Below are 72,089 nucleotides of genomic sequence, written 5' to 3'. Positions count from 1 at the left end.
GGTTCTAATCCGGTGGAACTGTTTGAAAAGGTTATGGAGCCTTTTGGAAGTAGGGACTCACTAAAGGAAGTGGGTCATGAGGGCAAGCCTTGTGGTTTTACAGCCCAGCTTGACTGCTTACTCTCTGTTTCCTAACTGTGCATGACCAGATGAGTCCTGCCCCTGCCACCGTGTCCTCACCTGCCATGATGAACTGTACCCCTTGATCTGTAATCTAAAGCAGACCTTTTCTCCCTTGAGTTGTTTCTTGTCAGCTATTTGCTCAAACAGTGAGAAAAGCAACTGATATACACATCATGATGATGAGGATACATCATTAGCATTCTAGAAACTCTCATATAAGGGCGATCATTTGACAGAGTGAGGAAGGTTCCATTCATAAGAAGCTATAAGACAGGGGCTCATGATTGGTGAGGGTAGAAGAATATAGTAGAAGGAGAAAAGCTACCTCAGCAAAGGACAGTTTGGACAACAAAGGGAGAAAAAGCATCCTGTCTACTTTATGTTACATTTAGCTTTTGTCAGGGAAGCATAAGAAGGGAGTAGAGGAATGAAAACTAAAAGAAGAGTATTCAAAGCAACTAACAGATGCTTGTTGCCGATGACAACCACAGACTCCTCATCTATTGGAAGCTTCCTTATGGTCACTTCATGGATTTCCTTGTGAAACCTCACATTGCTGGTCTGCTGTAGAACAATCTTTGTACACTGTGAGTATGTATTACTCTCATTGGTTAATAAAGAGATGACTGGCCTATAGCTGGGCAGGATTAGATTGGGAGGGAGAGGCAAAAGAGGAGGATGCTGGGAAGATGAAAGGTGAAATCTGAGGAGTCATGAGCAGGACACAGATGAAGCAGGAGGTGAACATGCCATGCTAAAAAAGGTACCGCCAGGTGGAAGAGGGTAGATAAGAAACACAGATTAATTTAAGACCCTGTTAGTAACAAGCATATGTATCAGCTGAGCTTTTAGAATTAATAAGTCTTTGTGTGGTTATTTGGGAGCTGGCCAGCTGGACAGAAAAGTTCACTTACACTGGTCCTCTAAGTTCAAGCTCAAGTTCTCTTATGAATTCCAGCTATTCAAAAATGTACATTAGACAGGATCGATGTTAGGGATCTGTGGTCACCATAGGTACAAGCTTGCACTCGGCTAAGATACGTGCATCCTTAGCTTGAAATGGAATCTCAGAGCAAACTTCTAGAGTTTCATGTCTCACCGTGAATGTTGAACTTTTTGCAAATTTAGCAAGATTCTCTTCTAAGGAACCTGCAGTGAGTATAGGCATAAATCAGATCCAGTTTAGGTGAGGATGTGAAAACCTGCATTCATACGTACAGACAAACATGTCCCAACCCTTAGCAGCTGAAGGTGGAAACCACATGATTGATGGTTAGGCGGCACAGCTTCAGCCGGAAGCCTAGGCACCCAGTGCATTCCAGCTTGTCTCCCTCCGTAGGTTTGTTATGTTTGATAGTGAGTTTATAGAAGGGTGTTCCACCCATCTATCCAAAAATAAGGAGCAGAAAGAAATAGGTGGGCCAAAGCTATCAACTTATCCTTACTGCCCCCCAAATTGACAACTGATGCAATCACCTGACATTTCCATGTATGCAAGGGAGCTGCCAGGCCACCCATTATTGAAGTTTCCCAGGTGACATCAAATTCCAGTCATGGAATTATAAAACAAAGAAGCCAAAAGGGATAAAACGTTCTAAGAAAATAATTTTTTTTTTTTGCAGGTTATCAGTTCTGCTACCTTGATTCATTAAAAAGCATATGCTTTTACTATAGCTTATTTTTCTGAGTGATCTTTAGGCTATAAAAGATCAAAAACTGTGGTTGTGTGTATATTTTTACTATGCTTTCCTACTCAAATAAATCTTCAGAAAAGATGAACGTTTCCACCAGTGAGATTTTTCTCTTTCATCAAAAGAAAAGCTATAAACTGTGTAGAAAATAACAATGCTAACAGGAGTCCTCTTTGAATGGACTTAGAAAACCTGTGTGGTATGTTAGTACCTGGCTTATGAACATTAGCTAGAAAGTCATCTGCAACTTGATTCACTGTGTATTGAGCACATGAACTTAAAACATGTCTGAATTCCATGTGTTCACATCCTTTTATACTTCTACAAAAAGTTTCTTAAGCCCTATAATGGTGCTAATTTTTTAAAAGCACTTCTTTTAACACAAAAATCAAACATACAAATGAGAGAAATGTTTTTGATGTTATAAAATAAATTTGAAAATTGAGCATCCAAATAAATTTGCTATTAAAAGTGAATTTCACATTGAGTGATGACATCCATTTTCTTACTCATTTTCAAGGCCCAGTACAAAGGAATACAATACCCTGCCCCCAGCAAGCTGCAGGAATCCTAGAAACTGAAGATAGTTTGTCTCCATAAGGAAGGGAACAATATTCCCTCTATGTGTTCAAAATCTAAGGTGTTATTCTCAGAGACTTAGAGAACAAACATTTAAAAATTCTTTCTCAAATGATTTGCCTTGTTTGAATTATTTGGTTAAAGATGAAAATTAAATAAATATAGGGGGAGGAGGGTAGAGACAGGCCACCTTTCAAAGAAAGGTGACATCATTGATTTTTTTTGAAGTGTTCCACAAGAAAGTGGCATGATGAAGTGGTCTCTGCACCCCAGGGCTAGCAGCTGGAGGGCGAAAAACACCTTTTATCCATGATTGACAAATAACACGTAATGAGGAGAGAGAGGCAATTCAAGGTTTAAACTTCACTCTCTCTCTCCTTTCAGGGCAGCTGGGTGCTGCTGTTCTCGCTTGGCGACCTTTGAGGTGCTGCCAGGAAAAGGGACCAGGGTGACAATTGTTTCTCTCCTCCTGCAGTTCCCCAGAGCTCTAATAAATATGTGCAGCTTGCTTTTTCAAATGGCATCCAGCTGCAAACAATCCACCATTTCTCCTCGGAATGACAAAGCGGGGGAGGGGCCCTGGAAATGTATTACGCAGTTATAAAAGGCACAGGGGAGGAAAACTAAGATCTAGGATCCCTGAAGATGGCATGTGTGACTGGAGAGTCAGCTGGTGACTGACGCATAAGCAGTTGGGAAAAGAGAGGTAAAAGGTAGAAAAAGATTAAATTTGAGCTCTGTTGCGAGCAAGAGTTTCTAAAGTTGTGCCATCATGTATGTATTAAAGATAATGTTTACATTTCATTAAAGTGAGATCTTTAATGTAAATAATTCAGAATACATGTGAGAAAAGGAAAACCAATAAACTCAAAATCTAGAAACAGGTCTTGTTAACATCTAGAGATAGGCCTTGCCACCTCTCAGCGACTATCTGCACATACAATGCACATCTTTGTACATTTGCCTCTGTTCATCAATCTCAGTGGTATTGCATGTGATAGTTCCTCCTCACATCTTCATCGCTAAGCACAACTTTTCTTTACAAGTTTCCCATCACAAGGGACAGAAATTCTCTTTTTCCAAGGGCTCAGGTCAAAATCTTGGATCTGGATCTATACTGCAGAGATGGCTGAGTTGGTATAAAGGGCCTGTCACTAAAGCATGAAGGCCTGAGTTCGGGTCTCCAGTACACATGTGGAAGCTGGGCTTGGTAGTAGCTCTCGCACTTGAGGGATGGAGGCAGGAAGATCCATGAGGCTTACTAACCAGCTAGTCTAGTCCACTGGATAAACTGTGGGTTCAACAAAAGACTCTACCTCAAAAAAGAATGGGAAAGTTATCAAGAAAGATATTCAGCATCAATCTCTGACCTCTACATGTGTGCACACACACATGAACTTGTGCCACACTAATGTGCATACACCTACACAAACTTATATATGTGATACACAGATACACACACACACACACACAATCTTGGATTCATTCTTTACTTCCCCCTCACATTCTACTACTAGTGTATCAATAATACATAGTATCTTAGCTGGGTTTTCTATTGCTGTGAAAAGACACCATGACAACCACAACTCTTATAAGGAAAACATTTAATTGGGGTGGCTCACTTATATTATCAGAGGTTCAGCCCATTATCATCATGGTGGGGAGCATGGTGGCATGCAGGCAGATATGGCGCTGGAGAAATAGCTGGGAGTCCTACATCTTGTAGGCAACAGAAAGTCAACTGATTGTGACACTGAGCGAAGCAAAAGACCTCAAAGCCTCCCCCCACAGTGACATACTTTCTCCAACAAAGCCACATTTCCTAATAGTGCCACTCCTATGAGAACATGGGGGCCAATTTCATTCAAACTACCATACATAGTGACTTTGTTTTAAGTATTCATGCAGAATCCAGGTAGTTCTCATCTACTTTTTTTTTTTTTTTTTTTTTTTTTTTTTTAGGCAGGATCCCATTATATATCTCATACTGACTTCAAAATCATGTTGCTCCTGCCTCAACTGCCTGAGTGCTATAATCATAGGAATGTGCAATCATGGCCAGTTTTGTAAATAGTCTTCTAACTGGCCTATCTCACTGCCAACACAAAAGCTAGATCTGAAAAGTATAGATTTGGTAATTCATTATTTTACACTAAGGCCTATATAATAATAATTTGTTTCTTATTTTGTTTCAAATAAGACCCAGTGGTTATAAAATAGCTTAAGAATTTCAAGGTCCTCAGAATAAGATGCTATTGGTATTTGACTAGAAAATTTTTCTTCTGTGAAAAATGTCCTTCAGACTGCAAAATCTTTCATATTTCTGCTTACCTCGAATGCCAATAGAACTCTATAATCATTGGATATCCCAAAAGTACTTCCACATATCTCCATGTGCATTTCAGAGGACTGTACAACCTCTGATGAAGAACTACTCTTGATCTCTATCCACACTTCTGTCTTCACTGATCTCTGCTTCACACTCTGCAATAACCATGCTGCTTATTGGGTAGTCTAAAATTTTTGTCATGAGGTTCTTTGTCATTGCAGCTTCTTCAATATTGATTTCAATCTTGGCACTTAGTAGGTGCTAAGTAAATAAAAACCACAAGATATTTCAGAATAAAATGCCTCACAAATTGTATATCAGCAGAATTTACAGTTCAAGTTTATTAATCTCTTTACCAAGAAATTTCTGAAATTCTAGTAAAGTTACATATACTCTCTCAAGTGAAGTATGTATTTGTGTATATGGGTGTTTCTAAGAACACATGCAAACACATACAGTATATATATATATACATATTGTGGATCTTCTTCATGTACCTATTAGTTTACTTTGGTGTTTGGTAAGAAATTCATGTTTTCTTTTTAAACAGTATTCTTGAAGTCAGTCTAAGAAAACCATCATTAGAACTGGGTCCATCAGTGACAAGCAAATGACCATTCTCAAAAAAAACACTGAAGAATAAGCTTTAGTCTGAAAACTTGGAAGAGAGATGATACAAGCCTGAAGCTACTTCTTTTGCCAGTCTCCTTACTAGTGGTTTGGGAGAACCAGTGGACAGAGTATATGTTAAATTAATCAAAACAGAGGTCAAGAAGGGGTAGAGCTAGAATCACATCTAAGGAACAACTTCAGTAAGTGAAATATTGGGTCAACATAAACACAATGAGATACGATAAATATAAAGTTAAAATGACTAATCATAGACATCATGTTAGAAAATACAAACCTGGAGGAAGAGCTGGAGAGATGGCTCAGTGGGTAAGAGCACTGACTGCTCTTCGAGAGGACCTGGGTTCAATTCCCAGTACCCACATGACTGCTCATAACTGTCTGCAACTCCATGATCTGACACCCTCACTCAGGCACTCATTCAGGCAAAACAGCATTGTACATAAAGTAAAAATAAATAAATTTAAAAAAAGAAAATATGAACTTGGGTTATGAATTATGATCACAGTATGAGTCAAGAAGAATGTACAGTTACTGGAAGGACTAATTGAGCTTTGAAGCTGCATACTTAAAGTTGTGTTAACTGAGATACAGTCTGGTTTTCTGTGGACCACAGTGTCTATACCATTATCCGTTTGGGGTACCAATATTTTTATGTAGTCTAACAAAACAGAGAAAACTTAACCAGAAAAATGAGGGTATTACAAATCTGAAACCGGACCTGTTTTCCTTAGAGATTACAAGCCTCAGGTAATATGATAACAGATTTCAATGGGAAAATAATTTTCTTTCAACATATATTATTGAATACATAATGACACATATGTAGCTTTTCAAAAATGATTGATGGGTAGATATCATTCTTTTGTCTTTCCAGGTTTTTCAGGTTACCAGCTACCCTCCTGGATAATCACAATGACCCCACTTCATACCTTCCCACATTCATTTGGTTGTCAAGTTGCTTCGTCTTTGGTGCCCTTCTCATTTCAATTTGGGAAGACAACTTTGATTCCCACAGGATGTGAACCTGTACCATGTCTCAAACTGGCTGGGTAGCACCAGACTACAAAACTCTGGAATATGCAGGAGCAACTCTGGAGGACCACTTGGGTCTATGGCTTTCCAGGTCACCAGAAAGTCTCTTGCTTTTTTTTCTGGGGTAATCTAACCTAGGATTTGAAAATGTATTAATATTTCAGCTATTAAGAACACTTATACTTTTGAGTTTAATCTAAACATCTGAAAGTTTTTGGATGGTCTCTGGTTAATTATTCAAAGTTCTTTAGTATTCAAAATACAGCTAAGGATGAGATGGTGGCCAGAGAGCTTGAGTTAATTATTATACACTAAGAATTTTTAAATGCATCTCATCAACATCTTTGTTAGCCTCTACAGTATTCCCCTACTGGATATGTCCTCTCACTAGACTGGGTCTGAGCAATTTGCATACGAGTTCCAATATGTGCCATGCACTTTGGTAACTGCCTTCACTCATGTTGTTTATCCTTGCTAAGACTCTCTTCATTATCCCTGATTAAGAAGGACCCTTCAACTGCAAAGTTCTTACTCTTTGAGGATAGAACACTTTAGTATCTGAGCAACTCCAATATTTGACTGCATGTGCTCAATTCCTAAACCTACAGTTCACTCCATTTTTGAGTTGGGCAGGTTAATCTATAGAAAAGGCAATTTCTTGCCTATAAACTACTAGAATTTTAGATTGTGATAAGATCAAATGGTCTGTTAGGGAGTAACTGGCACAGGTAAGTGCTTAATCCACGTTACTAGGCTGTGCAGCATTCTGTAATTTCCCCCCAAACCCAGTTTTCTCATTTGGACTTTTGTGTGTTAATATGTTGTGATCCATAGCTTAGTAGTTTGCTCAATGATTTTATTATTTACTGTTTCTTAGTTTTTGAATATAGTGTCAGAAAGACATATGAAACTCAAGTGAAAAAAATCAGGCATTATAATGTTTTCTGAGCCACAGCATCTGCTTTGTAAGTAATAAAATAACCAATTAATATAAACATTTAAACAATTTTCAACCTTAAATTGGTTTTAGAAAAATATTTAATTCCTTCTTTGGTTCAGATATTTGGAAGCACTTTTAGAATAAGACAGCGAATCAAAACAAAACAAAAAGAAAAACCTAAAGAAACAGTTTACTATTTGAATGAATTCCAAACATCATTTCTAAAAAGCCCACATTTTCTTCTTCCCACCATCAGAGCCCCCAAAACCACCTTTTTTCACTATTTAAAAATTACAATAAGTATTAGTAATAGAATAGAATTTTTCTTGGAAGTGAAACCTCATTTCCAAGGAAGTTCTGTTTGTTTGTCTTTAAGTTATGGCCGGGTCTTGGTCTAAGTCTGTCTGTAGATTATATTATTCCCTGGCATTATGTGAATCTTAATGCTGCAGACTCCTGCAAACCAAACTCCCCTGAGAACTGCTAATCATCAGAAACCTGAATTTTTCTTGTTCAGTGCTAATTTGTATGATACATTCTGATTTACATTTTGTAATATGCACTATTACATGTTCATGAACATACTTATAGAGAAATGTGTTCTTACACTTGGATTTAACCCAGCCATTCAATTTAAGTTCCAATCTTACCCATGTCCTTTGATGTGCTCTCTTGCCTGTAGTACAGAATTTATATCTCAAGCCAGTTTATTTGCTTTTTAAAACAATTGTACTTTTTTTCCTCCAAAGACTTAGTAGGAGGTCCATTTGATTTTCGGGATATTGTTAATTTAGTTAATGCCTCTTAAAAGTGATTTTGTATATATAAGGAAGAAAGAAAGGATATTGATGATTGGCTGTGAAGTAGTTTGCATTTTCCACTTTTTCTTTCCCAATGAATCCCAATTTTATTTCTCTCCTCATGCTGTTCTCCTGTTGAAAATGACTTAGAAAAACTGACCTTGAGAGGGCTCTGCTCCCAGCCTCCCACTACCTCAAGCATACAGTTTCCTTTGAACAAAACCATATGAGTGGTGGGTGGTGCTGTTGGGTTTGTCAAAGTGTGCAACCTTTTCCGAGAGAGTCCTTAAGCCTACCTCTTCTCCTGGCTGAGACCATTTGAGATGTGGGAATGACGATACCTTTGGATGCCATCTCATTCCATTCTGAGGGTTGGAATGGGGACGAGCTAAAACAGGGAACACAGTCAGGATGAGTTAGTGACATTCCCCCTGAAGCTCATTTTTTTCTCATATTCTTCACTAAGCCAATAATCTCCTTAGTGTTTAAGCCATTTTGAGTTTTCTGTTATTTATGACTAAGAGCATCTAACAATACTCTGAATTTCTGTTACATGAAAAAATAACATTAAAGTAATTTGCATAAAAGTTTGAACGTCTTTGAATCTATTGGAATTATGAATATGTTCCTCACCTTTATGTTGATTAATGCAATTCAATTTGTTTGGGGGGATGTGGCAAAGTCGTCAGGAAATAAGAAAATAAACAAATGTTCATTACCAATTAAAAATGTTTCATCAAACAGAACCTTAGTTTAGTTAGTTGGTATATTCAAAGAAAAAAAGTCAACTTATAAATGAAAAGACTCTTCTAATAGCTAGAAACCATTTCAAACTTGACAACCTAATTTTTAAAATATAGTACTTATCAATTCATGTTGCCTGAGATTTGAAAGCTCAAGTTTTCTAGAGTGTTGATGGCATCCCTATTGACCAATGCAAAGTATTTTTGGAAAGTAATGCTTTCCTACCCTATAATTATCAGGTACTTTATTTGTTGATCAAGAAAACCAATACCAGAATTGAGTGAAGCTCTTCAGTATATGATAAATGTATTCACTACAACAGCAATACTCCAGAAATAAGTAAGTAAGAGAGAATCACATAGCTATTGAAAACACACTATTCTCCCAAAGCAAAGAAATGCTTCTTTGCTCACCTGGATTCAAGGCCCTTTTGGTAATTTGCAGAAGTAGACTATAAGATTTTGGAGGAAAGGTGTCCCCTGAGCATTCAGCACTTTCGTGTGTTATAAACTGTATAATTTTTCATTTTCTTGTCTTCAAGAAATGTTGTATGCCTATTTTCAGTTGCTGAGTTCCACTGGAAAAAGAAATCTATATAAAGTGATAGTGTTAACAATGATGTATACAATAATTATTATGGCCCAGAATTCTGCCTTTGGTTTGTATTTGCATTTGCATTTATCAAACCTTCAGTTAACAAATGAAGAAACTGAGCCTTGGAGGAGCTTGTTTAACAAACACTCGATAAGCTGGTGATGGGAAGAACATGTAGCAAAGTAAGATCTGCTTGTCTCTAGAGCCCATGCCCTTAACAATAGTGTCATGCCGTCTAGATTAGTGAGTGTTAAATTAGGTTATGTGGGGCTGCGGCAAGGATTCAGAGTTCATGAACTTCTCACATCTCCATATTAGTCTCCCTTGGCTGCTCAAAATAATTGTAGACTCAGAATTAGAGAAATTGGCAGAGCATATCCTGTGCAAACCAAACAAACCTGGATTATCAACCTATCATTTGCTAACAATGTGACCTTGCATATATTATTGATCTTTCTGAGGCCCTGTTCCTAATTCTTTAGCACAGAACGAATGCAAACCTGACTGTCAGGTGTGATAGGTTTTGCACTAAAGTACACACATGCAGTACACAGCACAGTGTTGTTAATTCCCACCCCTGCGGCTCCTCCACAAATCAAGAGGTGACTCTTCCTGTAGTTCATCCCACAGAAGGAGGCAGGATTTGCTCTCCATTGAAGAGAGAATAAGAATAAGGAAAATTGTTCCCCGCCTTGTGCTCACCTCTGGAAACTTGGTGAGGCAGTTCTTGAATAAGATTTTAGACTGACCTCAGCAGAATAGGCTAGAGACTGCCAAGGTGAAGCTTTAAAAAAAGATATCTCATTTAGGGAGGATCTTAGAAGTCGCATCAACTGGCTGAGGAGCTATTGGCAGTTGGTGGCTAGGAGAGAGAAAGTCATTTCTTCTCGGGGCTATTGTCACTAGTCAGTTGCCCATGATGCAGGGAGTAACATCACACCCAACCTCATGTAAGCAGCTCTTATAAAACCAGCGTGTCATTAAAGAAAAAGGAATGCAAACGGAAGACTTAATGGGAAGAATGAGTTCAGAGGAAGTGGAGAAGGGACAAGAGAGTGTAGTGGGAGGAAAATATGATCAAAATTGGTCATGTACGTGTATGAAATTCTCAAACATTAGTAAAGAAGTCTGGGAAAGAGCATTTCTCCTGTTCTTGGTGTTCTATAGTTGCCTGTAGTTCATTGTGTGAAGCTGAGGCCTCATGGGCTTTTCGCATCCACTTTGGCATGTCTATTGTTCAGCTCATGTTTAGGCAGTCATGTTGATGGGACTTTATGGCTGCAGCTTGGGACATTCCTCGAGACGCAGTCTCACAGCCAACTCCCTGATCCTCTGGCTTTTATAATCTTTTCCTCCCTCTCTTCGGCAATGTTCCTGAGCCTTCTGCTCCGGAGTTCTGTTGTAGATTATCTTTCCCGGTAAGAGAACACCAGTTGGTTTTCCAATTCTAAATGGTCAGCCCTGGAAACATAAATACAAGTAACACCACTTATGCATTAAAGTGTGTGTGTGTGTGTGTGTGTGTGTGTGTGTGTGTAACAACAGTTATGAAGAAGGATGCCAAGAATAATAAAGAGAGCAAGGAATGGTATATTGGGGGTGGGTTGGGGCTAGGAAAGGGAAAAAGAAATATAATATAATCTCAAAAAATATAATGATATAATCTCAAAAAATAAAAGAATTTTTTTTTAATTTATGAAAAGAACTCAAAGTGGATCTAAATATAATGCCCCAAACTCTGAAACTTTGTATTTACTTGTGAAAGTTTATTAGTGATGACACAAAGATTGAAAATTTAAAAAAGGAACTATCTGAGTTTAAATCAGGTAAAATGTCCATTCCATTTTCTCATTTCTAAGTAGCAGAGTAGATTTTAGTAAGCACTTTTACATACAACCTCAAAAATTATTAATTTTTACTATTAACGCAGATTGTGTTAGGCAATTGATTTTTTTCTACATTTGAGTGATCAGAGGACCTGTTTTTCATAAATATAGAAATGCTTGAAGTGGAACTATTATGGAGCTTGCAAGTGAAATAAGTAGAAGATGAAATCAAATTTACAAAATCAATTAGAAAAACCCATTAATAAAGATAACCCATCAAAGTAATTAGGTCTATCAGATTCTTTACCACATTGATATTCTAAATGAAACACTAGTATTTAAAGTCAGATGGTTGGCAAAATAGATTTTTTTCTAACATAATGTGTAGTTACAATCTAGGTCCTTAGTCACAGCTACTTAGAGATATTACTGGATTTTCAGTAACTTGCAGGGAAAAAAAGATTTTAAAAGAAAGATATAAAAATTATAGTATGAAACAATAGAAAAAAATCTGCTCTAAGATACAGAGGTCCCAAGCCCCACAACTTCTGGATCTGTGAAAACTGGGTAAACATGCTGCTTTCAGGGCTTGACTTTATTAGCTGCTCAAAGTCAATAGTAATGTGTATTCAGTTTACATTATGATTACTGCAAAGATAAAATGCATCAGGAAATGTAGCAACTTGGACTTTTATACTCACCCCCCAATTGTTTCTACATATTTCTTCCATTATTATTTTTACAAAATTAATCATTGTCTGATTTTATTTTAAAAAGCTCTCCTTTGAGGATGACACATTGAATGTGGCACACCCTGACATGAGATGGCTGAAGCCAATTTCTGACCTCTTCTTGGTTTTCATTCTGGAATCCATGTACCACAAATTTTGCAGAAAAACAATTTTGAAACAAATCTAAGAGGCATTAATTCTGCCTCACTATTGTTACTTGGCCCTCAGTAAAGTCTTTGAATGTGAATATGTACTAATTGTATTTCTAAAAACCATATTAATTCTAGAATTCTGCATATTTAAGGACGGCCTGTATCCTTTAAAAGACCCATAGCTCCTTTGTGCATGGAGATTTTCTTTAAAAAAGAAGAGAAGTTACATTAGCAAACCTTTTCCATTTCACCATTGTGGCAGGCTAATCATGTGAACTGAAACACAAATAAGGAAACATATCTGTAGATGAATTTCTAAATGGTCTGATTAAATAAAAAAAATGAAGCCAAATACAGGGGTGAAAGCCTTAGAGATCAGGGAAATAGGTAGAGCTACCAGCCAACCTTACCTCACCAACACTGTAGCTTCCAAAAGAGAGCTACTTCCTGTCTATGCACGCCTTTATTGCCTTGCTGTTCTGCCCTCTCATTGGTTCTTAGCCCACCTACTTCACTTCCTTGTCCCTGTCTGTCTGTACAGACCTCCAGATCTGTATGGTTGGTACTGTGATTAAGGGCTTGTGTCACCACCACGTTTGGCTCTGTTCCTTAGTGTGGCCTTGAACACAGAGACCCTGCCTGCTAAGTGATAGGATTAAGCGTGTGTGCTGCCTGACTTTGTTTACTTAAAATGGCTGGCCTTTTCCTCTTGATCTCCAGGCAGCTTTATTTATCAAAGCACAAATAAAATATCACCACACATATCTGTTCCCATTTCTGAACTCAACATCAGATGTTGCTTTCAAGATTTGTCCTGCCCCAGTTTGCATAAAACCATGTTAGCCCAAGGGGGGAGATTATGGTAGACTAAAGCTTTAAATTTTATATTTCATAATTAAGTGATTATTATAGGGAACATCTCTAATCCATGAGCCATACACCAAAAGTCTATCTCAATAACAGTTTTATACATGCAATGTTCACGGAGGGATACCACAACAGACCGAAGTACACATACCTCTGAAGACCAGCTTGGTGAACCAATAAGTTTTATTGGGATTGCTTAAAGAATTATGGGTGAGGGGCTATTTACAGGAGCAGGAATGACTACTCAAAGTCAGCTTCATCATCAAAGCCCACACTAACATGGGTGACAGCTCACAAAACTGGGAACTTAGAGCACGTGGCTACAACCTGAACGCAGCTCAACAGGCTGGAGAGTGTCTTTTCCAGATGCACAGTTGTTCTGAACCTCTTCTGAGCAGCTCAGCTCATCCTTTATTTTTCTAGGGAGTTCTAGTCTTTGCTTCTTTCAGGCTGCTTGTCTGGTTTCTGTTTCTTCTGTAGGACTGGGCTTGTCTGAGAATCTTCTTTGCAGCTTGGCTTGTCTGAGAGTGACTCTTGGCTTTTACTGTTTATTTGCTCTGGGGGAGGGAAGGCCCTAGTGAATCCAGTCAGTTTCAGGGACTTCCTAAAACTCTCTTGAGTTATTTACTTTCTGTCTTAATGAGCTTCCTTATAGGACAGACTGCTCTAATCTCTGGGGTAACTGATATACACCTGGTACTCTATAGTGGAGACCTAAAACACATACTTAAAATTTATAAAGAAAGCAAGCATGGAAAGTTGGAGCATTGCACAGTAAAACAGCACTAGATGGCTTACTTTTTTGTTCATTCATTGGTGAAACTTACCAGGTCACCTAGAATACACAGGGCTCCCCAGATAATGACAAAAGGCAAGTAATATGGACACAGACTTTCTGTTCTCCACGGCAAGGCCTCACACAGTTGCTCCTCTTGAACATCAGAAGTAGCTTGAGCAGTCATTTCTACTTTCTAACTTTTTCTTCAAGCACGTACACTTCTCCTAATCACACTTCTGTGCCTTTGCTTCCTGGGGCCTCAGATGTCACCCTGTCAACTCTTTCCTCTCCTTCGCTGCTCCCTCACAATGCTCTTGTGCCTTCTTCTTCTTGCTGACCATCTGGCCACCTGTTTCACCATCTTTTCCTTTCCTGGTCCCACTCCTCAAGTCTGAACTCAAGTCATGACTCCCTCATGATCTTCACCGGCATTTTCAGTCTCCTCTCTGTTCCTCCTAGTCTTTACCACATTTTAAAAATATTTTAAAATTGCTACTAGATTATTCTATCATTATTATTACATAATAATATTCTATTATTATTATTATTAAATTATTATTTGTCAGCTTGTCCATTTGTGTCTTTTGTAATAGGTTTGATCACACTATCTAATAAATATAAATTCTATTTAAATACAAATTACAATAGAGCAAATCTCTTCCCTAGAGAGAATATTTCCTGAATTTCTGCTTCTGATTATCTAACTTTGCTTTATGTTATTTTATCTTTAGGGAAAAGGCTTTCCGTTTGCTAGATTGGGTGTTTTCTGAAGATTGTTGCAATACAGCAACAGTGGAACAGGCCTTTGATCTCTCTAGTTCTCATTCTTGACTATGAGAGTCAAAAGAATGGAACTGACAAGGCAGTGTTCTTCTGAATGGGTGGAGAAAGGCAGGAAATGGTATGTAAAGTCAGACGCCTGCTGAAAATAATAAAAGGATGGAGGAGACTGGCAATCACCATCCGTTAATAATTTTGGTCCCAATCACACACATTTGCCAGCTGCAGACAACACTTGGCTTCCTACAACTTCTTACCTTCTGGTTTCCACTTGTCATCCCCCAGTGCATCAAAAGTCCACCCAGAGAGCCTGACCACTGTTCCATCCTAAGAGCATCAGTACCTCTGCTGAGAGATGCCTACCAAGGATGAGTCCTGCCTCCTAGTCATCAGATGAGTGGGGCCAGAGGTTTTTGCTCAAACATACTTCAATCTCGTGCATCCATGCCTCTCTTTCTGAAATGACATCATCCCATTTCTGCCCGTTATAGACCTGTCATTCAAGTTCCTTATCTCACACCAGCCACTTTCAGATGCTTTACAAGTTCTTTAATAACAGGATGATCACAGTCTGTGGGGAAGAAGCATTCCTGATTACCTTGAATAGCATGCATAATTCAAGACTGATTTTCCCAAGTGAATCCAAAGGGGTGGCAAGTACTTCCATCTGTCAGGTAAAATAAGACCACCACATGGAAGCAGTGTAAAGGGAATTTAAAACTCCTCTCATCTTCATGCATTAAAGACATGATCCCTGACAAACTTTAAACATCTTGAAATATACATTATCTGAAATGTCTACTCTAGGCACATAAAAGGATACCAATGATACCTCAATTTCCATAACCATAAGTAGATATTAGACAGAATACAAGTGAATGGTAAGTGTATAGAATATGAAAATATTCACCGAGAAAGGTTAGAATAAAACTTTTCATTTAGGGAAAGCAGCAACAAGTCCTTTCTTCAGCCACATCTTCCCATAGATGAGACCCGAGAGCCCCACTGTGCAGCATTCAGAAAGATCTGGAGACCTTATTAAAGCCGTACTTAATTCTTTTTTTTTTTTTTTTTTTTTTTTTTTGGTTTTTCGAGACAGGGTTTCTCTGCGTAGCTTTGCGCCTTTCCTGGAGCTCACTTGGTAGCCCAGGCTGGCCTCGAACTCACAGAGATCCGCCTGGCTCTGCCTCCCGAGTGCTGGGATTAAAGGCGTGCGCCACCACCGCCCGGCTCGTACTTAATTCTTGCTCCTTCATATATTAGCAAAACGTGATTCAAAGCTCCAAAACTGTAAATTTTGCTGTCCTTCCTTCTTCTTGTACTTCTCTGCTCATGCCTGTTTTCCCATCTGCTCCCTCTCACCTGCTTTAAAATTAAACACGAAATTATAATTTTGACTTATTAGCTCACACACTGCAGTAAGTTTGGGTCCTCCTAGAGCTTTGCCAAGGACAGTAGGAGAATGAAGATCTATTGATGTCTTTGTTACTTTTGTTTTTTTCCTTCCTACTTCATTTACATTCCTAAGTTTTGCTTTTTGCTCATCACAGGAAGTCATTAAGGAAGGGTTCTTTTATTCTTTTAAAATTTATTTTCATTTAATTAATTTTTTTCATTGTAATACATAAGACATTTTTATATAAGCACACAAATTTATATTGATCACATTTTTACCCTACAGCCCATACCCTCCCCTTTCTATGCCCACCCCTCCCAATTATCCTTTATCTTTCCATTTTTTGATATAAGTAGGACATTTTGTGCTTCATTTTATAAAATACTGTATAAAACTTCATATCTACCTCTTCAACTTCAAGCACCCATAAATTTGTTTCCTGGAGAATTTCATTGTCCTTCCTGAAGAGAATTCTGGGGAATTTCTTTTTCCATTTGAAAAACATCCCAGAGGAGTTTAGCAACCAGGTCTTAAATTACGCTGTGTTAATATGAGTTATGTATGGTGATTTCAAAATTGTCACTTCATCTTGGAAGCTGTGAGTAGGAAAAGATCATGTCTCTTGGGCTTGATGCATGTTTCTCAACTCAGGGCCATAACATGAAAACCTAGGGCTTATTATAAAATAAAATACAGTACCAATGAGGACATTTAATAATATCAAACGTGTTCAATTTGTTGCTATGAGAAGAAGGGTCCTTGTTCTAGAGACTGTCCACTGCTATGCCTAGATAGTCTGGTTTACTGGAACATATTTTAACGCATGAGGGAAGTATACAACAAATGCTTTCAAAAGAGTAAGCCCAGGTCAGCACACATCATTCACCTCCTTAGGTTGTTATCAAATTGTAATCGTTCAGTCATTTGTGGCAATTTCATGTTACTATGAAGGACTAGAGATATTCCAACATAGTTACTAAGTATCATTTAACGTGTTAAAACTAGTCCAGATATTTATTTATCCATACATGTCTCTTAAAAGGTCAAGAGTGGAAAAAGAAAGGCATTTCTGTAAAGCTGACCAATGCTTCAGCCCTGACATGGTACATCAATGAACCACTTGGTTTTTGAAATCTCCATTTTAAGGAGTTGCTGTAAAGATTAAAGATCATACAGAGAAAGTGTCTACGTACAGGTACTGGCACATCAGTAGATATAATCATTTTTATTTGATTGATTTACTGATGCATGTGTATGCATGGGTGGGTGCGTGAGTGTGTGTGGACGTCTTCATGTGTGTGCACATCTTTGCATGTGTGCATGTGGGGGGGGCATGTGCACATAAATGCAGGCATGTGTGTGGGCCTGAGGTTAATCTCGGGTTAAGTCTGAGCCTAGGGATCCAGCTGTTCTGTCTTCCCTGGCACTGGGATTACAAACACATGCTACCATGCTTTGTCTTTTACATCGATGTAGAAATTGAACTCAAGCCCATGGTTCACTGACTAAAGGATCTTTACATCCCTGGAATACAATTGTGTTTATCGGCTCAAAGATTGCATTTTATAAGCCAATACTTAGTGTAGATGATTAGCTCCGTGTTAGAGGAAAGGAACATTGAGAACTCACTACACAGAGTTTCCTTTTGTTTCCAGCCAACATGCACATCTTCAGCTGTTTCACTCACAGTGACCCTGCCAATCTTAGAATTTTAGAATTCCTTTCTTAGTAATTTCCCAAGCTGAGGGAAAAAAGGAGACAACTATTTTTTTTCATTATGGATGCTTTCTCCTTAGTACACTAGAAAAGATACAGTGTTAACATTTGCTAATATTGCCAATATTCTGGGAAAAAAGATGCTGAGTATTAATTATGAACAGTTACAAAATAGAATACTTCTTGATTTAACCTTTTTTTTTAAAAAAAATGAATTCGAAGAGGGAGGAAGTGAACAGCAGAAAGGAACCTGTCTTTTGGCAAGCTCTGACACACGGAAACATTATTCTTCCATGGTTTTTCCATGCATTTGAATCTCTGGACAGCTTCTCAATTGCAGCTTGCTAATGCGGGCTTTAAAGCAGTTCTCCAGTTCAGCTCACCTTCGTCAGTCAATCTGTCTTCAGTCAATAATGCATGAATTCCCAAGAAGGGAAGGATTCTGAGTGAGAGGCCCATTTTCGTGTTCCTCCTCAGCAAGATGCTTGATCCAGAGAGCCTGTCATCCCATCAGGAGGCCCTGCTAATGGCCCTTCCTCTCCAGTCCTCTGCAACTGTTTCTAGACTTCTGAAGAGGCTTGAGTTGACTCCCTCCCACCTGCCAGCCAGCATCACAGCTCTTCCTCCTGTACCAGATGAAACCCTTTTTAGTCCGGAAGTTTTCCAGATTAATACCAGACCCTTAATCTCGTACCACTCCCGACCTGCTGCTTCTCAACTTCTTAAATATGTGTATTATTTGGGCTGCACTGAACCAAATTGTACTCTTCCCCAAATTGAAGGATAACACTCAATTATAAGATCATAGGGTATTCAAGTTCAAAGGGGAGGTTTTGAGGTTTAGCTCAATCACCTTATTTTTCAGATTAAAATAAATCAGAACAAAGACCCAGTAAAGGAAAACTGTCGTAGTACAGAGGAAGGCAGTAGAATCCGAGACAGGATGAGAAAACCTGGAGCAATGTGTGGCTCAGTAGAGCCCTAGCGGTGTGGACTCCAGCGGGTCATTGGCTCTCTCTGTGCCTTGGTCTTTCAGTCTGCAAATCACAGCATTGCTTACTGTCTTCAGAACGAATGTTAAAGGCCTGGTACCGTTAAATAACCGTTGCCTGCCATACGCTCACAGCTGACACGTGGCCGACCGGAACCAGAACCCCAAATGCTGGAGTCCAAATCCAGGCTCTCTCCTTTCAACCTGGGCGATCGGGTAGTTCCCTCAACTGTTGAATTTCTTCTGAGCATTCCCAAGCGTGCTGGCCTCCTGAGAAGCCCCTAAGCATCCTTCGAGGGTGGCTGCTTCCCAGACAGTTTGGAATTCTTTTGAGACAGGCAGGTAGGAGGGATTTTGTTATTGTTTCTTGCCTTAGGGAAAAGATCCCATCAGTAAAGCAGCAATAAAAATGTTACTTCTATTAAGGGGAAATGATTAACACTCCTTTAGTCAGGCAATATTTCCCCACCCATTTCTAAATCTGGCCTCACAGGAACTAAGCCACACAGATGGGGAACCAGAAACCTAAAAAAAGAAAAAAAGAAAAAAGAAAGAAAAGAAAAGAAATTGATTTGGTGAGGAGATGTGGTTGAACTCTTTCATCTGGTTTGTCTCAGCTGGTTGTGGGAAGTTATACAGATTTGAATAAAGCTGAAAATCCAAGCAAGATATTATAAACCTGCAGCCGCGGGTATCAAAGCTTGAGGAAACTCAAGAAATCCGAACCAAGGTAAACTAAAGTGGGAGGTGCTACACCTCTTTCTTGAAAGCGAAGCTCTGGCAGGAAGATATATTCACCTTGTAAGAAAGGATTAAGCCCTTCTAATTAATTACCACCCTCATGTTTACTTTTCCCGCGTCAGTGAGCTGGAATGATTAAAGCACTTGTTGCTCTGAGACTCAGACAGGAAGGAGTGAGCCTGAGCCGCAAGATGATGCTAAATATGCCCATCCTGGCCGCTCCTGTCGAATCCAGCCTTCTCGTGAACTGAAATAAGCGCTTACACAGCCAGCCAACGGGCCAACCACATGTCTGTGGTGGTTTCTTGAAAAAAGTAGTTCCACGTGGAAAGTCAATCAGCATAAAAAACAGCACACATGGTTGTTCTGAGCAGAGAATCTTAGCCATGCGGGTCTGGGAATTCCATGGTGTATTGTTTGAGCCCACGAAAATAAGACATTTTCCATCAGAACAATATGTGAGATAGGGCACGTGACTTGTCTGAGTAATGGATGAAAGGAAGTGTGTGAGGTTGAGCAGAGTGAAGAAGTGTTTGTTTTTTTTTTTTTTTTAAAATCGGGTCCAGAATGGAAAAAAAAAAAAAAAAAAAAAAAAAAAATGAAAGCATGCCCTGTTATAAGATCTAACCCTATAGAATCTTTGAGGATTCTTTTGATTGGAATTTTAACAAAGAAGTGATTAACCTATTTAAATCCACTAGCAAGAGTAGAACATGGTGGCATATGACTGTAATCCCAGCAGTGTAGAGGATCTTGAGTTCAAATCCACTCTTAGTGACATAGTGAGTTCAAGGCTAGCCTAGACGTCACATAGACCAGGTCTCAAACAACCAAGCCTAAGAAACACAAACAACTCCTAACTCACAGTGACGCTGGAACTAGATTGTCACAGACTATGTTTTGAAAGTTTCTGTGTGGTGCAGACCGAAGAGGTGGCTAAGCGGTTCAGAACATTGGTACTCTTGAAGAGAGCCCAGGTTCAGGCAGTACATGTCCAGAGTTGTTTTTATTCAGACCAGTTATTGATCAGCATCATGGAAATTAGCACTAATAGAGAAACAATCACTGTCACAGGTACCACTGTGGCTGCAGTAGAAAGTGGAGGGCTATCTCAGCTATTACCAAATTACTTAGACAGTTATGTTCTTGAAATAGGAAGTAAGTTCACGCAATATTATAATATATAATACTTAAACTGCTCTCAGAACGCATTAATCACCACCACTGTGAGTGTGTGTGTGTGTGTGTGTGTGTGTGTGTGTGTGCGTGTGTGTGTGTGTGTGTGTGTGTGTGTGTGTGTGTTCATATAGGTGAATCTGCCTGTGGATTCCAGAAGTTGATGTCAGCAGTTTTCCTCAGTTGTTCCTCATCTTACTTTTTGGGGGTCGGATCTCTCACTAACCCGAGGCTTGCTGATTTCACTAGACTGCCTGGTCACCAATCCTAAGCCATGGGCATCTTCTTGTCATCACATCCCCAGCCCTGGGATCGCAGGCATGCACCACCCTACCCAGCTCTTTGAGGTGGGTGCTGGGAGTTCTCCTCCGTGCATGGCAAGCACAATGCTGACCTAGCTATCTCCCTTGTCCCCTCCTGGCATTTCTTATTTCTTCATGTTCACTTCAAGACAATGGTCTGAAAATGTGCTTCAGTATTCCACTCTGCATCACTCAGGTATCATCACGACAGCAAAGTCATTCTAGACTTTAAAGGAAGAAATTTAATTCAGATGAGTTACCACATGGAAATGCAGAGAAAGGAAACAGGAAATGAAGAGACGGTCTGTCCTTTCAGCAAGCTCCAGGGTGAAGAAGAATGTCTGTCTCTTCTATAGGGAGCACATGAAAACATTTAATATCTAAACAGCACTGCCTTACAGAAGGAAAAAAGAGTTTATGAAATTGTATTGCTTTGTGACTAAAATTTGTATCATTAAAAATATCTAGTGTGTCTTCAACAACTTACTCTCGGATTAAGTCCGTTGATGATCTAAGAGTATTTGAAAACAATTTTAGCCATGAAAAATAATAATAATTTTCATTCAGACTGGAAAATCCAGTTCAACTTAGTGATAGCCTGGTATAGTGGTGTGTATCTTTACTCTCCACACTGGAGAGGCAGAAGCAGGAGGATGTCTATGAGTTCAAGGCCAGTCTGGTCTATGTAGCTAGTTCAATGCCAGCCAGGGCTTCATATGGGATCATGTCTCAAAAAATTAAAAAATAAACAAACAAACAAAGCCTCAAGTTATCCTTAAATTGGAATTAAATATACAAAGTATTTTTGAAAATAATACATTTGGAAAAAATCTTGCTCTACAAGTAAAAGAAAACAGAACATTGAGTTTAGATGTAAAAGAACATTTATCGCATCAGATCGACTAGAGAATCCTAGTGAAACAAATACGTCCCAGCTCATATATCTGCTAGTTGAGCGGAACTGAGAAGGCTGCAGTGATGGCTAGCACAGGAACCAGGATAAGGTTCCAGCAGTTCATGCGGATCCACTTCCGCCTAGGCTTCTGTTTGTAGGTCTCTGACTTCCATCATGGCGGTGAACAGCTGCCGTCACTCCAGGTACCGTCTGTAAACACCACACCATCCAGAGCAGGGCAAGGGCTTTGTCTTCCTCCCACTGTAATATAAACTCTCACATTTCACTCTGCATTAACCTGAGCCTGTCCCTGAAGTCAGAGAATCTTCATGTCCTGATTCATTTCCTTCCCAATTAATTCTCCAAGTTCAGCCGGTAACGGGTGGCGTCACATCAGAGTCCACACCTGGAGCCAGAAACAGATCCAAACCCATTCAAACTACACATCTACTATAGAGCAGTGGGAAACTGATCCCAAATGTAACCCCATTTGCGCTTAGGAAGGCAGAAAGAATGATTACTTAGTAATCCGCTAACAAATAGCTACTTCCAAGTTGAACATTTTATGCCTACCATGGAGATTAAAAACAAAAACAAAATGAAAATACTTAGAATCTGAAGATTTTCCTGAGATACAGAGAAACAAAAGGCACAGAAGTTAAAGATTAACCAAATACAGTAAAAGAAAGGCTGTGTGTAAACTCGATCAAATGCGTGCGACCATAGCAGAGACATTGTAGTGATCTGAAGAAACGTCCTTCATAGTTAGAACATTTGAGCACTTCCCCCCTCGGATCAGTGGTTCTCAACCTTCCTAATGCCATGACCCTTGAATGCAGTTCCTCATGTTGTGGTCACCCCCAGCCATAAAATTATTTCGTTGCAACATAATTGTAATATTGTTATTGTTATGAATCATAATGTAAATATCTGGTATGCAGGAGATCTGATATGTGACCCCTTTGGGAGTTGTGACCCACAGGTTGAGAACCACTGCCCTAGCTGATGGAGCTGTATGGGAAGGTATAGGTGGTACAGACTTGCTGGAGAAAGTGCATCCCTGGGGGTGGGCTTTGGGATGTAAAAGCATTCCCCACTTCCATTCGTTCTCTCTGCTTCCTGCTTGCAGTCAACACGTGAGCTCTCTGCTTCCTACTTCCATACCTGGTGCCTGCTGCCATGGGTTCCCCACTGTTAATGACTCTAACCTTCTGGAGCCAGAGCCAAAATGATCTTTCTTTTGTAGGTTGTATTAGAAACAGAAAAGTAACTAATATAGCCATTAAAGTTAAAAGTTTAGGATGGGTGGTGGTGTAGCACACCTTTAATCCCAGCACTGGGGAGGCAGAGGCAGGCGTATCTCTCTGAGTTTAAGGCCAGCCTAGACCACAGAGTGAGTTCCAGAAAAGGTGCAAAGCTACACAGAGAAACCCTGTCTCAAAAAAAAAAAAAAAAAAAAAAAGTTTAGAGGTGTGAAGCAAAAACACACATTAGCTGGAATCTCAATGTGTGTGAGTGTGTGTGTGTGTGTGTGTGTGTGTGTGTGTGAGAGAGAGAGTGTGTGTGTGTACACACGTGCTTACGTGCTTTATATCATTCTGAAAAAGCTTCAAATTAAGGTAAGAAAAAAAGAGGAAACCTTTCTGCTAGTAAAACCATCAAAACTCCATACCTTAGAAACTCCACTGGAACAATTATTGTGCCTAGACCTACAGAATTAGCGTTTCCTTGCAGAAACAGTTTGAGAGGCCTTAGCTGGAGTATAATGCCATGTTTAGGTCAGTTGTTACTTCAGAAAGGCGTGGCTATTGTACCTGAGGGGAGACTGAAGGGGTGGAGTGTCGGGAAAGGCAAAGGGACAAGGAGACAAGTCATCAGAGGGAACGTCTGAGCTGCTTGAGCTGTTGTTCTCCATATGTTCTAATTAAGAACGTGATCCTGGGAACCTTAGTAATGAAGTTGGGTATCTGCTTCATCTAGAAGTAGATGGATCTCTGATAGGCATATCATGGCTCGTGTTTGATAAGATGAATATTAGTGTCTTGTTCATGTCACTTCATCCAAGTATCGCCCAGGCTGTCTTCTGGAACCTTGGAAAAGGTTGGTAAACTGAAGAGACCAAAGAATGAAAGTCCTGGGTTTTTATTCACCATTTACCTCTCTCAATAAATACCTTTGCAACTTGTCTGCAAGTTCTCTTCTTTTGGAATTGCAGACAATCCAAGCAAAACTTAATTTCCTAGAGGCTAGAAAATAAATTTGTTTGTGTTGGTTGCAATTCTGAGTTAAATTAATGATATATCACTTAAACAAGCATACATTATACTAAATATCAGCTTTGGAAATAGAGATAAGAGACAGTGGCACATGCCTGTAATCTCAGGACTAATGACAGGAAGATATCAAGTATGAAGCCATCCTAGACATGAATGCAAGACTATATCATAAAAAAGGGAAATGGGGCTGACAAGATGGCCTAAAGGGGAAGAGCACTCGCCACTGAGTCTAACAACCTGAGTTCAGTCCTGACCCCACACCGTAAAAGGAGGGAACTCCAGTAAATTGGGCTCTGGCGATCACATGTACATCTTGTTGCAAGTGCACATGTGTGTGCATGCACACACACATTCAAAATACATAAATGAAATGAAAATTATTTTTAAAATGTAAATTCATAGTCACTACTTAAATACCCACAGCATTTCAAGTGTTAAAAACATTAATATCTCATTGGAACTCACCCTTAAGGAGCACCACAGATGTAATGAGTCCATAAAAATCTTTATGGCAACTGATTCTACAGACTCATTACATCATTCACTATGAAAAAGTGGGTGTTAACATTTCACCTCTTTTGCAAAGTCATGAATGATGTGCACCTCCTGAATGGGAGCACACAATGAATTCCAAGATAATGTCAAGAAGTTGAAATATTGTTTGCATAAAAGTTGCAACAGAATTTCTCAATAACAAAATTGTATTTTTTGGAGTCTGGAGAGATGGCTCAGCATCTCTTCCAGAGGTCCTGAGTTTAATTCCCAGCAACCACATGGTGACTCACAACCATCTATAATGGGATCCAATGCCCTCTTCTAGAATGCAGTCGTACATTCAGACAGAGCATACATATATTAAGAAATAATAGTAATACTTACATAAATAAAATTTAGAAAAGAAAACCATTTTCAAAAAAAATTCTTTTATAATTTTACAGAGTTGATGAATCCATTTTAAAGGGCAGAGTAAAGGATGGCCTTTTCACAGGAAGTCAGAGCACAGGAAGAAGAGAGTGAGTGTGGTACATCTAATCATATGACAGAGTGTGGCCTCTTCCCAGGCCCTTGTAAAACTCAAAGAAAGCTGTAGCATGCATGTAATTCTTGATTTGAATTAAACTTTTGAATAAATCAGCTCAACTGAGTTTTGATATAGATTAGTGGAAGTTAACACAAGATGGAGTCAGGAAGAAAGATCACAATCTGAGCTGCTAAAGATTGGTGGAAAGTATAGAGCTTTCCAGTCATATGAGTGTGTGTGCCTAAGTGCTGTGAATGCACAGGCAAGAGCAAGCATACCTGTCGGCTAATGGCTACTGGTGAAGGTAGCAAAACATTCAGCTGACATCTGGGTTATAATAAATACAAACCCAACAGTGATACCCCTTGGTTATAATAAATACAAACCCAACAGTGATACCCCTTGGTTATAATAAATACAAACCCAACAGTGATACCCCTTTTCTGAACAGATTTCAGCAAATCTGTTCTTCAGTTGGATCTGGAGCCTTTTGATCAAGAATCTTGTATTGATATTTGAAATGTGATAGACACCTGGACCCTTCATAAGATATTAGAGACCTATAATAGTAGCTGATGCTTATCAAGAAGTTATTGAGTATCAAAGATATCAATGCCTTTAAAACAATGGGTTTATTAATACATCAGCCTGTGAGGTAGGTACTGCTTTAATTTTCATTTGAAAGATGAAGAATGAAAACTTGTAAAAGTTAATTAGCTTTGCCAAGGCCACACAACTGGAAAGCTATGGAAAGTATTTTTTGTTTGTTTTTATTGAGAGGAGGGTTTGACGCCTGAAGTCTGTCTACAAATTGCATATTCTTAGAGAACCCCCCCTTATTAATTGCATTTTCTGTAAATGGCTAAGGTTTCATAGTCAGGGTGTGGGGAAAGAAAACTAGACATGTTTAGAAATATATTTAGCATCTAAATCAGAGAACTGTCATCTGGCTCTACAGGATAACTCCAGCCCAATACTCACAGACTCCTAGAGCATCGTATAATTTTTAAAAAGATGAGATAAGTCTATATGCACTGTAAATTATTTGTGTAAATTATATGAGCTGTCCCTTAATGCCTAGACTTTGAACAGCAAGCACCTAGCTTACCAGTCTTTGACAGGAAATCCAATTATACTCTACTTGGTTTGCATTCCCCTATTTGAACCAAGATGCATATATTCTCTCAGTACCACCTGAAAAATCCCTGCATTTCCTTCATGGACACTTGTAAGGACTACCTTTTACATCACTATATTCTGCTCTTGACCTGCTAGGATCTCTGTGAACTCACGACCTGGTAGAATATGATGTCAAGGAAACTTCTGCCTTCAACCATGTAAAAAGTCCCCAAATTAAGGGATTTGAATTTTTTGTTGATCCAGTAACAGTTTCTTATTTTGTTAAGGGGCATCAATTTTTGGGAGGAATACAAATGTTCTTTCTTACATTTTGCTTATATAAATTCTAATATAAAATGTGTCGTCTTCCTTGAAGTGGACACATGATTCAATTGGCATATTCTGTCCCTTGGACCACAGTGATTGCCTAAGAAATGGGAAGAAAACTCAAGCTAGGCTAGTGAAACCCACCTCAGAAATGATGGAAATAGAAATGGTTGTCTGCTGAGGCAGGGATCCCGGTGTGAGTTACAGAGGGAGGAATAAGCCCAGAGCTGGCAGAAGCCAGAAAAAGAGCCTACAAGAAAACGAAGTCATGCTAGAGAAAGGCAGGGAAGGGAGCTGAGAGAGATGGGTATTATTACTTGAGCCTGTTTCCACACAAGGTTGGATTTTCCAAGGGATTCAGAAAACAGCCCTTTGTGGTGATTTAACCCTGCTCCGTAATGGGACGTTCTCACTGACCGTCTTCTGACATGCTGTTCTCTGTGCTTTGATGAAGTTTGGGAAAATTGAAAAGTATCCAAAACACACTAAAAGAAAAAAAAAGTTACCCCTTTCTATACAGCAGATACATATGGCAGAAGACTTGATTTGGCTGGCTGTGACAACCAGGCATGCTTGTAACCTAAGCATTCAGCAGGCGGAGGCAGGAAGAATGAGGAATCTGAGTTTGAAGCCAGCTGAACTATAGAGCGAAACATTGTCCTGATGTAAAATAATTGTTTATTCAGACTATTGGAAATGATCGGATCTATTCCAGATTAATGGGATTTGAAGAGAACACAGGACAAGTAACAACTTGATTCATTCCTTCAAACTTTGGATCAGGATTCTTTTAGATTTTCCTTTCATTACATACATTCATTAAGAAACAAGACACATAAAAAAGGAAAATTGACACTTTAAGCATTGCAACTTAAATCTTTAAAACATCTGTAGCTTCCCAAATATCCCATCAACAGGACAGATGTCTGAATGTGTCAATGCCTGAGGGAGACCACCTTAGTCATCAACGCTTGCTGGCTCCTACCTTCATGGATATCACGTATTACAACAACCAACACTTCTGTTGGTGCTGCTGCTTTTGAAAACGGATATTTTCACATAGAAAGACTGCAAAGTTCCATTTTTCTACTTTCATTATTTATACCCGTATTAATTACTACATTTTCAAGTATGTGGATGCTATAGTAATCTTTTGAATGAAATATTCATTCCAAAGACAATGACTATACAGTAAATCTTTGCCATTATATATTTCTTTGACCAGCAGTGTTTTACACACACACACACACACACACACACACACACACACACACACACACACACACACACGAGTCTCCCCCTCCTTCTCTCCCTTTCTACTTCATCCCCTCCCCCCATTAAGAGTTCTTAGCCTGGAGGAGTTAAAAATCACTAATGGAAAGGATTTTGTGGCCTGCATAGTAAACTAAAAAGACTGCTAATACCCCCAGGGTTCAGCAGTGACTAAATCCTCAGCAGGGTTCAAAGCTGTGGCATTGTCTTTTGCAAATTAAAGCCTTTTGTTGAAGAATTTTACTTCTTCTACTAAACCTTCTTCACACTTCAAATGCAAAAAATGAAAACATTTCAGGTTTCTATCAGAGAAAAATGAACTCCTTTTTGCAGAACCCATCCGGTTTTCTACATCCCAGATGACAGTATGTAGGTTGACGCATTCAGCAGCCTGAACAAAGAACATGAATGGGGAAACTAAACAAAGTGAGCCCACACATTATCTGTTGAAGACAATCTTAGGACTCAACGTCAGGTAATTTTAGGATTACATTTTGTCGGTTGCCTTTCACACTTTTCAGAGAGGGAAAACTAATCCACAGCTGATGGCCCATATTCTTACAATAAAGACTAATAAATTTTAATCCTTGAACAATGAAAACTGCTTTAGTGTGCAGTTTTCTTTCCTTATTCAAATAAACAGACAGGAAGATATTTCTGTTCTACATTTACCTCTGTGCAGATAACTGCCTTGACATGAAAACTCAATTGGATGAATTTATTTGAACTAACATAAAATTGAGTAAATATGGATCAACACAGCAAAATAAAATTTCCTAAGGATTTTTATAACCCAACTGAGATTTTATTTAAGACATACTGTAGTTTTATTGATAATTAGGAGGGTGAAACATGCCCTATCCAAAAATTATCAGAAAAATAAAACATTTTTCAAACTTCTATTTTATTGAAAAAATTTCTTACAATGTATTTTAATCATATTCTTTCCTCTTTTCCTCCCCCAAATCTTCCCAGGTTTTTTAAGTTAATTTTTTTTATCAATTTCAATGCTTAGTGACAGCCGCTGTTCTTACCATTTTTTATTGGACACGTAGACACATACAAATACTTGCAAATATCAGATCCCAATGAGTGCTTTTAAAAATGAAAATTAATAGTTTCACAGATCACTCTTCTATCGACAGAAGATTGAACCTTGCAGGCAACTGGTACTCTATTTCATAAACTAGGCTCAGCAAAAACACTTACAGACACCCACTGTGAACTGTGTTCCTTGGTTCAGACTAGCAAGCACAAAATTAGCAGCAGGATCTACTGGCTATATTTTCCATGGCCTAGCCGGTCAAGCCCGCCACTGTCCACATGCTCACACGCTGTCGTCCTCTGTAGCCAACTGCAAAGGAGCCAGCGTCAAGCACAGGACACCTCCCCTCCCCCTTCTCCCTATTTTTCTGCCTGTTGTCAACATCTGCTCTTTCTCTCACAATAGGTGTGACAGAACACAGCACTGATGTCAGAGGAAAGGACTTCTTGGAGGCTCCTCTCTTGGCTGAAACTACCCGTCTGACTTTCCTTGCTGCCATGCTATGGTTTCTGCTCTTATATTTTTGGTTGTGAGCCTAGCCTTTAACGGCTGAGCCATCTCTCCAGCCCGGTTTCTGCTCTTATTTGGCTGCATCTCCTTCATCTGTGTCCCTTGGTAATGATGCTCTCCTACACAGTTCCATCAGCAGCTTCTCTCTCAAAAGAGTTTCTTCCTCTTTTACTACCATCTATTCTTATGGCTCTGAGTGTTATTCTTCTTAATTTTTTTAATCAAAATATGATTATGTCATACCCACCCTTCCTTTTCCTCCCTCTGACATGTTCCTTGTTCCCCTTCTACAAGCCTTCCTGCTGACGCCCACCACACCCCCTCAAACTTATGGTATCTTTTGCTTTGGCTGTTATTGTTACACACACACACAGTCACACACACACAGTCACACACACACACACACACACACACACACACACACACACACACACGACCTGCAAAGCCCAACTTCGTTATGTACATATGAGTTCAGAACTGACCACTCTGTGTTGGATAACCCATTAGGGGCTCACCCTGAAGTGGGACAAAAGCTAACCGTCTCTCAGCAGTCATTCCTGGCCTGCTGTTCTTGGCCTAGGGGTTGGTCCCCATGGGATTGTTTTTGTCCCCTTTAAACAATTGCTTCCAAGTATATATCTAACCTCTATACCTCTTTTCAGCTTCCGAAGGATTTCTAACTACTTGTTGGAAGTATTTATCTATTTATTCCTAGAAACTAGAGGCAATATAAATTATTTAGGGGTACAATCTCAGGACATGAGTTAGGAAAAGGAAGTGAGAAAGGAGGGGAAGACATCCTACCATTGCTGGAGTGCTGGTCTTCCCAGGAGCCTTCCTTTCCATATAGGAATAATTAGTACTTAGCAAAGAGCCTACACTTTGGAAGGTATCAAGAAATCTTAGTTTAACTGAGTTGCATTGACAAATGTTTCTTTCCTTTGAGTATCTACTCTTTGTTTATCTTTGAACTGCTAATGATTACTGTCAACTATTGTGTGGAACATTGAGCGATACAACACATCCTACTCCAAATGTCGAATACTTGTTGTCAAGCACCAGTAACGTTTAATGTATTACAAATTGCATAAATTCATCATCAGTAATGAAACAGAGACGTCTGTCTTTTTTTTATACTTCACCATAAGACAATTTTTCTTTCTGAAGCATTCTGATAAGAAAGAAAGGGAACCAAGTATTTTGGGGACAATGTTCATGCTTATATCACTAAATGGTTTTGTTCTGTGTGCATATTGCAGTGACCACATGAAACTGAAGGTAATCTTATGTGTTGGGTGGCCAGTTTGCAGCAGCCAATGACCATTTTGAAAACATTCCTGCTAGGAGGCTGGAAGGGTGTCATAAAAGCCTCCTACTTAGCCAGCCCTTGACACCCAGCTGTTGGATTAAGGGAGGGTCTGAGAAATCCCAAGAGAGGGAACATGGCAGTTGAATGATAGAGGTGTTGGAAAGGAGAATCTAGACCTTGGCTCTTGCCAAATATGGCAGTCAGGGTAAATCAGTGTCTGTTTACAGCTATTTGAGGATGAGTTCCTTTGAAAATATCTCCACGTATTGTTATAACAGGAATCTACACAGCAAAAACATTGAACTAGAATTGGATAATATAAATACTAGACTTGGTGCCATCAGATTTTTTCTGTTAATCTGTCAATTGAGCACTTTGAGCATCAGTTTCATCTCAGTGAGAAATGATAATCAGCCCTGTCTGGCAATGATGCTATTGTAGATAGTAGGAAGAAGATAAACCTTGATCTTAAAGAAAACAAACAAACAAAACAAAACAAAACAAAAAAAAAAAAACATCTAAACCTGCCTCCATCAGTCACTGCTTGAAGGCTCTCCAATGACAACCAAGGTAGTCACCAATCCTGTCACAGGGGATGGTCTGTTCAGGCTATGTATCCACTGCTGCCAGGAGTTTTAGCTGGGGCCATCCTTGTAGACTCAGGGAAATTTCCCTTGTATCAGGTTTCTACCGACTCTCTAAATCCTTCCTTTCCAGTTATCTTTCTCAACACTTCCCCCTCTGCCCACCCCCAAACCTGATCCCTCAAGTTACCATGCCAACCTGCCCCCAGTCCAACCAGGAGATCTCTATTTCACTTTCCCTGGGAGATCCATTCTCTCCCCCTGGACCTCCCTTGTTACCTAGCCTCTCTGGGTCTGTGGATTGTAGCATGATTATCCTTTACCTTACAGTTAAAATCTATTTATGAGTGAGTACATACCATGTTTGTCTTTCTGGGTCTGGGTTACCTCATTCAGGATGATTTTTTTTTTCTAGTTCCATCCATTTGCCTTCAGATTTCCTGATGTCATTGTTTTTAACAGCTGAGTAATACTTCATTGTGTAAATGTACCACAATTTCTTTGTCCATTCCTTGGTTGAGGGACATCTAGGTTGTTTTCAGGTTCTGTGAATTACAAATAAAGCTGCTATGAACATAGTTGAGCAAGTGTCCTTGTGATATGATTGAGCACCCTTTGAGTATATGTGCAGCAGTGATATAGTTGGGTCTTGAGGTAGATTGATTTCCAATTTTCTGAGAAACCACCATATTGATTTTTAAAGTGTCTGAACAAGTTTGCACTCCCATCAGCCCCACCAGCAATAAGGAGTGTTCCTTTTGCTCCACATCCTCTTCAGCATAAGCTGTCATTTGTGTTTCTGGTCTTGACAGGTGTAAGACGGAATCTCAGAGTCACTTTGATTTGCATTTCTCTGATAGTTATGGATGATGAACATTTCTTTAAGTGTTCTCTGCCATTTGAGATTCTTCTGTTGTGAATTCTCTGTTTAGGTCAGTACCCCATATTTTAATTGGATTATTTGGTTTTTTGATGTCTAGTTTCTTGAATTCTTTGTATATTTTGGAGAGCAGCCCTCTTTTGGATGTAGGGTTGGTGAAGATCTTTTCTCATTCTATAGGCGGCCATTTTGTAGAAATTGACCGTGTCCTTTGCCTTACAGAAGCTTTTTATGAGGTTACATTTATTAATTGTTATTCTTAGTGTCTGAGCTACTGGCATTCTATTCAAGAAGTTGTCTCCCGTGCAATGCAAACATTCCCTCACTTTCTCTTCTATGAGGTTCAGTGTATCTGGATTTATATTGAGGTCTTTGATCTGCTTGGGCTTGAGTTTTGTGCAGGATGATAGAATGGATATATTTGCATTCTTCTACATGCTGACATCCAGTTATGCCAGCACCATTTGTTGAAGATGCTTTCTTTACTCCATTGTATACTTTTGACTTCTTTGTCAAAATACAAGTGTCCATATGTAAGCAGATTTATGTCTGGGTCTTTGATTTGATTCCATTGATCAATGTGTCTGTTTTTATGTCAATACCATACTTGTTTTTATTACTATAGCTCTGTAATAACGCTTGAAGTTAGGGATGGTGATACCTTAGAAGGTTCTTTTATTGTACAGGATTGTTTTAGCTACCCTTGTTTTTTGTTTTTCCATATGAAGTTGAGTATTGTTCTTTCAAGGTCTATAACGAATTGTGTTGGAATATTGATTGGTATTTCATTTGCTCTGTAGATTGCTTTTCATAAGATGGCCATTTTTACTATGTTAATCCTACCAATCCATAATCATGGGAGATCTTCCCATTTTCTGATATCTTCTTTAATTTCTTTCTTCAAAGACTTGAAAGTTCTTTCATTTGTTTGGTTAGAGTTACCCTAAGATATTTTAAAATTGTTTGTAACTATTGTGAGGGATGTTTCCCTGATTTCTTTCTCAGCCCTTTTATCATTTTTATATAAACGGGCTACTGATTTTTTTTTTGTTTTTTCTTTTTTTTAGTTAATCTTGTATCCAGCCATTTAGCTAAAGGTGTTTATCAGCTGTAGGAGTTTCATGTTAAAATTTTTGAGGTCATTTATGTATGCTACCATATCATCTGCAAATGAGCGTTGGACCAAACTTGGGGAGTTCTGCTGAAGAGAAGAAGGAGGGAATGTAGGAGCCAGGGGGACCAGGGACGTTGAAGGAAAACCCACAGGAATGGCTAGCCTGGCTCATGGAAACTCACAGTCTGAACCAGCAGCAAAGGAGCCTGCATAGGACTGACCTAGGCCTCTGCACAAGCATGACAGTTGTGTCGCTTGCTCTGTGTGTGGGACTCCCAGCAATGGGAGCAGGGGCTGTCCCTGGTGCTTTGCCTGGCCCTTGGGAACCTATTCCTCGTGCTGGATCGCCTTGCCCAGCCTGAATACAGGGGGGGGGGGAGAGGTGCTCCGTCTTATGGCAGCTTGATATGCTGTGCTTTGCTGACACCCATGGAAGGCCGGCCCCTTTCTGAGTGGGTAGAGAGGAAGGGTGGGTTGGGAGGAAGGGCAGAGGCGAGGTAAGGGAATGGAGTGGGAGAAGAGGAGGGAGGCAAGGCTGTGGTCAGGATGCAAAATAATAAATTAATTAATAAAAAAATCAAAAAAGGAAAAAACTTTAAAAATTAGTTAAGAAATATAAATTATTTTGGCATTCAGTTTCTTTTTATAAATTTTATTTTATGTTTATTTACTAGTTTTATGTGTGTGGAAATGTGTGTATACTTACATGTGGAGGTCAGAGGACAGCTTATGGGAGTCAATTCTCTCCTTCTACACCATGAGTCCTGGGAATTAAACTCAGTTCCTTAGGCTTGACAGCAATTGCCTCTACCCTCTGGGCCAAATTGCTGGCTCCAAGCCCCAGTTTCTCAATACAACTATTTTATATGCTAGGAACATAAGCTCATTCTATTTTGAATTAAGTTCCCAAGATAACATGATAACAAGATCAATTATTTTATTTCTATTATGTATAGTAATAGCTTATAATGGAAGGAGCTCATTAAAATATTTTTAATTCAGCTTTTGAGCATGTGCCTTTTTCCAGTTCCCTAGCCCTCTCCTATTTCCAGGTTTACTTTTCTCATCCTTAACAAACTGTTTCTAGTGTGTGTGTGTGTGTGTGTGTGTGTGTGTGTGTGTGTACATTATTGTAATGAACTGATTTTGCCTGAATACATATTTTTACATTAACTCACCAGAAGTGTTAAACCACTCATTTGAACATCTGTGGTAGCAATGTATAAGTACTTATATACATTGTGTGGACAGAAGATGAGTGTACACAGAAAATGAGACAGGGTGACACATAGAGTTAAATGTGGTGATCTATTGTGTACCCTAATAAAATTTACCTGAAGATCAGAGGACAGAACAAACCACTAGATTAAACACAGAGGCCCAGGCAGTGGTGGCACACACCTTTAATCCCAGGAAGTGATGGGTGGGCGGAGAAAGGTATATAAGGCATGAGGAGACAGGAAATAAAGGCTTTTCGGCAGACGTGTCCCTTTCAGCTAGAGGCTTTTTCAGACTGAGGAGTTGGTGAGGTAAGAGGTGGTGGCTGTGGCTTGTTCCTTTGTCTCTCTGATCTTTCAGCATTTACCCCAATATCTGGCTCTGGGTTTTTATTATAAGACCATTTAGGAATTCGTGTTACAGTTAGACAAAAACACAAAGAATATTTAGAATTCCCGAACTAAGCTCTCATGAGAGAGAGATTTATCTGTACATGTGAATTTGTCTTTTTATAGCTTTTAACTGGTAATTTTATAGGAACTTGTACTAAGATTCTTTGCTTATTTCTTCTACATATAATGTGGAAGATTCCATGACCACGTGTCTTCCACAGGAACATATAAAAACTGTATTATAATAAACACAAGGGGTGAATAGTGTAAACGATTTTATACATGTGGTGAGAAATATTGCTTAATGTCTGATTTAACAGCTTCCCATTATAGTTAATATAGTTTAAAGAGTAAGATGGACTAAATAGAGGCCAGAGAAGTGGCCAGCAGTTAAGAATTAGTTCCCAGCACCCACATCAAGTGGTTCATAACTGCTAGAATTCATTCCTAGGGGACCCAACACCCTCTTCTGGGCTGCACTAGCTTCTGCAAGTGTACGATACACATACATATACCCCCCCATATATATAAAATAAATAAATACATTTTTTAAAAAGGGCCAAAAGTGGGAATAAAAGCTACATTTTAAAATTCAAGTCATACTATATACCTTCCAGCATATGCTATATAAGAATAAACTGTACATCATACAATTTTTAAAATGTTTATATAAAAATAGTTTTATCTTTGCTAACAAAATAGGGATGGAATGAGTGGCAGTTGTCTTGTGATGCTGAAAATCATTATCCACCTTAGCAAAAAAAAAGTGTATTTTCAAATGTCTTTGTTTGCTAATTTTCTGCTACATGTGTTCAGAAGAAAGCAAGCTTGTATGCGCCTTTGACTACTTTGAGGACTCACAGTGTATCACTCTATCCTTGACATGTAATCATTATGTTGCTTATGAGAGTCTCTAGAGTTCTATGGGAGATGTCCAAGAGATTTCATAGTAAGGTATAAATGCTTCTTCCTAAGGAAATTGCCTCAAAAGCATGCAATTTACTAACCCCTAGGGACATTTCTTTCTGTAAATAGCTTCAAGAGAGCTCTTATGTTAATTGCAGCTGAGACTGGACTTAAGCATAACTGTAAAATAATTGTAAAATTACCTCAAAACTTTCCTTTTACACAGGTACCTGTGTTTGATCAATTTAAGCACCTTTGTAGTAATATCCATTAACAGGATCTCCTTCAACTCTGAATCAAGAATCGAGAATCCATATTATACTACAGAAGCACATGACAGAAAATAATCGGAACATAAATATGAGCAAGACATTTCCTATTGTTTCTACAGTTTGCACATCCCTTTGCAAGACCTATTTATTAATTTCATATACAGACTTGTACACCGAATAAAAGAATAAGTCCAAAGTTAGAATTTTTGGGCTTCCACAATCTAAGCTTTGTAATTGCTTGTCAATTACAAAGAAATTGACCCTTGTCAAGCTAATGCAACTTTTCTCCCTTATGCTAAGAAATGACTAAGAACCCAAAGCAGACGAGAAGGAAGCTAGAGGCTGAAGTCTTTACAAAGAAGACATCTGTCTGAGCTGACAGACAGTTCAGTCTTCATCTGTGAAGCAGAGCCAGTGGGGGGTCACAGCAGTTCCAAAGATGAGAGGTATTGCTTGTGCCCCTTGCGCTAATATTAACTTCTAAGGGAAAATAATGCATGCACTATATATGCAAACATGTACATACACACACACACACACACACACACACACACACACCTAAAATACCCAACAACAGCTTTTTCCAAAGAGCCAGATTCTAGGTTACAGCTGGAGTGGAGACGTAAGGCCGTTTAAGTCTCCCTTGATGGAACTAGGCAGTTTGCTGTGCCATTAATTTTTCATCTCAAGACAACCTTTCTTTGGCTGATTTTTTTTTATTTTATTATTTTTTTCTTGTCCTTGCAGATGTTGAAAGGGCTTTTAGGTCAGATGCGAGTGCAGATGCATTACCACTGACAGGTCTGTCAGTCTCCTCTCGTTTAAAATGCTTTTTGGCACTTAGCGCATCGCGACTCATAATCATGCCTGTTCACCCTAAATTATAAAGTCTTTAATGGCTGTGACTGGCCTTTCTGGGGAGGCCTAATGCAATGAAGACCGAAGCAAAGAGGTCCGTAACAAAAGGCATTAAAATCTATTATAAGGCAGATCTTCCCCCTCTAGGAAATAGCCTCACGAAGCAAAAGCATTCAGACAGACCACACCGGAGCGAATGGAAGTGTTTCTCATGCTCTGTTATACAGATCTGTCTCCCCAACAGCTTCCATGGATCTAAAACAGTTGTCTAGCACAGTAAATCTCTGCAAACTGTGCTGTGGAAGCAGACACTGTCGTGGTGGAAGTAAATGCTGGTGATTTATATTTACACTAGAATCTTTTTTGTAATGGAAGGAGAGCTGAGACGATTTCTACAGTTCTTAAAAACAGCAATGAAATTGCAAGTCAGGACACGGCAATTATTTACATAAATCTTTTCTTGTTATTTCCTTCCTTCTTATCTCGCTAATATTTATTTTGACTACTTCACAGAGTGACTCTGACTTCATCCAGGATGGGAGCAGGGCGAGGGGATGGTGCCACCCAGGTAGTTCTTAATAACAAACTCTCCAGCGTCTAATGCTCTTCTCTTTCCGTACTTCTCATTTATACATTATAAAACGTGTTTCCTTTTTATACTTGTACCTGTGAATGATTTCAAAGAAGACTGTTGATATCCACAAGATCAATTGCATGTGTAAATACTTTAGCACATTTTCCAAGCATCCTTGTCTTTGCTTTTACATTTGATGGTCTGGCTCCGAAAGAGTAGCGCAGAGCTTACCCAGACCAAGCAGCTTTTTCAAAAAGAAATACAGTAAAATTGCACAGGGTCACTTCCTCCAGATATTTATAAAATCCAAACTTGAGTCAAGTCGAATTATTAGTGTGGGAAATTTATTCTGAGTTAAGATTTTATGGATATGGAGGGGAAAAATGTGAATCTTTGTGGTTATAAATCAGTAGCTTTCAACCTGTGTAACCTCAGGACGAATCTTACATGAGAAATTGTCAGAATTTCGGACTCAAGTCCTGCCCAGACCCACTAACCCGGAAGCTCCCAGAGAGGAAGCACAGCAACCTGTGTTTTAACAGCCTTTGTGTCTTCTGATGCTCACCACAATGGAGAGCCACCAGCATAAGCAAATTAAAGAGACATTACTCTCCGTTTCAAGCTTATGAGCAATTTGAGGCCACAATGCCACAAACGGGAGTAAAACCTACATAATCATTCACAGATTTTTATCTGAATGTCATAGGGACATAAAGTCAGATTTAAAAGCAAAGTTTTAAAATGTAAAAGTTTTAAAAGCAGATATTGTTTGAACAAAAGTCTTTCATCAATGTTATTTGAATCCTTTCACTGTTTATATAGTTTATATGTGAAATCAATGTCAGTCCTGTATGTACTAAAGTTTTGAATTTCTATTTAGTTTTCTTTCTGTATAGTTGCCTTGGTCTCTGTTGTCTGTCCTTGTCAGCTAACCCAAGTTATGTAATCTAAAAATTAAAGGAGAATCCACCTATATAGAGATTTATCTGATTTTATGTAAATTAGTATTTTTATAAAAAATCATTCATGCCCTAGAAAAATTCCAGAATTATCTATGTGAAAAAAGCTAAGAAATGCCTGAGAACATTCCTGGGGTTTGACACACTGTGAAAGAAGAGTTTGGATGTCATTTTACAGGTAAAAGCCAGCCAGTCTCAAAGTCATGGTTCCTGGAGGATGGTTTGAGGGTTTGAAAATAAAATGGGTATTGATGGTATAAAAGAAGAAAACTTTTCATGTAAATTTTGTAAGCTTAAAGTAAATGGATGTCAATGATATCAGGGAACAGAAAAATGAGGAGAGCAGAACTGTCCACTTCCTAAGGAAAACAGGGGTCTCCACTCTTCCTTTGACTCCTGGAGGCAGGTCATTGGTTCTATGTTCCTCACACTTGAGATATGACCAACATCTCACTTGTAGGACCTACACCTCAGATGTAGGACCACAGTGCACCTTGCTAGTTTAATAGAGAAATCCGAAGTCAGAAGAACTGAACTTTGCTGTCTATCTTTGTCTTCAAAATATTGAGGGAATAATCAATAACCTCCTGCTTCTGTCCCTTCTCATGAATTTTAATTGGTTCTCTTATCTATAAATGAAAGACTTGTACCAAAGATGCCCAGTGGTAATGTCATTCTCAATGCCAGCTCAACCATTCTGTTTTCTTTCCATTTGTCTCACTATTCCAGGAAATTTACATTTAAATGTAAGTTATTATTGTTTCCAGAAGAAGATGATTTTGGCTATCAGGAAACATGTTTTCTGAATCCTACTTCTACCTACTCTCATTCATTCTCTCATTTCAATAAAAGCACACAATGATTGGCTGGGGTTAAGTGTTAAACTATTAAGTTGTGAATTAGAGGGAAGTCTCACAGTGCACATTTATGATTTTGACCTCATTGGCACTGACCTTTAACCCCAACCAGCTGAGCTCATGAACCACAAGCACGTACCAGTGGGAGAATAATAGAAAAGCTCCTTGGTTGTCCAGCCCAATTGCATTCATCACATGCATGTATTAGGATACTGCTCTTCAGCTCTTCTTTCCCCGAAGAGAATGACGGCCACTATGATTTCACTTTGCCAAACACCTGCAAGTTGCTTTCTGATAATATAGCTGTGCCATATGGATTAGATCCCAGTCTTTAGGAGAAATTCCACATTTAAGAGTGGAAGAGTGGTAGACATGGACTTGAAACAGAATGTATTGGAAATGTATGAACATAGACTGTATTCAAATACAAGGGTGAATAGCTCATGTTTGTACCTAGAAGGCATGAATTTAAGGACAGAGCGTCACTGACTCTTCTCTTTGTCCCCCTACTTGAGCAAATTCAAACCAGTCAGAATGCAAATATAATAACATTAAAGTAATGTGGTCAGTCATTATTCTCATGCCCTGCGGAATTTCCCAAGTATTAATTAATGTATTCCAGTGTGCAAATGTAAATATTAGCTGTTGAGATGTGGTTTACACAGCATAAACTAATGTTGGGAGAACTCTTGATCTTTTGATTTCTCCTTTTCCTTTCCTTTTTCTCCTTCAAGATATTCATTACAACAGTGACGCATGCAGAAGAAATGAGTGGGAGAGAGAAGTTTGCCCACAGACAGGAAAGCTGAGTGGAGGTCTCTCAATGCCTGTTCAAAACAGACACCTACAGACACCCCTATGGCCCACCTAAGGCACAGGTGTCCTGTGTTCCTTTCTGCATATATCCAACAGCAACGGGTCGTTCAACCCTCCCTGGAGAAGCTTCTATTAGCAGCAAATGGTGATTAATGCAAACAACTGGCCAAAGTATAGAGAATAAAAGACTATCGAATACAGCCCGGAATGGAACATGTGTACCACAACATCTCTTCCAAGGCTCAGGGACAGAGTGTGTGTGTGTGTGTGTGTGTGTGTGTGTGTGTGTGTGTGTGTGTTGCAGCTAGAAGTCTAAATGTCAGCACTTCTCCATTGTTGTCTAGTAAATTCATCTTGACTTAAGATATCTGTAAAACTAATAACAGGACGTCTTTCTTTTAACAGAATCACACAGAATAACATACATACAATTGCAACTTATTGTAAAAATATATTCGGCAGAAAGTTTCTTCTAGAATTAAGTCTTTGACATTTCATCAGAGATATGTGTCTTCTGCCTCCCACCAGCCGCAGTACTAAGAGAGCATCCCTGCACCTCACCTGGGCAGCAGGGGTTCAGGTGAGTGGGCCTGGGGGACACGAGAGCAGGAGGGCTGACCTCACCACTCCTCATCTGCCATGTGGTGGCACGGATGAGGAAAAAATGCCCTCCCTCCCTTTGTCCCTTGCCACCTGTGGCAGATGAGAGAGAAGGCCCTGGGGCCACTATGGTGGTGGGAGAACTGACCCTGCCCCCCACCAGCCGCAGCACAGAGGAGAGCGGGCACAGCACCTCACCTGGGCAGCACACTGGAGCTGACCTGTTGGCTGGGGGGCAGGTGAGCCAGGCCTGCGGATGTGAGAGCGGGAGAGCTGCCTGTGCCCTCGCCCCCCTCCCACCTTGCCACCTGCGACAGGCCAGTCAGGAGAGCTGACCTCTGGGGCATGCGCCGGCTCTGCCCCTCACCAAGGGCAGCAATCCAAACAGCAGGCCCTGAACCTCGCCTGGCAGAAGAGTAGAGCTGGCCCTAGTGGTGTGGGTGTGCGTGAGATGGACCCAAGGATGTGAGAGCAGGAGAACGGCGGCCCGGGCCCGCTTCTTGCTGTCTGCTACTTTGGGTGAGCTAGACAAGGCAGTGCTGGAGCACTCACATGTTAGGAAGACTTTCTGAATTTTTAAATTTCTCCTTTTTTGCAAATGGATGATGATGATGATGATGATGTAGATGATGAGATGGAAAGCTCGCAGGCTGACCAACCCAGCTACCACCCAGGCCCAGAACCAGGACTACGAGGTAGCCCACTCCAGCACCCATTTCATGTATGAACTGCTGGAGCAGGTGAAGGGGACCAGTCTACAAATCCAAAGCTCCAGGATCTCCGTGACACAAGGCAATAATAGGATATCCAAGAGAAGACCCAGTGAGGGCCAGAGGCCTCCAATCAGACCAATGAACATTTGCAAGTAAAGATATACAGACAAAAGGATATGCTGTGTGACTTACTGTGTGATTCACTGGACCATACTACAGCCTCCATACCGAGATTTGTTTGTTTGGTTGTTTGGTTGTTTGGTTGTTTGGTGTTTTGTTTTTACTTTTAAATTTTGTTTTGGGGGGTAGGTTGCAAGGGAGAAGCAAGGGGACAGGCGGGGTGGGGAAGGGATGTATGAGTGGAATCCGGATCCATGACGAGAAATCCACAAAGAATCAATAAAAAGTTAATCATAAAAAAAAAGATGTGCGTGGTGATATTGTGTTCCCCAATATATTGTGCACCCTAGTAAACTTATCTGGGGTCAGAGACAGAAGAGCCACTAGACAGACATAGAGGCCGGAAAATGGTGGCACACACACCTTTAATCCTAGCCTTCTGGAGGCAGAGATCCATCCGGATCTCTGTGAGTTCAAAGCCACACTGGAAACATCCAGGCATGGTGACTCACGCCTTTAATCCCAGGAAGTGGTGGCAGAAAGGTACATAAGGCGTGAGGATCAGGATCTAGAGCTGGTTGAGCTTTTCAGGCTTTCAAGAAGCAGTTCAGCTGAGATCCATTTGGATGAGGACTCAGAGGCTTCCAGTCTGAGGAAACAGGATCAGCTGAGGAATTGGCAAGGTAAGGTGGCTGTGGCTTGTTATGCTTCTCTGATCTTCCAGCATTCACCCCAATAACTGGCACTGGGATTGTTCTTATTAATAAGACCATTTAAGATTGGTGCTACAGATGTGTCTTAACTAATAATTCAAAAGCCACTGTACTTCTCAAGGAATACCCTCTCTTAAAATACAAGTTATTCAGTAAGCTATGGCTTTGGATGCTCTTTGTATGTGAGGCTATAGAAAACTTCCCACGTCTTCAAACTGTGATAAATGAACAGTGGATTAAAACAGCAACAGGATCTGTAAAAAAAAATAAAAATAAAAATAAATAAATGCTGTTTCCTCCATCCAAATTCCCATGAGATGTTGCACTTTCTCTGACAAACGTGGCTTCACCACGCTCCTGTTAGGTGGGCTGACGTACCTGACGGGATAAGTAAACCCTCTTAGAAGTTGCAATTATGGAAGGAATTGACCGGTTCGTTCCTGAAAGGAAATGTATCCTCTTGAGCTTCTTGTACCGCAAACACCAGGCCCTCCCTGGAAGCCAAGGGCTGCAAGGTGGGAGCATCTGGAACTCATTGCTGAGGAACGGCACAGCTTCCTTGTGTAAACACTGCCTTGCTTTGCTTCATCTTTTTTTTTCTGATCTTCAATTCAGAATGCCAGTGAGAAATCTAATTTCAACAATTAAAAATATTTACTAGACAAATGAATATAACAATTTCCCCCTACCTCATAAAGCATAAATGATCAAGTAAACCCTGACCAAAATGCATGGTATCTGACTGGTATGGAGTAGTTCCTTCTGTAGCTATCAACTCTTGATAGAGATGTTTAAAGCACAATAGAAGACACTGAGTTCAGTCAAGCCTGAAGGGAAACGTGGACATGTTTTTATACTTGTGGCCTCAGCACTTAAAGAAATTATTCAATTCACAGTACACTGTCATGTGGTGATTTTCTTTTTGAAGAAAAACATATGCACATCCAAAGAAATACTAAGTTTTTCAACCTCTGTCACTTGACAAAGAGCAATTGTGTTTTGAAATGATTGTGGTCTATTTTACCTTCAGACATACTCTTCCGGGGTTGGGGGGAATCTGTGTGTGTGTGTGTGTGTGTGTGTGTGTGTGTGTGTGTGTGTGTGTATCAAACAATCTGCTGCATTTTAAAGTTGTTCATACCCACAAACCTGAAGATATTTCTGTGTTTGATAAAATGTAAAATGTAAGATAATTGTGTTCATTAAAAATCACTTAGTGCTTAATACCAACTATAAATGTATCATGAGATTATTCTTATAATTGTGGATTGGATTACAAAAGAGAATTACTTAATAAAGAATAAAGATGACCTTATGCTCTAAGGGTTTTACATGTATTAATGCATTAATAATTAAATAGCCTTATGAATATGTATTATTATCTCAATTTTATGAATGCAAAAAATGAAATACAGATAAGTTGCCTGTAAAGCTTACCTAGCACATGAATGTCACAGCTGGGCAATATTTCAAATGTGGGTCTGCCACATTGTATTGTATATCAGCAACTACGATGCTGGAAAGTCAGTGATTTGAGACTCTTAGAATCAATTTCCTGTCCTCATAACAATATTAAATTTGTTAAACTCCTAACTTTAAAAATTGTTGAAATGTGTTTCAGTGAAGAGTTAACTGAAATCATTTTCCTTAAAGTTTGGGGAAGAAATTTAGAGCTGAAATATACTCTGGATGAATTGGACTTAACATATACCAAATATTCAACCCAACAGATAGGGAATACACAATTTTCTCAGCAGCACATAAAACCTTCTCCAACATTGATCACATAATAGAAAACAAGTCAAGTCTCAACAAATACATGAGCAGGGGGGAGAGTGAGAGGGAGGGAGGGAAGGAGAGAGAGGAAGAGAGAGAGAGGAAGGGAAGGAGAGAAAGGAAGAGAGAGAGGAATGGAAGAAGGGTGAAAGAAGAGAGAGAGGGAGGGAGGGAAGGAGGGAGGGAGGGAGGGAGAGAATATGAGTGTGAGAGAGCAGAGGGAGGAAGCCCCTAATGACACTTGAGCCTCTGGTTACAGATGTTCTGAGTCAAGGGTGCCTCTCTGCCCTTGGGTTTTGTGGATCATCTCTAATCATTCTAACTAATGTAGTCTTTGCTTAAGCTGTAACAGTTGGATTCTGCTATTTACAGGCAATGAATGTAAGCATATGATATATGCAGATGCATGAGCAAGGGATCCTCTCAAATATTAACATAATTTATGCCCTTCACTGCTGGAGTCTAGAAAAGTCTAAGCTACACATCATAAACACTATAAAACCAGAAACAGACTTTGTTGCAACATCCATGTTGCCCATAATAAGAACAAACAAATTAATGCTCAGTTGCTTTTAATCATATTTGAGACCAGAAAGACATTTCTTTCAGGAATCCTCATAGAGGGGACTCTGTGTAATGAACTGAAAACAGACATGATGCTGAGCAATCATATTGTGAGTGTATTTGTCCTCACATGCATCCCCAGTGGGGACCTGGGCTCTATGTGAGTTCTTAGTAGGATCAAAGTAAACAAGCAAAGATTTCCTTCTGCTGGGTCCAAGTATTACTTCAGCATAAGAAATAATACTAATAATGGTAAAAACAAAAGCAGGCCAGAGAACTCAAACCTCTCAGGGAATTTACTGGTCCTTGTGTTCTTTAAAGTCATTAGTCACCTTGACCACACAAAAAGCTTTGAGTCAGAATTCTCCTTCACAGTCTTAGAGTTTTCAAGAATAGAACGTGTAAGATTGGCTGCTTGGAAGAAAACCTCATAGAGGAGGATTAGAGGACACTTGGTCTGGTTTGAGCCAGAGGGAATGATTTGCTCAGAGAGGGAATCTGGATGAAGAGGTTGCATAGTGTTCATAGAGTTTTTCCACAAAGAACCAGAGAGTTAGTGTTTAAATGTTTGGTCTTTTTTTTTAATGGAGGAAAATTATAACTGAATAATTTCCCTACTTTACCCTTTGAAAGTTAGCCTTTTTCTCTCTTGTTCCCTCGCTCATCAAACTACCATAAAAGCACAGCATGGTTATCTTAAAAGAAAATATTCAGAAAAGTATAAAATTGAGAATTTAATGTTCTCCATCCACCATAGTCACCTTGATCTTCACTTTATTTTATTTTATTTTACAATATAATTTAATGCTACATATCAGCCACAGATTCCCTTCTTCTCCCCCCCCCCCCGCCTTTCCCCCAGCCTACCCCCTGTTCCCATCTCCTCCAGGGCAAAGACTCCCCCAAGGATTGAGATCAACCTGGTAGACTCAGTTGAGGCAGGTCCGGTCCCCTCCTCCCAGGCTGAGCCAAGCATCCCTGCATAAGCCCCAGGTTTCAAACAGCCAACTCATGCACTGAGCACAGGACCCAGTACCACTGCCTAGATGCCTCCCAAACAGATCAAGCCAATCAGCTGTCTCACCTATTCAGAGGGCCTGATCCAGTTGGGGGGCCCTCAGCCATTGGTTCATAGTTCATGTGTTTCCATTCGTTTGGCTATTTGTCCCTGTGCTTTATCCAACCTTGGTCTCAACAATTCTCGTTAATATAAACCCTCCTCTTTCTCGACAATTGGATTCCCAGAGCTCCAGCAGGGGCCTGGCCGTGGATCTCTGCATCCGGTACCCTCAGTCATTGGATGGGGTTTCTAGCACAACTATTAGGGTGTTTGGCCATCCCCTCACCAGAGTAGGTCAGTTCGGGCTGTCTCTCAACCATTGCCAGCAGTCTATTGTGGAGGCATCTTTGTGGATTTCTGTGGGCCTCTCTAGCACTTTGCTTCTTCCTATTCTCATGTGGTCTTCATTTACCATGGTCTCTTATTCCTTGTTCTCCCTCTCTGTTCTTGATCCAGCTGGGATCTCCCTCTCCTCCAAGCTCTCTTTCCCTTAACTCTTGCCCTTCATTACCCCCACTCACATGCTCATGTAGCTCTCATCCATTTGTCTGTCATTGGGCGATCCCGTAACTTTCTTGGGGTCCTGTTTTCCAGGTAGCCTCCCTGGTGATATGAGTAGCAGTCCAGTCATCCTTGTTCCACATCTAGTATCCTCCTGTGAGTGAGTACATACCATGTTTGTCTTTCTGAGTCTGGGTTACCTCACTCAGGATGATTTTTTTCTAGATCCATCCATTTGCCTGCAAACCTCATGATGTCATTGTTTTTCTCTACTGAGTAGTATTCCACTGTGTATATGTACCACATTTTATTTATCCATTCTTCAGTTGAAGGGCATCTAGGTTGTTTCCAGGTTCTGGCTATTACAAGCAATGCTGATATGAACATAGCTGATCAAGTGCCCTTGTGGTATGATTGAGCATTCCTTGGGTATATGCCCAAGAGTGGTATAGCTGGATCTTGGGGGAAGATTGATTCCCAATTGTCTAAGAAAGCACCATATTGATTTCCAAGGTGGTTGTACAAGCTTGCATTCCTACCAGCAGTGGAGGAGATTTCCCCTAGCTCCACATCCTCTCCAGCATAAGGTGTCTTCAGTGTTTTTGATCTTAGTCATTCTGACAGGCATAAGGTGGTATCTCAGAGTTGTTTTGATTTGCATTTCCCTGATAATTAGGGATGTTGAGCAATTCCTTAAATGTCTTTCAGGCATTTCAGTTTCCTCTGTTGAGAATTGCCTGGTTAGTTCTATAGCCCATTTCTTAATTGGACTGTTGGGCATTTTGATGTCTAATTTATTGAGTTCCTTATATACTCTGGATATCAGTCCTCTGTCAGATGTGGGATTGGTGAAGACCTTTTCCCATTCTGTAGGCTGTCGCTTAGCCTTGTTGACCATATCCTTTGCTCTACATAAGCTTCTCAGTTTCAAGAGGTTCCATTGATTGATTGTTTCTCTCAGTGTTTGTGCTACTGGTGTTATATTTAGGAAGTGATCTCCTATGCCAATGCGTTCAAGACTACTTCCTACTTTCTCTTCTGGCAGGTTCAGAGTAGCTGGATTTATGTTGAGGTCTTTCATCCACTTGGACTTAATTTTTGTGCACGGTGACAGATATGGATCTATTTGCAGCCTTCTACACATTGATATCCAGTTATGTCAGCACCATTTGATGAAGATGCTTTCTTTTTTCCATTGTACACTTTTGTCTTCTTTGTCAAAAAATTATATGTTCATAGGTGTGCAGATTAATGTCAGGGTCTTCAATTCGATTCCATTGGTCCACATGTCAGTTTTCATGCCAGTACTAAGCTGTTTTTATTACTGTAGCTCTATAGTAGAGCTTGAGGTCAGGGATTGTGATGCCTCCAGAGGTTGTTTTATTGTACAGGATTCTTTTGGCTATCCTGGGTTTTTTGTTTTTCCATATGAAGTTGAGTATTATTCTTTCCAGGTCTGTGAAGAATTCTGTTGGTATTTTGATGGGGATTGCATTGAATCTGTATATTGCTTTTGGTAAGATTGCCATTTTTACTGTTAGTCCTGCCTATCCATGAGCATGGGAGATCTTTCCATTTTCTGACATCTTCTTCAATTTCTTTTTTTCAGGGACTTAAAGTTCTTGTCATATAGGTTCTTTACTTGCTTGGTTAGTGTTACCCCAAGGTATTTTATATCATTTGTGGCTATTGTAAAGGGTGATTTCTCTCTGATTTCCTTCTCAGCCTGTTTGTCAATTGTATATAGGAGGGTTACTGATTTTTTTGAGTTGATCTTGTATCCTGCTATGTTGCTGAAGGTGTTTGTAAGTTGTATCAGTTCCTTGGTAGAATCTTAGGGGTCACTCAAGTATACTATCATGTCATCTGCAAATAGGAAAAGCTTGACTTCTTCCTTTCCAATTTATATCCCCTTAATCTCCATATGTTGTCTTATTGCTCTGGCTAGAACTTCAAGTACTATATTGAATAAGTATGGGGAGAGCGGACAGCCTTGCCTCATTCCTGATTTTAGTGAAATCGCTTTGAGTTTCTCTCCATTTAATTTGATGTTGGCTGTTGGCTTGCTGTAAATTGCCATTATTATGTTTAGGTATGTTCCCTGTATTCCTGATCACTCCAAGACCTTTACATGAAGGGGTGTTGGATTTTGTCAAATCCCTTTTCTGCAACTAGTGAGATGATCATGTGGTTTTTTTCTTTGAGTTTGTTTATATGGTGTATTACATTGATGGACTTTCGTATGTTGAACCACCCTTGCATCCCTGGGATGAAGCCTACTTGATCATGGTGGATAATTGTTCTGATGTGTTCTTAGCGTCTGTTTGCCAGTATTTTATTGAGTATTTTTGCATCAATGTTCATGAGGGAGATGGGTCTGTAGTTCTTTTTTTTGTTGTATCCTTGTTTGGTTTAGGAATCAGTGTAACTGTAGCCTCATAGAAGGAGTTTGGTAATGTTCCTTCTGTTTCTATTGTGTGGAACAATTTAAGGAATATTGGTATTAACTCTTCTTTGAAGGTCCAGTAGAATTCTGTGCTGAAACCATCTGGTCCTGGGCTTTTTTTTGGTTGGGAGACTTTTAATGACTGTTTCTATTTCCTTAGAGGTTATTGGATTATTTAAATAGTTTATCTGGTCTTGATTTAGGTATGTGGTACCTATCCAGAAAATTATCCATTTCTTTTAGATTTTTCAGTTTTGTGGAGTACAGGTTTTTGAAGTATGAAGAATTCTCTGGATTTCCTCATTGTCTGTTGTTATGTCCCCCTTTTCATTTCTGATTTTGTTAATTTGGATGCTCTCTCTGTGTCTTTTGGTTGGTTTGGGTAAGGGCTTGTCTATCTTGATGATTTTCTCAAAGAACCAACTCTTTGTTTCATTAATTTTTTGTATTATTCTCTTAGTTTCTAATTTATTAATTTCACCTCTCACTTTGATAATTTCCTGGAATCTATTCTTCCTGGGAGACTTTGCCTCTTCTTGTTCTAGAGCTTTCAGGTGTACTGTTAAGTCACTAGTATGAGATTTCTCCAACTTCTTTATGTGGGCATTTAGTGCTATGGATTTCCCTCTTAGCACTGCTTTCATAGTGTCCCATAAGTTTGGGTATGTGGTGTCTTCATTATCATTGATCTCTAGGAAGTCTTTAATTTCTTTCTTTATTTCTTCCTTAACCCATTGGTGATTCAGTTGAGCATTATTCAGTTTCCATGAGATTGTAGGTTTTCTATAGTTTTTGTTGTTGTTGAAATCTAACTTTAAACCATGGTGGTCTGATAGAACACAGGAAGTTATTCCAATTGTTTTGTATCTGTTGAGATTTGCTTTGTGGCCAAGTATGTGGTCAATTTTAGAGAAGGTTCCATGGGATGCTGAGAAGAAAGTATATTCTTTTTTGTTAGGATGGAATGTTCTGTAGATATCGATTAAGTCCATTTGAGTCATAACATCAGTTAAGTCCTGTATTTCTTTGTTAAGTTTCGGTTTGGGAGATCTCTCCAGTGTTGAAAGTGGGGTGTTGAAGTCTCCTACTATTAATGTGTGGGGTTTTATATGTGGTTTAAGCTTTAGTAATGTTTCTTTTACATATGTGTGTGCCCTTGTATTTGGGGCATAAATGTTTAGAATTGAAACTTCATCTTAGTGGATCTTTCCTGTGATGAGTATGTAATGCCCTTCTTGATCTCTTTTGATTGATTTTAGTTTGAACTCTATTTTGCTGGATATCAGGATGGCTTCACCTGCTTGTTTCTTAAGACATTTTGATTGGAAAGTCTTTTCCCAGCCTTTTTTTCTTAGGTAGTGTCTATCTTTGAATTTGAGGTGTGTTTCTTGTATGCAGCAAAAGATGGGTCCTGCTTTCATATCCATTCTGTAAGCCTGTGTCTTTTTATAGGTGAATTAAGTCCATTGATATTAAGAGATATTAATGATCAGTGATTGTTCATTCCTGTTATTTTTTGGTGGTAGTGTATGTATACTTCTCTTCTTTGGGCTTTACTGCTGTGGCTTTATCTATTGCCTGTGTTTTTGAGGGTGTATCTGACTTCCTTAGGTTGGAATTTTCCTTCTAGTGCTTTCTGTAGAGCTGGGTTTGTGGATAAGTATTGTTTAAATCTGGCTTTGTCTTGGAATGTCTTGTTCACTCCATCTATGATGATTGAAAGTATTGCTGGGTATATTAGTCTAGGCTGGCATCCATGGTCTCTTAGTGTCTGCATTACATCTGTCCAGGTCCTTCTGGCTTTCAAAGTCTCCATTGAGAAATCATGTGTTATTCTGATGGGTTTGCCTTTATAAATCACTTGGCCTTTTTCCTTTGCTGTTCTTAATATTCTTTCTTTATTATGTATGTTTAGTTGTTTAATTATTATGTGGCGAGGGGACCTTTTTGGGGGGTCTAGTCTGTTTGGTGTTCTATAGGCTTCTTGTATCTTCATAGGCATTTCCTTCTTTAAGTTGGGAAAGTTTTCTTCTATGATCTTGTTGAATATATTTTCTGTGCCTTTGAGTTGGTATTCTTCTCCTTCCTCTATCACTATTATTCATAGGTTTGGTCTTTTCATGGTGTCCCAAATTTCTTGGACATTTTGGGTCATGACTTTGTTGGCTTTAGTATTTTCTTTGACTGATGAATCTATTTCTTCTACCATATCTTCAACGCCAGAAATCCTCTCTTTCATCTCTTGCATTCTGTTGGTTATACTTGCATCTGAAGTTTCTGTTTGTTTACTCAGATTTTCTATTTCCAGCATTCCCTCTGTTTGTGTCTTCTTCATTTTTTCTATTTCCCTTTTCAGGTCTTGGACTGTTTCCTTCATCTGTTTCATTGCTTTTTCATGATTTTCTTTCAGGGCTTTATTGTTTTCTTCCAGGGCTTTATTGTTTTCTTCTGCTTTATTTGTCCTTTCCTCTAGTTTTTTATTGCATTCTTCCCATTTTCTGTTTCTCTTTTGCTCAATTTTATTTGTGATTCCTTCTATATAAGCCTCTACCTTCTTCATGATGTTATTCATAAGGCTGTTTTCTTCTGCTTCTTCCAATTTTTGATGTTCAGGTGTAGATGTTGGAGGAGGGCTAGGTTCTAGTGATGATGTATTGCTCTTCACTTTGTTGTATTTATTTCTGCCTTGATGTCTGCCCATCTCCTTGTGTTTTTTTCTTGGACAGATTCAGGAGGTCTTTCTCTCTTGTCCAGATGGGAGCTCTCTTGTCCAGATGGGAAGTCCAGGGCAGGATAGGAGCTGGGGGCTGGTCTCTAAGTCTCAGGAAGTGGCTGGGGTCTTGGGCGATGATGGGCGTGGGGGCAGGGCTTGGAGATTGCAGGGTCTGCTGGGGGTCTTCGAGAAGGTGAGCCTTCCTGGTGGGGATAGAAGGGATCCTGCCCAATGGCAAGAACCTGGTGCCAAGTTGGGCAGGTCTTCCCCGGAATGGCTGATGCCCAGGGATGGGATCTAGGCTGAGCCCAGGCACTCACCTCTTGTCCAGACAGGAAGTCCGGGTCAGGATTGGAGCTGGGGGCCAGTCTCTAAGTCTCAGGAAGTGGTTGGGGTCTTAGGTGATGATGGACATGGGGGCAGGGCATGGAGATTGCAGGGTCTTGATCTTCACTTTTTAAGGCAAAACACAGTCATCAGCTTGTTTTTTGTTTCAAATCAACTAATGCATTTATTAGTACATATGTGTTACTTAATAATTTATTAATAAGTTAATTAATAACTTCATAAAATGATGTAGCTACATGTGTTTGCTGAAGAAATACTGCAGAATAGTTTGAATATACACACCCACTCATACATAAAAAGTGACAAATAAATATATATGTATTTGAGTTCCTAGTAATATTTCACATACATTTTAAATAACATTTGACATTGTGATTAGAGATCATGTCTTAAAGGTTTAATATTGCCAAGGACTCTTACAATTTCTGTGTACTTGATTTTACAGTATTCATGCTTTTCAATGGTAGTAGTAAAAATACAGCATATTATACATTTTGGAAAAATATGAGCAACCATACCACTTTTTTTCAAACCTTGCCCTACTTCTCAGTGATTTTGTGATGATGAACATTATGTTTAAAAGTTTAAAATTACTGTGCTTAAGAGAACTATAAAATAAAAATGCTTCTAATCTGTAAGCCTCACTTGCTCAAGGACAGATAACTTCCCAGAATGCTAGAGGCTGTTCTTGTAATTGCCTGGTCTTGTACAAACTTCATGTTTTTGCTTCTGTAAACAAGCTTGCTTTCCTGATTACACATAGGCAGGAAGTATGTCAAGCTGTGTGCTTTCCCCTGATTGCACAAAGAGGGAAGTGAGTTTTGCCTTTATAATCCCTGAATAATGTAGTTTGGAGATGCATCTTGCACATGCTCTTGGGTGCAGTTCTGGCACCATAAGTAGTCTGTGCCAGTATCAAAGCCTCTTTGTTAAAATTTATTCATGGTTAGACTGGTGCATCTCTGAATGACCCCAGATCCATCACAATTTGCTTCTTGGGACCCTCTAATTGCTTCTCTGTGTTCTGATTTCAACTACCACAATAATCCTCTCAATCATCTGATGAAAGTATGTAGTGATCATTTGCCATTGATACCCGTTCATTAAACTCCTGCTGATATCTTATCAGATGAAGACAGGAGTAAATGAACTTTCAGATTATTCTCTATAATAATTGAACTTCAACCTGCATTTCCTATGATAGATTCTTGTAGCATCTCTATGTAGCTGCCCTTTTCTGAAATAAAACATGTCCAGTAAATGCTTAAAAGGTAAATAGCTCTCTACTGCTCTATCACAGTGGACCAACCTCTTCTTTTGTGGCAGATCCTAAGATTCCTGAATGTGAAGACCATACCACCATCAAAGGAAACAGGCATTAAACATCTCCTAAACAAGGGACACTCCCATTTCTCTCTGAATATAGGCCTCAGACAAGATCTTGTCTGTGTTTTCCTTAAAGAAACAGTGAAAAGGCCAACAAATTGTGTTCTCACAAGTCGACCTGTCCCTTTCATTGTCCCAAACAGAATCATCATATCAGCTAAATATCAATTAGAAGCTGCTACATCATATTATTTAGGGTTCACATGTAATTCCATTCCTAATTTTAATTATCATAATAATCCTCTAATAAAACAACTTTCTAAAAGTAAGACATCTGAGACATTTCTCCTAAGTTCTCAGAACTGGCGACTTCACTCATCATCATTCAATCAGTCTGAGATTTTGTGTTCACAGTTTGATGGGGCTCCTTTCAGATTCTTAGTGCTGAGGAAGGAACAGTACCTGGGAAAAGGAGAGTAATTAACAATGACAGAGATTTTTCTTATGTGTGCCTGGCATCCATCTTCTGCCTCAAATAAAACCTCAAATAGTTAATAAACAGGAAGCAAGGCCTCCTGTTGGTTCTTTTTTGTCTCCCTCTTTATTTAGTTTGCACCATGATGTGTCTTCTGTTGTATTTTGCTAACTGAAAAGAATCCACCACATTTGAACTTTGGAGATGCTCACAGAATATCCTTTACTATGGGGCACAAGTTTCCACCTAACTTCTCTCTAGCTGTCATCTGATTATGCCCATGTCTTTGTTTTTTTTAATATTTTTTTTTTTGTTTTCAATACATCCAGACTGAAGTTCCCCTCCTTCCACTCTCCCAGTCCCTCTGCCCCACCTTCTCTCTCACTCAGATTCATTCTTCTTTCCCTTCAGAAAAGAGCATGCCTCCCAGAGAGAGCCACTGAACAAAGCATAACAAGATAAAATAAGACTAAGCACAAAGGCTAAGCAAGACAACTCAGTAGGAGGAAAAGGGTCCCAAGAGCAGATGAAAGAGTAAGAGACACCCTCACTCCCACACTAAGTACACAACCATAACACACATGCAGAGGACCTAGCTCAGGCCATGCAGGGGATGGCTGCTTCAGTCTCTGTGAGCACAATGAGCCTACTTAGTTGGTTCTGTGGGCTGTGTTTTCATGGTGTCCTTGATCTCTCTGGCTCCCATAATAAGTAAATCAACTCTACCATTTCATTGAAATGTAACAACACCAGTATCTTTTATTCTAAGAAGAGACATGCCAGTTTTAATTCAAGAAACAGTTGTTTTGAACATTGAGGTGCTTTGTTCACTTAAAGATCATCAGGGTATTGCTTTAATATCCCTCTTATCAGAGCCTGTGCTCTTTCGGAGTGATCTATACTCTCTATGAGTGGATAATGTCACATCTTCTTTGCCTGTTTTCCAAGACCATATTTTAGTTTTCATTCAGACAGAAAGACACCATCTAAAATGACTCTTGCCACTTATACATTGACCATTTGGAAGTTACTAGTAGATATTATAGTTGGTTCCAATGCCAACTTTACACAAATTAGAATCACCTAAATTGGAAGCCTTGCCTGAACAGTTGTGCTGACTACTGAGGGGAGGTCCACCCACTGTGGGCAGCACCTTCTGGTAGGAGTACCAATACAAAGGGCTGACAAAGGAAGTTGATCTGGCCTCCTGTGGTTCATTTAGCTTTTCTACTTGTGACTGGGTTGTCCTGCCAAATTAAACTGCTGCTTCTGCCCACTCCTTCACTATCAGCAGAACCAGCCTTTCCAAGCTTGCCTCATCAAATAGAGACCAGAGCTGTACAGCAGTGGTTTTCAACCTTTCTAATGCTGTGGCTCTTTGATGGGGTTCTTCAGGTTGTGGTGACCCCCAATTGTAAAATTATATGCTGCTACTTCGTAACTGTAATTTTGCTACTGTTATAAATCATAATGTAAATATCTGTGTTTTCTGATGGTCTAAGGTGACCCCTGTAAAAGGGTCCTTGTAGGCCCCCACAGGGGTCATGACCCACAGGTTGAGCACTGCTGCTCTACAGAAACTTTCCCTGGCTCTGGGTACCTGCCCTGCAGACTGAATGACTACTGGTGTGATCCCCTATGGATATACAGCTATGCTGGGACTTCCCTAACTGTTGAAGCCCAGCCTCAAGGGAAAGTACTGGGTTCTTAGCATCTGGGTGTGACTTGTCTGTTGTTACTATTTTGAAGCTCAATTAATAAATTCTGATTTATGTTATTCCTCTTGGTTCTGTTGCTCTGGAGAACCCTCATTAAAACAGTATTTCCACAACCTTTACAATGAAAAAGAATTATGAAGTCAGGTCTTGTATGATTCCAGCAGCAGAGAAACTTAGAAATGTAAGTATCTATGTCCATGATAACATTGGATGTAAAGATATATGACATGGAATGGAACATTGAAGCTAAAATTATACAACATAAAAAATAGAGGCTAGAGGACCTGTGATGTTGACTTTAGCTATAAGCATCATAAGGGATACTTCTTTACTATTTTCCCAAGGTTTTGGAGTACTATGTGTTAAATTGTGTCTCCTGCAAATTCTTAGATTGAAGCCCAAACTCCCAATGTAACTATACTTGGAGATAAGTTATATTACAGTAATTAAGGTTAAAAAATATCTAATGCTAAGCCGGGCGTGGTGGCGCACGCCTTTAATCCCAGCACTCGGGAGGCAGAGCCAGGCGAATCTCTGTGAGTTCGAGGCCAGCCTGGGCTACCAAGTGAGCTCCAGGAAAGGCGCAAAGCTACACAGAGAAACCCTGTCTCGAAAAAAAAAAAAAAAAAAATCTAATGCTACTGGCTTCCTTCCAAGAGGGGGAGAGACACCAGGGATGCCAGTGCACATAGAAAATGCCATGTTTAAACAGCTAGAAGGCAGCCTTCTTTGCAGACCAAGGAGCACTTAGGTGCAATCACTGACACCGTGATCTGGGACTGCCAACCTCCGGAACTATGACGAAACTAATTTCTGTGATTTAAACCAGCCCGTCTGTGGTGTTTTGTTATGGTAGTCAATCCGTGGTAGTTAGGTGCTGTGGAAAACACTGATGGCCAGTGACCAGGCAGGAAGTATAGGTGGGACAAAGAGAAGAGGATTGGGGAAACAGGAAGAAGGGGGAGAGACACTGCAGCCACCGCCAGGACAAGCAGCATGTAAAGACGCCGGTAAGCCACCAGGCATGTGGCAAGGTATAGATTTATAAAAATGGGTTAATTTAAGATAAAAGAACAGTTAGCAAGAAGCCTGCCACGGCCATACAGTTTATAAGTATTATAAGCGTCTGAGTGATTATTTTATACGTGGATTGTGGGACTGCGGGGCTTGGTGGAAGCTGGAGAGAAGCCCTCCAGCAACAGTTAGGAATGGCTAAACATTTGTAAATGTATGTACTTTAGCATTTGAAATGCCTTGTGTCATATAATCACCTTCATATCTGTAATATGAAGAGAAGAAAATTTATAGGTTGCACGTAAATATGTCATAAATATGACATAAAAATTTTTGAATCATAGTGCTGAAAACAACGTAAGGTAAATCCAACCATAATAGGCCAGCATTTGCTCACATGTGTAATTCATAAGTATTCAAGATGCTTATGGTTAGATATTCACTACCTCAAGGACACAACCAACAGAGCTCTCCAGGATATTTGTTGTTACTTTGTATATCATATTATTGCTAGCCCTCTGCAAAACTAGACAGCATCAAATTAAATACCATAACTTGGAAACAAAACCCAAGGGAAATAAATCTATCTTTGACATATCATATTTTAAAACACAAAGTATAGTGAAATCAAGTACTTGTAAGGATAAAATCTCACTTATGTGAATTTTTGTGCATTGTTACTAGGGAACCTAAGATTCTCATTCCAGACATTATGGTTTTGTTGTGGTTTCTCTTCAATAAACCTGACTTGTATGACTACATCTGTGCATTTATTATGTTTTTACTGTACTGATTCTGTTTTTAACATATCATATGATTTAAAAAAAAAAACATACAGCTTAGGCCCAGTGTTTTTGTTAGTTCATATTTCTTAAGGTGCTTTCCTAAACAAAACATTCAAAGCAATGAGGAAGCCAGGTTATGAAGCTTTAAACCTGAAAAAAAATTAAATCAATTATTGACATATATAGAATGTGTTTTAGAATTGATTGACTCTCTCCAAGTTTTTTGCTTAGTCATAGCTTGCATATTAATTTTATCTTTTACCAGGTACCTAGAAGGTTTTCTACCTTCATGGTTATGTAGAGAAGGAGTTTTGATCCCTTGCTACTCTCTGTTTTCTTTCAGAAAATACATTGAATTGAAGGGACTTCTGTAGGGATTCCCTCTAGAACAAGTGGGAAGTTGAGAGGGAGACAAAATGTGGTCATAACTCTTCCCTCACCCTAGCGTTGAGTGGGGTTGGCTTCTGACTACTACATCTGTTGGAAGTTGAAGTGTGAAGAGCAGTGGAAAAAGCCCATGCACTTCACAGATTTTGTGCTTGAGGTAGAGGCTGGCAGAATCCCAACCTCTTTTAGGGTGATTCTGATTCTACCTCCTGAGATCTGTAAGACCTACATGTGTATAAGGTACACTGGATATAAGACCATATGTGTTTTTATATATCTTAATATTTTCATTCTTTCCCACCTCCAAGGATTTCCATCTTTCCACTGGGGCTCAGGTCTTGACCTCAAGTTGCATATCCTAGAGTTCCCGCCAGGCTTCTAATTGATTCCACACTGAGTCTGCAGACTGACCTTGGGTTTTCACTCTTTACACCTTTTATTACTCTCAGCAAAAGTGAAACAATGAACTTCTGAGATTTCCACCCTGACACAAGTCTTTAAACCAGGCTGTAGAATAACACTATTGGGCACAATATAAGACTGAGGCCACAGATGTAATCCAGAGTTCTTAAAACCAGCCTTTACTTACCAAGCATATACCCTGCTTGCTAGCTTGTGGAAGATAATAAAGAGTTTTTAAAGTTCTGACAGTCTAAATTAATTTGTTCCAAACATCTGGAACAGCACTAAGCCATAACTTTAAAATTTTATTTCTTAAATTCAACAATGGGCTAGAATAAAATTAATAGAAGTGCATCCAGGCGTTACAGATGATCGCTGCTGAGCAACACCATTTAATTCCAGGGCTTGCAGGTTCATTGTCAATGATTATACTCTATTGGCACCAAAATAGTAATAATAATAATAATAACAACAACAACAAACCCCACCATGATATTGCTATGTTGTGGCTAGGAAAACAAAAGCTAATTTGTTGTGGAATAATCCTCTTGTACACTGTAAAGTCTTGTCACTTGAATTGGTTTAATAAAATGCTAGCAAGTGCCTTTTCCAGCTGAGTTATCTCTCTCACACTTGCTTTATAAATTATCATTCTGTGCTGCTCTTACCTTTATATTTCTTTATCAATATATAGTATTCATATTCCCTCTTTCACTGAAAACACAGGGTCCCTTTTGTAAGTTATTAGTTTCATAGACTCAGAAAGTCAGGTCTTTTGTGCTTATTTTATGGCTTCCAGGTTAGTATTTCTTATGAGATTTCTGAGTGTGTGAATGAGTGGGTCTCTGACTCTCATGCCCTTTCTTGGACTCTTTTCTTTCTGTTGTTCTGTCTCGTCCAACTTTGATGTCATTTTTTTTTTACCTTATTATACTTTATTTTGTTATATTTTAAATAAAGGAGTTAATCCAGTTGGGTCGGGTAAAGGACAACTCGCCGAGAAGGGGAGTCCATCCTAAGCCATGCTAAGGATAGGAGGAATACTTAGCCCTTTAATATGCCTTTGCTTCCCAGAATTTCTTCCCCTTAGTACAATCTGTATAAGCCTGTGTGAGGTTCTCTTGGATTTGCCTGTTTTTCTGAGTTCTTCTCTTCTTTCTTCTTTTCTATCTCTTCCTTTCAGATGCTAGCCAGAGCCCAAGCATGCTTTTTCTAGTCCTTTGGACTTCCTTATCGAAATCCACCTCCCCTCCCCACCACGTATCCCGCGTCTCATGTCTATGCTAACTAACTCAAACGTTAAGGCATTTGTCCTTCTTTTCTTCATTCTCTTCCTCCAGAGGGCTGCCAAGGTTTATAGCTTGTCTGCCTTGGAATTTTCCTTTTAAATATTAATAAATTGTTCTTTAGCTTCTGTTTGGGTTTGTTCTTACATTCTTTTATTATTGAAACTTAGAACCCCAAGAGGTGACTCTGATTTTCCTGGTAATATATAGTGACTCCCCCCAGATTTCCAATAACACTTTCCTTTGTCACTCATGTTTTTATTATTTAAGCTAATAAAATTTCCTACTAGAACGTTTTTAAGTCTACAGTAAAATTGAGAAGAAGGTATACAGAGAGTCAACCTGGCATCTATCACCCATGCTTCCCTCTCATAGCATCCACACCACCATCATTGTAGCAGCAGATTTGTTACAGTCCGTGAACCACAGAAGCACCATTATCACCTCAAATATAAAGTTTATGTTTCCAGAGGGCGTCTTTTGTGTGTGTGTGTGTGTGTGTGTGTGTGTGTGTGTGTGTGTGTGTGTCCCGTCACATAATGTCAAGGTACTGTTTGGTCCAAAATGGGGCAGTGCTGGTGGCAAAGTCTTAATCAGGAAGACTCTGGCTAGGTAAACAGGATTGGTATTGGGTAAACAGAAACCCACTTGGTTTCTTAGAAACCTAAAGGCAGGTTCCTGTTTACTAGAGAAGATAACTTAGGGCAGATTTCTGTTTACCAGGAACCTTCCTCAGTCTGCCCCAAAGGTCAACTGCCCTGGGCAAGGGCATCTACTTCAGAAGCTCCTGTGTCAGCTCAAAGACCCCGACCTTGTCATAGAAAATCTGCTTTCTTTCCCGCTGCCAGTTTGCTTCCTTCTGTGCCCCCAGCTCTCCTCAAGGGGTTGCATTCACAGTGTGATCCCCAATACTTCTTTCCTTCTACCCATGTCCGCTTCAATGGCTCCACCGCCCCCTCTGAAAGGATAGACAAAAAGAAAGGCGAAGCCGGTACCTTCCAAAGGAATGCTGCTAAGCAAACACACTGGAGGCAGCAAGAGGTTTATTGGAGGCCAGGGAGGGTGAAGACCGCGATGGAGCGGACTTGAGAGGGGCAGACAGACAAGAGGAAGAAGGGACACAAGAGAGGAAAGAAAGACAAAGAGGAGCAAGAGACAAGCGAGCTGTGCTCTGGAGGGCACTTTTAAAGGGCGCACGTGTCTTAAAGGGAGCACATATCTCACATGGAAAGGCACCCTGCGACAGGTGATGACGTAACTGCTTTAGCGGCCTAGGCCGGCTGCTGTTGCTGTGGAAACTGACACCCTTGCTTCCAGGTACCTTGTGATAAAATTAAAAAAGGAAGAAAACACAGGAAAGCAGAAGTGAAAACAAGATTTACTGAAAGTGGCGGTAAGTGCAGAGAGTGTGCTTCCCCCCCCCCCCCCGCGCCCCTGGGTGGGGGTGTGGGGAATGCACAAATTTTAAGTATACGCATGCCCTGTGCATGATATGGCCAAGAGGACTTTCTTCCCAAAAAGTCACTTCAAGAACAGGTGATCAGCCTTCACCATGCTCATGGCCAGCACCAGTTTGAGCTGAACTGGCCCCTTTTCTCTCTACCTACCAGGTTGTGCCCAAGTCCAAATCAGGGTGGAAGGCCTAGGTATTGTTCTATCAGGAAAGCGCAGAAAAAAAGTGTTGTCAACAGGATGTGACTTGGGTCACTGGGTTGTTCTTAAACTTGCCTGCCTCGTTTACATTCACGCTAATGTTTTGTGTTGCATGATTTGGACAAGTCTATGATGATTTGATATCCCCATTGTAGTTTACACATGCCATATTAAGCAATGGCTAAGATCTGCCAAAAGTTGTTTACAGCTCTGCTTCTGCTTTTTTAAAAATTAATTAATTAATTAGGTTTTTTTTGTTTTGTTTTTCGAGACAGTGTTTCTCTGTGTAGTTTTGGTGCCTGTTCTCAATCTCGCTCTGTAGACCAGGCCGGCCTTGAACTCACAGAGATCTGCCGGACTCTGTTTCCCGAGTGCTGGGATTAAAGGTGTGCCCCACCACTGCCCCACACCGCTCTGCTTTTATGAATGGAATAATCAATTCATGCAACCAATTGAATGATTAAGATTTAAGAGTACATTTGTGGTAAAAACAAACAAACAAAAACAACAACAAAAAATAAACAGGTTGGCTATGTCCGTCACTCAGTCTCTATCTTTCTTCATTAAGAACCCATGTCACCTGATGACTGCAAACAAGAAGGCCATGAATAGAGCTATCAATCAGCCAATATGGACCACATTTTAACATGACTTACCTGTAATTGTGAATTCTATAGAATTGTGCACTAGCAACAGAAAATGGAATCAGTTTAACAGCCCTAATGCTCCCTAGGCCACAGTTACCAATCATTCCATTACTTTATCATTTTGCATTTTCCAGAACATTGAATCACTGTGATTATAGAGCACACAGACTTTTCACACTCAGAAACCACCAGTGGTGTGCACTTAATTATCATTTATATGTCTTCATGGCTTGAAATTTCTTCCTTTTAAAGCACTGAATAATTTTCCATTCTCTGGACATATCACAGTTTATCCTTTTACCTATTGAAGGAATGTTGGCTGTCTCAAGATTTGGCAATTAAGAATAATGCAGTTATAAATATACATATTCATTGACATTTTGTTAGCATATTTAAAGTTATCTCTTCTAATTTTGATATTATAAAATAATTACATTACTTCTCCCTACATTTCCCTCCCTTTAAACTCTTCCTCAACAAAGAACTACCAACAACTAAGGAATGCTGGAAGTGAAAGAAATAGTCTTTGCCAGGGAAAGCGAACCAGCTAGCTATCTTAAATGGTCAGCCCTGAAAGCGTATATAGGAGTGTTAGCCTAAATGGTCAACCCTGAAAGTGTGTATACAAGTGTTAGCACAAATGGTCAGCCCTGAAAGAGTATATACAAGTGTTAGCATATGTTCTGAACTCCACTGGGTAAGCACCAAGGAGTGAGGATGTTTAGTCATATGCTATGAGTGTGTTTGGTTTTAGAAGAAGCTGCCAAGCATCATTTGAAAGGGCTGCCCACTTACTGTTAAGGCCAGCAATGAACAGGTGTTCTGTTGGACTCGCCTGCTGATATTTGATGTCAGTAACTGGAGGATGTTAATTCTGGTAAGTGTGGCATGGCCTCATTGTTCACTGTGGCTTTGACACACAATTCTCTGATGAAAGATAGTACTTTAGGAAGTGATTAGGTCACGAAAACTCTGACCTCATCGGTGGATTAATGATGTTCTTAAGAGAATGGGCTACTGATAGCCATGATCACTTGACTTTCTCTATGCCATACATGCAAACTTACCTTTCCATCATGTCGTAGCACATGAAAATCTTCCTGGTTTGCCAGCACCATGTTCTTGGACTTCCAAGAATTGTTAAGTTGAATAAGATTTTGTTATTTATCATTTACTCACCCTATTATATTTCTCCACCTGGAAACTTTTTTTGATGAAATGTCTGCTCAGGTCCTTTGCCCATTTCTTAATTAGGTTTTCTATTTTCTTTGTCTATTTCATGAGCCACTTATGCATTTTAGTTATCACTCTTTTAATGTCTTCTCAAACCTCTCCTTTAGGATCTTTTCTTTTCTTTCTTTCTTTTTTTTTTCTTTTTTGGATTTTTAAGAGAGGGTGTTTCTGTGAATCCCTGGCTGTCCTGGAACTCTTTCTGAGGACCAGGCTGACCTCGAACTCACAGAGGTCCTCTTGCCTCTGCCTTCTGAGTGCTGAAGTTAAAGGCTTGCACCACCACTACCTGGCTGACTTGACTTTGCATTATCTTCACTCTGTCTTTCAGAGCATAGAAGTTTTTTTTGTGTTTTAGTTTTGGTGTGTATGTTGGTGCATGTACATGTGGGAGTGTGTATGCACATGGACACATATGGAAGCTCATGGTTGGTGTATGGTGCCTTCCATAAATGCTCTCTGCCTTCCTTTTGGACTTGGGTTCTCCCACTGTTGACGTAACTCGCAGATTTGCTAGGCCGGCTGGCCACGCAGCTCCAGGGATCTGTCTCTGCCTTCCCTTGTAAGGGTTACAAGACTACATCACCACATATGGCTTGTACATGGGCTCTGGAGGTCCAAACACAGCTCACGCTTGTGCAGCAAGCCATTTACTGACTGAGCCATGTTTAATTTTAATGAAATCCAGCTCTTAATTATTTTTTCATAGATCATGATTACGGCATTGTATCATCAATCGAGTAAGTTAACTAATATTGTTATCTTTCCTAATAGTTCATCTTTCTGTTAAATAGACTAACAATGGTGATTATTTGGTTGATTTGCTTCAAATGTTTTCCTTTCGCCTTCCACTGCATTAAAAGAGACGGAGGAAATTACTCAGGTTCCGTTTCCTTTCCTCTCCCACTTTCTCTTAGTGGTGTCGTTCTGCCACTGTCAGCGTTTGGAAAATGTGCACACTGTTGGGCTGCACTCAGCTCACATTTGTTTCTGATTTTTGAATGCATTTAAATATCAGTACCAGCAACTATTTCCTAGCCTGAAGCCTGTAGGACCAAAGACAATCAAACAATACCTTCTGGTCTTGGTCGGCACCATACAGAAATACAAGGCATGCCTTGCGGCTCTTGTGCGAGCTGTTTTAGCACTCGGGCACTGAAGTGTGTGGAGATGTCCGAAAGTCTCTTTCTTGTTATGCAGCTGCTGTACTTTCCTTAGCTTTAAATCCAACACTTTTTATAGACATGTCTTGGTATTAATATTCCCTGAGACTAAACTTTCTCTTTGCTGACTCTTTCATTGTACAGCTTAAGTTTATTTTATTATTTAATCAAACTGTTAATATTACAAGCATAAAATCACTAAATTTTATTTTATTCTTTTATTTTATCATAAAAAACCTTCGAAATAAATAAAAAGATAAAGCACAAAATTTTTAAAAATAGAGGACATATACTTTAGTGATTTTCAATGCTTATTAAATAACAAAAGATTTTTAAAATTATTTCAACATTTAGTCTTTTTTGCTTTGTAAAGGGAATTGAACATAGGTCCTTGGGTATGCAAGACGATTAATATACTCTGAGATGTATTTCCTACTTGCTATCGACTTTTACCTAACTTTAAATTCATTTCTAAGACAACATGCAAAATAATGGTTTTCATTATGGCATTTTTATGCATGTATGTCATTATCATTTGTTATAACCCACGCAACTTTCACGCACATCCCCTGCTACTGCTCACCCACTTCGTCCAAATGGTCCCTCGATCTGTTTTCATGCAGTATAAATTCCATTATACACTTTTTCTCCATTTCCATCCCTTTTCTACTTTCATGATCTACACATACACAACCACGTACTCCACCACACACACTTAAATTCAAATTCCACATCAGAAAGAATATATGCAATATATTGTTTTTTTTTCTGAGTCTGGCTTATTTGACTTAACATAAAGATTTAAAATTTTATATATTTTCCTGAAAATCTTTTATGATTTTGCTTATGACTGAATAAAATTCCCTTGTGTGCATACACTGCATATTCTTTATCTGTTTCTCTGGTGACAGACACCTAGGCTAGACTATTTCATTGCTATTTTGAACCATGCACCAATAAGCATGCTTATGCAAATATGATGACATAGAGTCCTTTAGGTATGTAGACAAGCATTAAATAGTTGGGCAATATAGCACTTTTGTGTTCAGAGTTTTTAAGACATTTTCACAATAATTTCCATAGAGGCTGCACCTACCAGGAACATGTCAGTGTACCTCCTTCCCCACACACTCACCAGCATTTGTTATTTATTTTCTTTTAAAAATAAGACTTCATTATTAAATATGTGCAAATAACTAGCATCCATGGTACTGGAAAAGTATTCTGCATGCTACCAGAGGAGAAAGGGAAACATCAACCTAGCTACACACCCTGTGAATTACAACAGTGACCTGCTTATAACTGATAAGTTTTTTGCACCCCAATAAGCCTCTCCGCCAATGCAGCAATCCAAATCAGACCGAATTAGAAAAACCCTGGTTTAATGGGTAAGGCATTCCCTGGTGATTCTCTGCCCCCCCCCCCCAGAGGAGACTGGGAAGAGAGACCAGAAAACCACATGTCTGTTCTCTGGGATGCAGCTTATATACCCCGTGGGAGTGGTCTTGAGCCTCTCTGGGGGAGGAGCTGTGTTTGGCGGGCTTTGAAGGGGCGGGTTTAGGGGAAAGAGATGGAGGAAGAGGAGTTGAGGTGGATCTTTGTGGGAGCCCATTTTCAGGTTCCTTGTGGCTTTACCCAGCAGGTCCACATAGAGAGGATGATTAGGACCACAGGCCTGAGTGCAGGTGTCTGAGATGGTCTGCCCTTGGCTGTGCTGGGGGGGGGGTCTTTTGCTCCACCCCTTGGTGTCTCTATAAATACCCTGGGGCAAGGACAGTCAGGGCTGGTTGGAATAGGTTCCAGGCCCTCTCGAGGCTATCCTGTATTTTCTATCTCTTTATCTCCGCAATATAAATCCTTCTATCTAATATTTCCTGCTGCTCGCACTCAAGAAAACTCTGGGGAGCTGTGGGGGTGGTGGGTAAACGCCCCACAGATCTTCTACCACAACATTCCAGACTCTTTGGATATAGGAATGCCAGGGTGCCAGGGGTTGAGGTGGAGGTCCCCTCAAATATTCCAGACTCTGCAGGTATAGGGTGCCAGGTTGCCAGGGGTTAAGGTGGAGCTCCCCGCAAACAATAACATCTACTTGTGCCATAGTGACACATTCATAAATCATTTTCCTAGCAGACTTTTGAAACCTTCATCTGGTGTGTTATACATTTCAGTGTCACTGTATTAGTGGTTGTGTGTGCATATGGGTGATCTTTTGGAGAAGTCATATTACCTTGCTTTTTCATGTTTCTTATATTTCTTTGTTTTACACATCTGTTGGTTTGAATAGCTCTCTGAGTTTTGCTGGGGATTTTTCTTATTAATTGGACTTCTCCTGAGGGCCAGTCCCCAGCACCACTTTTGAAAGAGGCTTCAATCTGTGCTTCCCTTGGCTTGATTTTCTCCCCTTATATTGTCTGTCCTTTCTATGGCAACTGTCAATATCCTCTCAGTGCCTTGTCAATTGAAACTCTTCCTTTTCTTTCTCTTCAGAATAAATTCAGTGCTGTTCTTATCCCAGGATCTCTTGTTCACCTGGTCAATATCAGCATCGTCTATTCCACTATCTTTCCAAGAAAATGTCCTACATATTTTATTTTTATGTTTGATTGTATAGGGGATTGAATCTAAAGGCCTCACGCACACCATGTAAGTTCTCTGCCCGTCAGCAATATCCACAGTCCTCTTTCAGTTACCTTTCCTGCCATGATCCCTTAAGTTGCCCATACTGGCCTTTTACTTAATCTCCTCTTGCCCCCGGGGTTACAGATTGTCCTGCTACATCACATAGTTTTAAGTCATTTTTCGCATTAAAAAGGTATCTCTGAAATTGTGAATATTTTCCCTTGCATGCCTGTAATGGCAAACTTGACAGCATCCAGAATAAACTAAAAAAACTAAGCAGTTGGGTATAGCTGTGAGAGGAAGTTTCTTGATCGGATCGCTTGAAGGAGGAAGACTACCCTGGACCTAGGCCACACCTTCCGGTGGCAGCCCACAGGAGGGGATATGGAAGAAGGAGGATTTTGCTTTTTGCCTGCTTGTTTTCACTCTCCTTGGAAATTTCATCTATCCTGCTGCTGGGGCATCTCTTTAGCTGGTGTTTGAAGCTAGTGCTTCAGAATTCCAAAACAGACTGAGGACCAGCTGAGAAATCCAGTCTAATGGACTGAACAACCACAGGATGCGTGGCCTTTTCATCACGAGCCAACCATGGCTGGCATAGCCTGTAAGTCACTCTAGTAAATCCTTTTAAAACATATATGCAAACAAGCACACACACACACACACACACACACACACACACACACAGACACATACATGTATGAATATGTCACCTGTTATATATACATGTACATGTCTTATATGTTTTATGTTATATATACATATAACACACACAGGTGATGCGTGTGCATGTGTGCGTGCGTGTGTGTGTGTGTGTGTGTGTGTGTGTGTGTGTGTGTTAGGATTATTATTGTTGTGATGAAACACTATGGTCAAAGGCAAGTTGGGGAGGAAAGGCTTTCTTTGCTTATGCTCCCACATCACTGTTCCTCACCAAAGGAAGTGAGGCCAGAAACCTGGAGTTCCGCGGGTGCAGAGGCTATGAAGGAGTGCTGCCTACTGGCTTGCTCCTTATGGCTTGCTCAGTGTGCTTTCTTCTAGAAACCGATGCTGTGGGATGGTCTGTATGTCAAATTGCTCTGATTGGTCAATAAATAAAGCACTAATTGGTCAGTGGCTAGGCAGGAAGTATAGGCGGGACTAACAGAGAGGAGAAAAGAACAGGAAGGCGGAAGGAGTCACTGCCAGCTGCCACCATGACAAGCAGCATGTGAAGACGCCGGTAAGCCACGAGTCATGTGGCAATGTATAGATTTATGGAAATGGATTAATTTAAGCTATAAGAACAGTTAGCAAGAAGCCTGCCACGGCCATACAGTTTGTAAGCAATGTAAGTCTCTGTGTTTACTTAGTTGGGTCTGAGCGGCTGTGGGACTGGCGGGTGACAAAGATTTGTCCTGACTGTGGGCAAGGCAGGAAAACTCTAGCTACAGAGACTACCAGTACAGTGGCATCAGCCTTCATAGACTGGGCCCTCCCCCTTCAATCACCAATTAAGAAAATGCTCTACAGGCTTGCCTACAAGCCTGATATTATGGAGGCATTTGCTCAATTGAAGTTCCCTTTCCTCAGATGACTCTAAATTGTGTCAAATTGACATAAAAACTAGCCAGGACAATATACACACATACATACATAATTACACATAAACACATATTCATGTGCATGTTAATCCTATTAGTTGTGTTTCTTTAGAGAACCTTAAGTCATGGAATAAACCAAACAAACCAGCATTCTTTACATTTATTACTAGATTAAGGATCTCCAGATGGGGAGATTGTCCTGGATTGTCTAGGTGGGCAAAATGTAGTTATAAGTATCCCTCTAGAACAAGGTGTCAGCAGCAGAGCCACAAAACAAGATATAGAAGTAGAATTAGAAGAAATATGCTTGATAATGCTGTGCTGTTGGTTTTGAAGATGGGGTGTCTCTGAGACAAAAAAGTTCCAGCAGCCCCTGCAACTAGAAAAGGCAAAGAACTAGACAGTCTCATCCAGAGTCTCCGGGGGTGGGGGTGGGGGCGATGGAGCTCTATCAAATTAGGCTTCTGACCTTCAGAACTCCGATATAATAAAATCACATTTTAAGCTTGTGATAATTCCTTACGGCATCAGTAAGTCACTCATGCACCTGTCTACCACTGACCGCCTCACTACTTGTTTATCCGTTTTTCATTTTCTGTACAGAACTTCTGTTTTGTTATCCCAGATTTATGTTAAAATCTCGAGAGGCTGTGTATATTATGTAATAAAGTGGAACTCAGATTTACTCTCCTGTCTTCATCTTTCAAATAAAGTAGATGTCATAATAAAATAGGTGCTCAAATGAGTCCTCTATTCCATTGCTCAGAATTACACACCCATGAGAAGACACAAGCTGTCAAGTGGTTTTTTCCTTCAGATGGATCATATAGACTCATGCAGTTGACCAAAGCCAATTAGATGTTTGTGCTGAGATAAGTCACTTGTGGTTTCATTTTATTTGTAGAATTGCATAGGTTGAATGCTTCCTGCATTCTTATCTGAGTAAATCATGAATAAATGGCTGAGCAAACTAAGCTTATCATTAATTTATACCCAAGTCACCAAAATTGTAATGCAAAATCAACAACAACAACAAAAACCCTGATGCTGTGCTATGATTTGACTGGAGCCAACTTGGGGAAATTGAATACTGTTTAACACTGTTAGCATAGGAGAATTTGTTAACCTGTGGCTAGAAGATAGATACCCATATGGTTTCCTATTTCTGTGATCTGTTTGACAAAATGTGGAGTTTTCAAAGGAACAACGATGGTCTTTTTGGATCCTGAGTTCAAAGGCCTTATGTGTGGTTTGTCAACATTTCGATGAAAGCTTTGTTCAAACAAAATAGGCCATTATCTAATCTTCATGGAAACTCTGGGGGTGGTAAGAAGGAGCCTTTTCTTTACTGGGGAAAATAAATTTTGCTTTGGTTTCAATAGAGTATTTATTTCTCTTTTGACTCATAAACTATTCAATGTACACAGCCCACTGGATCTGGGATAATGTTTGGTTTTAGGATATTGTTAATGTGAAATGGCACTAGTAATTCTTTGAATATAGTTTTGTTATTAAATAACACACACATTTAAAGACATTGTATTCTTTCCTTTTAGTGTTTATTTACCAAGAAGCACAACAATAGTTAAAGGGACCTTCATCCAATCTCAAGCCATAGTAAGCAATGTTTCTAAAGTTATTTGGGATCTACACAGGCTGCTCTTCAGTGTTCTGGGGGAATCAACTTCTCCCTCTTGTTTCTCCCTATCAACCACAACTTCTTTTTCAGTCTTTACAAAGATCCTTGCTTTGTAAATGGTATAGGTTTAGGTAATGAAGATCCTTAGCTAATGAGGCAACCCTCTACTGTCTGGAAGAATCTCAGCCAAGTATCTCCTGTTCTGACAGACCTCCGTGGAAAGCCTGTGTTGTGTGGAGCCAAGAAGACTGAAGGGGCAACGTGTCTGTCTTAACTCTTCTGCTGGCCGTGTGGCCCTGAATGGATCTCACTCCCTAGTGAGCGGTGACAACAGATGCATGTGACCTGCCAGCAGCTCAGAGGAACTGGAAGCATAATTTAGGTCAAGATGTGTATAAGTGGTATGGCTCTATAATGTGCTAGACAAGTGAAAGCCGTTACTTGTCTGTGAGTCCATGGATATCCTGCTGTAGAGTGATAGGAGTCTCTCCATTCTGCTGGCATCAGGGCCTCGGATCTCATGAGAGCAACAAATACTTCCTCATCCACAGCCAGGAGAACAAGGCACCCTTAGAGATGGTGTTTTCCAGTTAAATTACTCATTCATCCCACCTTTTCTACTTCCTGCGGTGTGCAGAAGCCACTACCCTGGAGATATGACCCTCTGCCTTACCACACAAAGAGCTCTCCTTCCAAAGCCACATCTGAGGAGGCTGGAGAGCAGCTCATCCTCCCCAGGCTCATGCCCACTCACCTCTTTGTTCCCATGACACACCCATGGCAACAGCTTCCCTGTCCCTGTGGCCTCTTCACAGTGTTCCTGTGTCCTGCAGATCTCATTGTCAGTGTTCTTAGGATGGAATATGCTCACAGCGACTCTGTATGAATTCAAGAATTGTTTAGAAACAAGGAGATGGTATTGACAATGTCAAAATGAGATGTAAGTACAATTTTCCCAGTGCTCACCAAAAGTTGTATTTTAAAAACATCAGGAAGGAGTCACCATACAACAGGGCCCATATGGGAGACTTATTGAGGGGAGGGGAGAGAAGGGACAGAGAAAGGGGCAGAGACCAGTCCCTGGGGGCGAGAGCAAAGGAAGAGAAAGAGAACGGAGGTGGGAAAGGCCCGCCTTTTATAAGGGAATGTAAGCCCTACTTGGGAAAGGGAATCTCAGAGAAAGCAGACGTGAAATGAAGAGCTATCAGAAGATGAATCCAAAGCACAGAGGACAGTCTTCCAGGGAGGGATGAAGTAACTACAGTAATTTAAATCCAAAGGCCCAGCATTTCAAAAGTCTCCCAGTCATTCCCTATCTGTGCCAAAGAGGACAATGAGGAAAATGGTTTTAGATGGGGGGGGGGGGATTAGTTAGATACAGAGAATGTCTTAGTAAGGTCATTTGTTAAATATCAGAAGAGAGCCGGGCGGTGGTGGCGCACACCTTTAATCCCAGCACTCGGGAGGCAGAGGCAGGCGGATCTTTGTGAGTTCGAGGCCAGCTGGGCTACCAAGTGAGCTCCAGGAAAGGCACAAAGCTACACAGAGAAACCCTGTCTCGAAAAAACCAAAAAAAAAAAAAAAAAAAAAAAAATATCAGAAGAGGTTACAAAGGAAATTGAGATTCCCTAGCAATCTTTCTATAGTAAGATGATTTCTACCCACATTATGTGTTCTGAACAAAGTATTCATAGTCGTTTTCAAATGCCTGTACATTCAGTTAAGCAAAATGCATAAGGCCTTGAATAATATTTCTCACTCGTGACTATCTCGCTATCTTTTAACCATTTGGGGGAGGTTTTATCCTATTGGTTACAATAAATATTAAGTTTACCACATGCACTGTCCAGTTTATTAAGTACATTCTCACTGTTTTACAACAATCAACACAACTTGTCTCAGTAAAATTTCATCCTATATTGAAACTCTGGACTCATAAAATAATAATTCCCATCACCTTCTATCCCTGCCTCCAGTAACCACATTCTTGTTTATATTTCTATGAATTCAAGCTCTTTGGACATTTTGATGGTTGGCCTAACTGAATGACTTCCAGTTTCCCAACATAGACCCTAATGTATGGCATGTCCCAGTATTTTTCAAATAAAGCGAGGCCAGGCATCCCTGTTCTGTCAGGCAGATTCAGCCAATGACTCTACCCAGACATAAGCTCTGCAGAGCAGAAGCAGGCAAGTGGCATCTTTTTTATTGGGGCAAGGTGGCAGAAATTGGGTGAGGTAAGAATGGCCATCTGATTTGGGTTGGGAGAGCATGAGCCTGTGTCGGTCTGGGGACAGCCCCCTCGGTGTGCCTGAGAAGATTTATTCAACCTTAACTTTGTTGGCATTTTAGTGTTCCTGCCCATTACACAAAATCTATTCACAGGTAAAGAATTAGAAACACACCACATTCACCCAGGGCATCACAGTGATTTCACAACAGTGGCTATAACCATGATTCACTATGGGTGTATTCTAAAG

The 72,089-nt window shown here is 39.8% G+C and overlaps 1 long non-coding RNA gene across 1 annotated transcript; it reads left to right on the top strand.

Moving 5' to 3' along the window:
- Positions 1-18,836: 18,836 nt before the first annotated feature.
- On the top strand, positions 18,837-40,329 carry LOC119088737. The gene is made up of 2 exons (XR_005092446.1): positions 18,837-19,044; positions 40,044-40,329. It is a non-coding gene; the product is annotated as an uncharacterized LOC119088737 (long non-coding RNA).
- The last annotated feature ends 31,760 nt before the right edge of the window (positions 40,330-72,089 follow it).

The sequence above is a fragment of the Peromyscus leucopus genome, chromosome 11 (genome assembly GCF_004664715.2).
Source record: "Peromyscus leucopus breed LL Stock chromosome 11, UCI_PerLeu_2.1, whole genome shotgun sequence".
NCBI classification, from domain to species: Eukaryota; Metazoa; Chordata; class Mammalia; order Rodentia; family Cricetidae; genus Peromyscus; species Peromyscus leucopus.
This window is presented reverse-complemented; position numbering and strand designations above follow the sequence as displayed.